At 53.4% G+C, this 61,542-nt stretch overlaps 24 protein-coding genes across 24 annotated transcripts; 12 read left to right on the top strand and 12 right to left on the bottom strand.

Annotated features, from left to right (window-relative positions):
• Positions 1–434: 434 nt before the first annotated feature.
• Positions 435–3,644, top strand: BO94DRAFT_540895 (putative MYB DNA binding protein (Tbf1)). The gene is made up of 4 exons (XM_025613014.1): positions 435–613; positions 786–1,252; positions 1,361–2,228; positions 2,396–3,644. Exons 1-4 carry the CDS (start codon positions 523–525, stop codon positions 3,343–3,345), a joined length of 2,376 nt encoding a protein of 791 aa, XP_025461398.1. The 5' UTR covers positions 435–522; the 3' UTR covers positions 3,346–3,644.
• A 155-nt stretch (positions 3,645–3,799) lies between these two features.
• On the top strand, positions 3,800–5,306 carry BO94DRAFT_529318 (putative TFIID and and SAGA complex TAF10 subunit). Its single transcript, XM_025610456.1, has 2 exons — positions 3,800–4,340; positions 4,455–5,306. The coding sequence occupies exons 1-2, from the start codon at positions 3,975–3,977 to the stop codon at positions 4,911–4,913; spliced, it is 825 nt and encodes a 274-aa protein (XP_025461397.1). The 5' UTR covers positions 3,800–3,974; the 3' UTR covers positions 4,914–5,306.
• Positions 5,307–5,513: 207 nt separating this feature from the next.
• BO94DRAFT_561604 (mitochondrial 37S ribosomal protein uS19m) lies at positions 5,514–6,220 on the bottom strand (the record flags this gene model as incomplete). The annotated part of the gene is made up of 3 exons (XM_025614230.1): positions 5,514–5,556; positions 5,736–5,958; positions 6,178–6,220. The coding sequence occupies 3 exons, from the start codon at positions 6,218–6,220 to the stop codon at positions 5,514–5,516; spliced, it is 309 nt and encodes a 102-aa protein (XP_025461396.1).
• A 615-nt stretch (positions 6,221–6,835) lies between these two features.
• Positions 6,836–8,427, bottom strand: BO94DRAFT_356197 (inositol polyphosphate multikinase). Its single transcript, XM_025607130.1, has 2 exons — positions 8,221–8,427; positions 6,836–8,087 (listed from the first exon to the last, which is right to left on the bottom strand). The coding sequence occupies exons 1-2, from the start codon at positions 8,304–8,306 to the stop codon at positions 6,866–6,868; spliced, it is 1,308 nt and encodes a 435-aa protein (XP_025461395.1). The 5' UTR covers positions 8,307–8,427; the 3' UTR covers positions 6,836–6,865.
• Positions 8,428–8,937: 510 nt separating this feature from the next.
• BO94DRAFT_504914 (uncharacterized protein) lies at positions 8,938–11,082 on the top strand. The gene is made up of 5 exons (XM_025609525.1): positions 8,938–9,539; positions 9,590–9,675; positions 9,736–9,753; positions 9,804–10,052; positions 10,102–11,082. Exons 1-5 carry the CDS (start codon positions 9,315–9,317, stop codon positions 10,943–10,945), a joined length of 1,422 nt encoding a protein of 473 aa, XP_025461394.1. The 5' UTR covers positions 8,938–9,314; the 3' UTR covers positions 10,946–11,082.
• A 28-nt stretch (positions 11,083–11,110) lies between these two features.
• Positions 11,111–12,168, bottom strand: BO94DRAFT_480242 (quinone oxidoreductase family protein; the record flags this gene model as incomplete). The annotated part of the gene is made up of 2 exons (XM_025608784.1): positions 11,111–11,333; positions 11,393–12,168. The coding sequence occupies 2 exons, from the start codon at positions 12,166–12,168 to the stop codon at positions 11,111–11,113; spliced, it is 999 nt and encodes a 332-aa protein (XP_025461393.1).
• A 1,863-nt stretch (positions 12,169–14,031) lies between these two features.
• BO94DRAFT_570428 (uncharacterized protein) lies at positions 14,032–16,392 on the top strand (the record flags this gene model as incomplete). Its single annotated transcript, XM_025614810.1, has 4 exons — positions 14,032–15,645; positions 15,676–15,954; positions 15,976–16,169; positions 16,209–16,392. 4 exons carry the CDS (start codon positions 14,032–14,034, stop codon positions 16,270–16,272), a joined length of 2,151 nt encoding a protein of 716 aa, XP_025461392.1. The 3' UTR covers positions 16,273–16,392.
• On the bottom strand, positions 16,382–17,631 carry BO94DRAFT_570427 (chitin deacetylase CDA4; the record flags this gene model as incomplete). Its single annotated transcript, XM_025614809.1, has 4 exons — positions 16,828–17,631; positions 16,654–16,804; positions 16,502–16,580; positions 16,382–16,464 (listed from the first exon to the last, which is right to left on the bottom strand). The coding sequence occupies exons 1-4, from the start codon at positions 17,406–17,408 to the stop codon at positions 16,382–16,384; spliced, it is 894 nt and encodes a 297-aa protein (XP_025461391.1). The 5' UTR covers positions 17,409–17,631.
• Positions 17,632–17,795: 164 nt separating this feature from the next.
• BO94DRAFT_629297 (cleavage polyadenylation factor subunit CLP1) lies at positions 17,796–19,805 on the bottom strand. Its single transcript, XM_025617545.1, has 3 exons — positions 19,576–19,805; positions 18,730–19,492; positions 17,796–18,677 (listed from the first exon to the last, which is right to left on the bottom strand). Exons 1-3 carry the CDS (start codon positions 19,711–19,713, stop codon positions 17,902–17,904), a joined length of 1,677 nt encoding a protein of 558 aa, XP_025461390.1. The 5' UTR covers positions 19,714–19,805; the 3' UTR covers positions 17,796–17,901.
• A 732-nt stretch (positions 19,806–20,537) lies between these two features.
• BO94DRAFT_480244 (KilA-N domain-containing protein) lies at positions 20,538–22,188 on the bottom strand (the record flags this gene model as incomplete). Its single annotated transcript, XM_025608785.1, has 6 exons — positions 20,538–20,562; positions 20,613–20,992; positions 21,023–21,504; positions 21,560–21,722; positions 21,804–22,012; positions 22,128–22,188. 6 exons carry the CDS (start codon positions 22,186–22,188, stop codon positions 20,538–20,540), a joined length of 1,320 nt encoding a protein of 439 aa, XP_025461389.1.
• A 1,328-nt stretch (positions 22,189–23,516) lies between these two features.
• BO94DRAFT_540888 (rho GDP-dissociation inhibitor) lies at positions 23,517–25,260 on the top strand. Its single transcript, XM_025613013.1, has 5 exons — positions 23,517–23,823; positions 23,881–24,053; positions 24,285–24,607; positions 24,665–24,713; positions 24,783–25,260. The coding sequence occupies exons 2-5, from the start codon at positions 23,963–23,965 to the stop codon at positions 24,911–24,913; spliced, it is 594 nt and encodes a 197-aa protein (XP_025461388.1). The 5' UTR covers positions 23,517–23,823; positions 23,881–23,962; the 3' UTR covers positions 24,914–25,260.
• A 596-nt stretch (positions 25,261–25,856) lies between these two features.
• On the bottom strand, positions 25,857–27,556 carry BO94DRAFT_540885 (serine/threonine-protein phosphatase). Its single transcript, XM_025613012.1, has 3 exons — positions 27,127–27,556; positions 26,829–27,062; positions 25,857–26,713 (listed from the first exon to the last, which is right to left on the bottom strand). Exons 1-3 carry the CDS (start codon positions 27,140–27,142, stop codon positions 26,001–26,003), a joined length of 963 nt encoding a protein of 320 aa, XP_025461387.1. The 5' UTR covers positions 27,143–27,556; the 3' UTR covers positions 25,857–26,000.
• A 210-nt stretch (positions 27,557–27,766) lies between these two features.
• BO94DRAFT_579913 (AP-3 complex subunit beta) lies at positions 27,767–30,496 on the bottom strand. The gene is made up of 2 exons (XM_025615293.1): positions 30,155–30,496; positions 27,767–30,088 (listed from the first exon to the last, which is right to left on the bottom strand). The coding sequence occupies exons 1-2, from the start codon at positions 30,335–30,337 to the stop codon at positions 27,842–27,844; spliced, it is 2,430 nt and encodes an 809-aa protein (XP_025461386.1). The 5' UTR covers positions 30,338–30,496; the 3' UTR covers positions 27,767–27,841.
• A 110-nt stretch (positions 30,497–30,606) lies between these two features.
• BO94DRAFT_504897 (uncharacterized protein) lies at positions 30,607–31,506 on the top strand. The gene has a single exon (XM_025609524.1). It carries the CDS (start codon positions 30,738–30,740, stop codon positions 31,407–31,409), a length of 672 nt encoding a protein of 223 aa, XP_025461385.1. The 5' UTR covers positions 30,607–30,737; the 3' UTR covers positions 31,410–31,506.
• Positions 31,407–33,241, bottom strand: nuf2 (kinetochore-associated Ndc80 complex subunit NUF2). The gene is made up of 4 exons (XM_025613011.1): positions 33,045–33,241; positions 32,717–32,977; positions 31,730–32,644; positions 31,407–31,678 (listed from the first exon to the last, which is right to left on the bottom strand). Exons 1-4 carry the CDS (start codon positions 33,144–33,146, stop codon positions 31,565–31,567), a joined length of 1,392 nt encoding a protein of 463 aa, XP_025461384.1. The 5' UTR covers positions 33,147–33,241; the 3' UTR covers positions 31,407–31,564.
• A 138-nt stretch (positions 33,242–33,379) lies between these two features.
• On the top strand, positions 33,380–34,873 carry BO94DRAFT_529284 (translation initiation factor eIF2B subunit alpha). The gene is made up of 2 exons (XM_025610455.1): positions 33,380–33,523; positions 33,585–34,873. The coding sequence occupies exons 1-2, from the start codon at positions 33,480–33,482 to the stop codon at positions 34,582–34,584; spliced, it is 1,044 nt and encodes a 347-aa protein (XP_025461383.1). The 5' UTR covers positions 33,380–33,479; the 3' UTR covers positions 34,585–34,873.
• A 501-nt stretch (positions 34,874–35,374) lies between these two features.
• Positions 35,375–38,114, top strand: BO94DRAFT_355861 (putative sterol o-acyltransferase (APE2)). The gene is made up of 6 exons (XM_025607129.1): positions 35,375–35,966; positions 36,026–36,469; positions 36,529–37,233; positions 37,291–37,546; positions 37,618–37,659; positions 37,709–38,114. Exons 1-6 carry the CDS (start codon positions 35,848–35,850, stop codon positions 37,733–37,735), a joined length of 1,593 nt encoding a protein of 530 aa, XP_025461382.1. The 5' UTR covers positions 35,375–35,847; the 3' UTR covers positions 37,736–38,114.
• Position 38,115: 1 nt separating this feature from the next.
• On the bottom strand, positions 38,116–39,827 carry BO94DRAFT_355854 (putative nucleotide-sugar transporter). Its single transcript, XM_025607128.1, has 2 exons — positions 38,896–39,827; positions 38,116–38,830 (listed from the first exon to the last, which is right to left on the bottom strand). The coding sequence occupies exons 1-2, from the start codon at positions 39,765–39,767 to the stop codon at positions 38,557–38,559; spliced, it is 1,146 nt and encodes a 381-aa protein (XP_025461381.1). The 5' UTR covers positions 39,768–39,827; the 3' UTR covers positions 38,116–38,556.
• Positions 39,828–40,910: 1,083 nt separating this feature from the next.
• Positions 40,911–45,806, bottom strand: BO94DRAFT_591427 (uncharacterized protein; the record flags this gene model as incomplete). The annotated part of the gene is made up of 4 exons (XM_025616107.1): positions 40,911–42,323; positions 42,390–45,314; positions 45,370–45,472; positions 45,604–45,806. 4 exons carry the CDS (start codon positions 45,804–45,806, stop codon positions 40,911–40,913), a joined length of 4,644 nt encoding a protein of 1,547 aa, XP_025461380.1.
• A 3,543-nt stretch (positions 45,807–49,349) lies between these two features.
• Positions 49,350–51,856, top strand: BO94DRAFT_540877 (LMBR1 domain-containing protein). The gene is made up of 2 exons (XM_025613010.1): positions 49,350–49,932; positions 50,013–51,856. Exons 1-2 carry the CDS (start codon positions 49,631–49,633, stop codon positions 51,751–51,753), a joined length of 2,043 nt encoding a protein of 680 aa, XP_025461379.1. The 5' UTR covers positions 49,350–49,630; the 3' UTR covers positions 51,754–51,856.
• Positions 51,857–53,094: 1,238 nt separating this feature from the next.
• BO94DRAFT_355752 (BAG family molecular chaperone regulator) lies at positions 53,095–54,631 on the top strand. The gene has a single exon (XM_025607127.1). The coding sequence runs from the start codon at positions 53,264–53,266 to the stop codon at positions 54,455–54,457; it is 1,194 nt and encodes a 397-aa protein (XP_025461378.1). The 5' UTR covers positions 53,095–53,263; the 3' UTR covers positions 54,458–54,631.
• Positions 54,632–56,640: 2,009 nt separating this feature from the next.
• Positions 56,641–58,327, top strand: BO94DRAFT_561586 (uncharacterized protein; the record flags this gene model as incomplete). The annotated part of the gene is made up of 2 exons (XM_025614229.1): positions 56,641–56,739; positions 56,825–58,327. The coding sequence occupies 2 exons, from the start codon at positions 56,641–56,643 to the stop codon at positions 58,325–58,327; spliced, it is 1,602 nt and encodes a 533-aa protein (XP_025461377.1).
• Positions 58,328–59,450: 1,123 nt separating this feature from the next.
• On the top strand, positions 59,451–60,020 carry BO94DRAFT_480264 (glutaredoxin; the record flags this gene model as incomplete). The annotated part of the gene is made up of 3 exons (XM_025608786.1): positions 59,451–59,502; positions 59,638–59,736; positions 59,860–60,020. 3 exons carry the CDS (start codon positions 59,451–59,453, stop codon positions 60,018–60,020), a joined length of 312 nt encoding a protein of 103 aa, XP_025461376.1.
• Positions 59,874–61,532, bottom strand: BO94DRAFT_540871 (chalcone isomerase domain-containing protein). The gene has a single exon (XM_025613009.1). It carries the CDS (start codon positions 61,371–61,373, stop codon positions 60,264–60,266), a length of 1,110 nt encoding a protein of 369 aa, XP_025461375.1. The 5' UTR covers positions 61,374–61,532; the 3' UTR covers positions 59,874–60,263.
• Between the last annotated feature and the right edge of the window lie 10 nt (positions 61,533–61,542).

The following is a 61,542-nucleotide window of genomic DNA, read 5'->3' as shown; positions in this document are numbered from 1 at the left end:
AGGAAGAAGCAGATGAAGGAAGAAGAAAAAGCAGGAGCGTTTGGAGTGTTTGGAATGAAGATGGCGATGATCCCGTGCCCAGGCAGCCAGGCAGCGAGGTGGTTCCGAAAAGAGGAAGCGATGCCATTGGTGTGGTCGGAAGACGGTCGGATGGGCAGCAAATCAACTACTACCAATATTCTAGCATGCCAGAGCAGAACACAACATCTCCGTAACAGCCCAGAGTAACACCGGGATTGGGATGGATCCTAGGCTATCCCCTGTAAATTCGAAGGAAATACATGGATCCGACCTAGTTCGAATGGACTCTCCACGGTGGCAGATAGTAAGTAGCCACCCCGGATGGAGTTGGAACAACAGCCGAGCCAGCCAGCAACCGGCCGGCGGCGGGATGGAAAAATCTGAGGGGGCCATCGTCAACCTAACACTTCCCAAAGCCCTACGCCTGCGCCCTACCCCTAAGCCCTCATTTCTGCTCTTGGAAGTCAACGCCTATCCCTTCCATCAGGAATTGTCCGTAACATGGTCGACACGAGAGGTACAGGCCCGTCTCTCGACGAGGCGGCCTCTGTTGAGTTGCCTGTCCCCTCTGTGACCGAAAACGTTGCTCATGGTGAGTCCTCCTGCGTGTCCTTGCAAAGACTGTCTTTCTCCCGCCCTCCGGCCTCTCCTGCCAGGACCAGGACCTCAGAAACTCCCCCCATGGGCGACTCCCGGCCTTTTATAGGACCATTTTGCATTGCTTGTTTGTTTGCCCATTCAATGCTAACGCGTTTCCATGGTAGTCTCCCCTAAAATGTCTCACCCTCTCGAGGAGGATGAAGTATCCCAGTCACCGCGAGCCTCCAAGAAACGCCGCCTGGAAGCCGAACCCGACGACCTTTCACTCCCACCACCCCCGCCCGCATTAACAGTAGACCAAGCCCCGGGCAATCAGATCGAAGAAGAGCTGGCCTCTGCGCTGGGTTCCGGCGTTGTTGACCCCGTGGAGCGGCCGGTGGACACGCCCGTTCCGATCGAAGGGACCGCGGAAAGCGCCGTGCCACCACCGGAGAGCAGTGCCGACATCGACTCGGACATGGCCACGGTCATATCGAGCATCATGAATCACGCAGAACGAGTAGAGGAACAATGTGTGATCGGCCAGCAGCAATTGGTGGATACTTCCAGTGCGTCGCCTCCGAAGGGCATGGTGTTTGTCAAGGCCAACTCGCACCTGAAGATCCAGAGTTTACCTATTCTTGACAACTTGGTACGTTGGGGTATCTTGTGTCTTGTGCAGATTTCTTTTTCCCTTCGTTTCTTTTCGTTCCCTTTTCCTTTTTGGAAATCTTGCGTTCTGATCCGCCGATCTGTTTAGTCTACTCAAATCCTCTCGCTGTTGGCCAAGTCCTCGTACCAGGAGATTACCTCCTTCGTTTCTGAACCGGAGACCGAGAGTGGCCAGGCCTACGCGACCATGCGATCGCTCTTCGACCATACGAAAAAAGTCTATTCCAGCAAAAAGTCTTTCCTTTCGCCTACGGAGCTGGAGCTCACCGAATCCTCGCAAATCGACATTATTCGCAAAGCCAATCTGGCCTCGTTCGTTTCTAGTATCTTCGGCACCCAGGAGATCGGGTTTTCGGAGTTGAATGATAATTTCCTCGATGTGTTTGTCCCGGAGGGTGGTCGTCTCCTCAAGGTGCAGGGTGCCTTGTTCCTGGAACTTAAGACCCAGGCGTTCATCGCATCGATGAACAACTCGGAGCGAACCCGAACCGAGCTTCTCTACGATCTGTTCCCTGATGAGCTGGAGCAACACTTGCTTGATCGGCGACCTGGGACTCGTCAGCTGGCACCTAGTGAAGCCGACTTTGTCAAACGGGCTGGTTCGCGCCGTGATATTCTTCTGAGCGATGTCAACAATGAAGATGCCATGAAGGCCTTGCCGGACAAGTACCACTGGGAGGACTTTCTTCGGGACTTGAGCTCCTACATCACGAAGAACTTTGATACTCTCAGTAACCAACAGGTCTGGATCCCTATTGTTCTTATCGCTCCTAATGACTGTACACTAACGAGGAGCCAGGCGAAAAAGACCGCCAAGGGTCGACAGCCATCCTCATCTGATGGAGACTCCCAGCCTCCCAACGCCCCCCTACAAGGCCAATTCCCGATCTCGACACAGCCGCCCGATGTTCCGGTTGACAGAAACATGCACGGTGACCTTGTTGCTCGTGCGGCTCGTGCGGCGCAAATTGCGCTGCAAGGCCACGGCCTGCGACGGTCCCAGCAACAGCAGGCGCAACAAAACCAACAACAACCGCCCCAGCAACCACCGCAGCATCACCAGCAGCACGCGATACACCAACCCCAGCAACTTCAGCAACAGCCGCCTCAACATCAGCAACAGCCGGGGGGCAGATTTTGCACGGGTATTCTGCGGCCCAGCCAACCGGCCAGATGCAACATCAGCAGGCCCATCAGCAGCCGTACCATCACAGTCCCGCGCCGTCTGGTTATCAGCAGCCGCCCGGTCAACTGACCTTCCAGCAAAGTCCTCTACAGGCGAACTTCCAGCAATACAACCACGTTACGCCTGCATCGATCCCGCGACCTAACTCGGCAGCAGCCAACCATGGCTATATGCCTGGCATCCCGCACTATTCGCAGTCCCAGCCTACTCAGGTGCTGTATGAGCGCGCCCGCATGGCGGCCTCCGCCAAGTCGTCTCCCAGCAGCCGCAAGTCTGGCCTGCCAAGCCAGCGCCGACCGTGGACGACAGAAGAAGAGAATGCTTTGATGGCTGGTCTGGATAGGGTTAAGGGCCCTCACTGGAGTCAGATCCTCGCCATGTTCGGGCCTGGTGGCACCATCAGCGAAGCGCTGAAGGACCGCAACCAGGTTCAGCTCAAGGACAAAGCGCGTAACTTGAAGCTGTTCTTCCTCAAGAGCGGCATTGAAGTCCCGTATTACCTGAAGTTTGTCACGGGCGAACTGAAAACTCGCGCGCCCGCACAGGCCGCCAAACGCGAAGCTCGTGAACGGCAAAAGAAGCAGGGCGAGGAAGACAAGGCGCATGTTGAAGGCATCAAAGGCATGATGGCGCTTGCAGGCGCACATGCTCAGCCGGTTGGACTCGGCCACGGCCACGACATGTCCGCGTCGCCCCTGCCGCCCGATGCTGGGGCCCATGCGACGTTTGATCAAACAGCCGAGCAGAACTTGATGCAGACTCTCGGCCAGGAGGTGCATGGCGAGGCATTCGGGCAGCATCACCATCACCATCACCATCATCACCAGCACCAGCATCATGCTCACCACCAGGACCACGTTGACCCCAACATGCATCTGGGACAATGAACAGGGGTGAGTGACTGCTCCTTGCTCCTTGCTCCTACTATTCTTTTTTTTTTTTCTCTCTCTCTTCCACTGCTCCACATGTATCAAAATGTGCCTCTATGCGTGTGTATCTTTTATTCTAGCGATTGGAGTGATTTCCAGGGACTTGGAGGACCTAAGGTGAGGGTCACTGATGCTGTTTGCTGGGGATGGACGGCCGGCCGTGTGGGAGTCTGGGCTGTGTAACAATATCTTTTTTCTAGTAATTTCCAAGACAGCGAGGGATATGTACCAGACTGTATTCTACGAATGTACGCCTTTGTCTTTCATGATGGTCTGCAAATATGTAGGGGTAATAGTAGTAGTAGTCGTCGGGCCGAACTGCGGGCGAGACGAATGGCAGTCCGCTCCGGCAACTGGAGCCGGCCAGTGCATTGCTACTCCAACAGCCCATGATTCTTCTTCCACCACTGCAAGTCACCCGGGTTCCAACCACGCAGCAGGACAATTGGAACACGCAACCACCCACCCCGGTTCTTTGTCTGACCGCCGCCGGGTCTTTCATTCACCATTGGACTGATTCTGGCTGCCTGTCCCTTGCTCACCAGCCACCACCCGAAAGAGACGACTACTACTACGAGATTACCACCATGGCCGAATCATCGTCATCGCAACCACCCCCTCTAGCTGCACCTTCGGCACCTTCAGCTTCTCAAGAGACTTCCTCCGTCACTCCCGGCCCAACCCTAGCTTCATCTTCCGGGACCATCATACCCAAACAAGAACCAGACTCTACAGAAACCACCCTGGATGTGCCTCTCGATCAAGGGATTGATCTAAACCCTGGAAGCCTCAACACAATGCCCAACGCCAACCCCTCCGACGACGCCGCAACATCAGGCAACGCTGTCCCCGCGCCGACCTCCGTGGATGCTCTCGCAGCGGCGGCAGCGCCGTCCAAGAAAGAAACCAGCCTGCGGGAGTTCATGGGCAAGATGGACGAGTATGCGCCTATTGTAAGTTTTCTCTGCAGATGTCACCTTTCGCTCGCTATACGCCTCACTCCTATTCGTCCCATACCACCTGATCCGGCACCACTTTTATCATCCCTCTAACAAAGATCCTGTCAGCTCCCCGACGCCGTCACATCCCACTATCTCACCCTTGCCGGTCTCCCGCCACCAGGCAACGGCCCCAACCAGACCCCGCCACACCTCGCTCGTCTCCTTGCCCTCGCGACCCAAAAATTCATCGCTGATCTCGCCGCCGACTCATACCAATATGCGCGCATCCGCGCTTCCAACAGCTCCTCCGCCAGTAACCCCATGGGCAGTCTGAACGCTGCATCGGGGCTGGGCATGCCTGCCGGGGCCGCGGGTGTTGGTTCTGCGGGCGCCGCGGCCGGCGTGGGAGGTGGTGATGCAAGCAAGGGCAAGGCGGGTACACATCTTGGTATTCAGCGACCGGGTTTCGGAGGCGGTGGCTCGGGAGGTTCGGGACAGGGGCGGACGGTACTCACGATGGAGGACCTAGGAATGGCAGTATCGGAGTATGGTGTGAGTGTTAAGAGAGGGGAGTTTTATCGGTAATACCTCATGGCCGGGAGAATGTCTTTCAAACTGGGGTCGTGGAACGCTCCGAGATCCGTATGAAAGCACGACACGGTATCCTGGCTGGGTGGTTGGTGACTTACTGAACACGACCAGAGTCTGGGGAATGGAATGGCTGGCATTCATAAGGCGGGCATGGGATTGCCTCATTTTTATATTTACTGGCGTAAAACCTGGGCGCGGCCAAACGATATCCTGCATTTGGGCCGAGCATGAAATACAACGGAGTTAGGGCGTTGGATCGAGTGGGAAACAGGTTGCTACTGGTTTTTAGAAGGGTAAAAAAAGAGGTGATAGAAGTGTTAGTCCATTGACTCCGTGTCTATTTTACATGCACGTATACTCTAGGAATGAGTATGTAGTCGAAACGCCTGATACAAGATTACAAAAAAAAACACTGATAATGCAAGTCACCCAGCCTCACTCGTCCACCTCTCCAGCCGTTGCCTGTCGTGCTGAGCATCTACCTACACATCCACACGCACACCCAGTAACCACTGGACAATACAGAGCAAGTACGTAGTATAGTAGTACACCTCCAGACCAACAAACAACCCCAAAGCAAGCCCCGGCAACTCTCTACCTGTTCTTCGACTGCTTATACGAAAACCTCTTCCGAGTCCTATCCCGAAAACCAGTTAGCCATCAACTCCACATCACACTTCCCTCCACCCCACCCTCCCTCCCACTATATCTCCCCATACACATATCTCATCTCACATTCCCCAACATTCAAACATCCCCCAATCCCCAAGAATACGCCCGAAGAAAGGAACAAAAAAGAAAGAAAGAAAAACTCACGCAACAAACTCCCCCAACTTCCTCCCGACCATCTCCTCCGTAATCATAACATCCTGATAAATCTTCCCGTTGTGGACCGAGAACCTCAATCCCACGAAATTGGGGAGGATAGTGGCGCCGCGCTTCTGCGTCTTGATGGGTGGTGTTCCTGGTGGAGCGGGGAGTTTGCGGGGAAGGGGGAGACTAAGTAGATTTATTCCGTTAGTTTTTTGTTTTTTTTTTTCTTACTGTTGACTTGGATACTGAGTGGTTTGTTGTGCGGGGTGTGGGTTCGAGGGTATTGGTAGGTGAGTGTGATTGCGGGTGATTGTGATTGGAATTGGAATTGGGTTATATTATGGATGCGACGTACGGGACGATATTCGGGCCTAGAAGTACGTGCTTGTTAGTTTTGTCTTGGTTTTCGTGAATAGGGTGGTAGATGGGGGGTATAGAAGCTTACCTTTCCAGACGGAACGGCCCAGGAGGGCACGCGTGGGAAACATTTTCGGTCTCGACGGTGGTGGTGAGGGCGTGGATTCGCTGGGATGCGGTTTGCGATGGATGGGTTTGAGGCGGTAGGTAGCGGCGAGGGTCGGAGGTGGTGGTGATTATGTAAGATTTGCTTTGGTTCTATGTAGGTACCCTTTTGTATACTCCGGAGTTGTTGGGATGGGGGGTTGGTTTTTACGTGTATGTGTCTATTTCGGTTTTGTTTTCTGTGAGAAAGGAAAGGATGAGGTTAAGGTGAAAGAATTTTTGATACGAAGTAGAGTGAATAGTAAGAGTGATGGGGGGATGGAGGAGTTCTTCGAATGTATTGGTTTGTTCATGGTCCTCCATGAGTGGTTTATGACACCCGAGTGTTTGGTACTATAGAAGAAAGTTGGGATTGTTTTGCTGTACATTTAGTGAATTGATAGTTTTTTAATAAGGACCAAGTCAATGTAAGGTCTAAGTTTATCACTGCTGTTGATTCTTACAACATTGTTCATGCGACAGGCTGGAATTTGAATGAACATGATGATTTGAACTATAGACGAGATTGTGATGTACATGATATCTCCACAATACCCCTAGGTAGCACCTAGCTATGCCATATTTCATAGCATCAGCCGCCAGCGACTGTATGCTTGCCCCCATATCGTACACTACTCGCTAGCAAGTCCGTCCAAGATCTTGATCAAGTTCCGGACCCCTTTGAGTACATTCTCGTCCGGCCCCTGGCCTGGTGTCCAACTGGCGTGCGCAAAATCAATCAGACGAAGGTCATGCACCTTTGGGAGATACTCTTCCTCATCCTCGTCGAGACCCCCCAGCTCTGCCAACTCCGCCATTTCGGGGTCGATGTTGATATTGATGGCCTGGTGTGACTTGGTCCCCTGTCCAACCGGTATATCAACAACTTGAAATGACCCATCCTGCTGGATCTGGAATTCCACCTCCTCGTCCTCGTCCTCCGACTCGGACTCCCCCGGTTCAGGCCGGGGCTTCTGTTCTTCCTCGAGCGCATGTTCCATCGCTTCCGGATCCCCCTCGTAGACAATCAAGACACTCGACGAATACATCCGACTTTCCTCTGACTCCAGCACGTGCTGCACCTTCCGGAGTTCGTCGGCTAACCTCTGGGCAACCATCTGGGAGTGATCAACGGTCCCGGCTTTGGCTCCCGCGAGGAAGGTCTTGAAACCCTCCCGGACATTGTTCTCATTGAGAGCCCGCCCATACCACTTGTCATAGCGCTTGTAGCCGTCTTTCTCGATGACCTTGCCCCTCGCCCCCTCAGCCCCCTCGTATTTCGTGGCATAGGGATCGGTCTTACTTCCTTCGTCGCTCTCCCCGCTCACGCCCGTCCAGACCTTCATGCCGGCAATGCGAAATCCCAGCTTTGAGCTGGTCGTATCTTTGGACACCATGTCCAGCTTCGCCCGCTTCTGGGGAGGCGCATCGTCTGCCCAAAGTCGCGCCCCCAGCTTCACGTCTAAAACATTCGGCCGCTTGAACCCGGACGCCACATTTTCAAGTACGATGGAGATTCCAGTCTCCAGCTTTTTCCCATTCGAGGGAACCCACGGCAAGTCTTGCGCGGCGCTCGTGGGGCCCCCCGCGTCCGCCGCGCTGGGCTGTGCCGGTGCGGTCGGGGTGTCCGGCGTAGACGAGTAGTCGGAGCCGGGGAGGACAATTGCGCCAGCCTGTTCAGCTGCTTCAAGCGTGAAGGATTGCTGCAGGTCCGCCGAGGTTAAAGTTCCGATGTAGGTGGGGATGAAGTCTCTGAAGGCCGGGTGAAGGGCGCTGGACTCGTAGAACGCAACTTCTTCCGGGGTGCAGGGCTTTGCGATGAAGGAGCCGGAAAGAGTGCACTGGACACCGTCACTGTTATTGACACAGCGTCAGTCGGCTGCAACGTCGCGGTTGTAGAGCACACAAACATTGGTTGGAAACGGTGGGGTGGGATGCCGGCCATGAAGCATGTTTCTTGCGGCAAGGGCGGGGACGCAGAACTTACTGGCCAGCGGCGGCGTGGTCAAAGGCGACAAAGCTGTCGGTGTCCAGTTTTTGAGTTTTTAGGCTGTCCGACCGCGAAGATGACATCTTGGGCTTCCGGGAAGAGGGGGATTATTCACTGTCCAACAGAGACCGCTGGATTCTAGGCGGCATTCCGCATGAGTGAGTCACGGACGATGAGGTTTGGGAGCGATGCGGGAGGGCGCAGGAGGAGCTGGTTAAAAGGAGACAGGTCAAAAATAATCAGGAGGGAAAGGAGGCAATCAGACAAAGGAGAGGCGTTCGACAGGCAAACAAAGGGGTTGGCGTAGTTGGCAAGAAAAGGAGGGACAAGCCACAGGAGGAGGTGGTGGTGGTGGTGGGATGGTGCGAGTGGTGGTTTTGTTCCGAGCTGAAGTGACGTGCAACCGGAGGCCTTCATATGCGAGAATCCGGCTGGGCCTGGCAACACTAGGCGGCCCGGGCAAGATCGCACAGGCAAGGATTTCGGTGTAGACAAGAAATGAATGGCTGGAAGGGCTCGGAGGAGACCCTGAAATCATCCGACAAGGCTGGAGGACATCCATCCAGAGGGCGCATTGTGGCCAAGAGGATGACGGCGAGGGTCATTCGCGGCGGGCGTGTGTATACTTCGTTGTTCCAATAAGCCGTTGTTTGCTGCACCACCACCACCAATGGGCATCTCTGCCCCAGTCCACAAGGTCTCACACAATACAGTACTTAATACAACTACTACTTTCACTCTCTCCAGTAGGTACCCCCCGGCATGTCCCTAGTACTATCTAGTAGTACTACAATGAAACCCTCCCCTTCCCCTCCCCTCCCCCAAGAGGAAACGAGCAGGTCAGGAACCTCCCTTCTTCATGGTAGTTGTATTCACCTTAACATCCTTTCATTCTCACTGGTGAATCCGTGCTTTCACTGATCATTCCCCGGTTTGTTCCTGTCCTTTTTGTCCGTTTCTGCAGATCTCATCTCATTTTCTTCTTCCTTCCCTCCCTTTCTCTTTTCCTCTTCTCCCTCTCCTTTCTCTTTGCCAGCATGACCAAATACACCATCTCCCTAGTAGCTTACTAGAACATCACTGCTATCACAATGCAGGAATCCACGGATACCTCCAACACGATTAGTGGCCTCCCCTTTCGGCCTGCCAAGCCAGGAAATGTCACTGGTGATCAACAGCCGCAGGTGAAGTCAGGCTCTGCTACGCCTCAGTCGCCCAAGGAGGAACAGGCTCAGGATCCAGGCCCCTCGGTGGAATGGGGTGAGGCCAAAAAGAAGAGACGGAGCAAGCCTCGCCCCAAGAGTAAGCGTGGAAAGGTGAGCATACTCGAGAATCAGACCCGATGAAGCCTGACTGACTGGCGCAGAACAAGCCCACCGGTTTCGAAGAGTACTACGTTGATGCTCCCATGACCCCCCAGGAGTTCGAGGATGAAAAAGATATCTATAAAGTGTAGGTAATTCCTTCCATGTATGAAAGACATGGGAAACACTAACTGAAATATGCACTCAGCTCACGACCTCTGCTCTTGTAAGTACGATCGGCATGTGGATGTGTGATTCCATACTGACTCATCCCAGTCGACTCGAAGATGCCCTTCTACGCTATCAGAAAAACCGTCGTATTGAGTCGGATAGGAGAGAGGTCTTCCTAAAGTATCTGGCCTATGGAGGGGTGGATGTCAGTCAGAAGATGTTCGGGGGCGTGGATAATCATGACCTCCAGGCACTGGACAGCGAGCAGATCCTCCAGGCCCGAGCCCTGGCTAGCATTAGGAAGGACAAGTCGAACCTGACCGTTGACTTCGATGCCGTTGTCCGCGGCTTTCTGTGAGAATGTAATACTCTCAATGAGATGGGACTCAACTGACTGCTACAGGACGTCCTTCTTCCCGTACTACTTCAATCCCGAAACCGAAGAAATGGTCAAGCTGGCGACGGTCACCATCCGAAACTTCCTGTCATATCTGCTTTATCATGACGTGTGTCCAGAGTACAAAGAGAACATCGACCAGGCCAGAACATCGTGCGATATAGCTGCAAAGGAGCTGTGGAAGAACCAGCAATTTATGGCCAAAGGCCCTGGTGATTTCAATGCAGCTTGCTCCACGCTTTTCGGTGGCGACTTCTATAATGCATCTGTGTTAGGCCATGACTGGAGATTTTCCAAGGAAGATCCGTCTATCCTGTCGAACGACGTCGCCCGCAAGATTGTCAAGTTCGCCCTCGCGTGTGCAGGTGAGGACACACAAACTCTCGGGCTTCTGAAGTTGGACGAACAAGGGGGGCTGAGCGCAACGCGCATTGAGGACATCGATGGGTTTGAGATCACTGCCGTCCATGCTCCCGATCAAGTCATCTGTGGCCTGTACGATGCGCAAGCCCCTGATCTCAATCCCGTCGGAAAGCTGCTGGCCAAGGCTTACCGGGATCCAGGGCAGCCTGCTTATGACCGAAGTCCGGAGGAGGAAATGGCAGGATATCCGGAGCTAGAGTTCGAGTTTTTCGTGGAGAGGAATCTGCTCCAGTACTGCTACCCGGGAATGAAAGTGATTACCCCGGTGTGGAAGATGAACTGTGGGTTCTATTACTTCGAGGATGTGAACCGAGCGTATGGCTCTATCTATACAGTTCTGGAAAATGATCTGATGCTAGGATGGAAGGAGCCAAGGGATTTGACTGGGGCGCAGGATGATGATGACAGCTCATCGGTCACCCTGTGAGCACTTCGAGAACACTACTGGGTAGGTTCATGAATGCTCGCTGTAGGTAGAACTACGGGTCGAATCCAACACACGTAAACATGCCAAGATCATATTTGATTTTACAGATAGCCAGCACAATGATATTTTATTCAGACACGTATTCATCACACACATTCTCACCGCTCAGGGCTTCAGAAGCGACTTGCCGGTGGTCTTTCTACTTTCCAGATCCGTGTGAGCCTGGGCCACCTCCTCCAAAGGATAGACCTTATGGATCTTGGCCTTAAGCTTGTTCGACAGAAGAAGCGAGAATAGCTCATTGACGTAGTACTCGAACTCTTCGCGCGTCTCAATGTAGCCAAAGAGCTGAGGCCGGGCCACCTTGACACACTTAGGGGCGAGCTTCCTATAGAAAACGAATCAGTACGGCTTGACATCCTAGGTATCATCCAATCCCGGACTTACTGCAGAGGCAAAGGAGGCACCGGGCCACTGGCATTGCCAAACCAGACAATGGTACCCTTGCGCTTAACGCACTCCAAGCTTCCCTCCCAGGTATCCTGGCCGACCGAGTCAAAGACAACATCCACTCCCCGACCATCAGTGATCTCCTTGACTTTCTTCACCCAGTCCTTGCCCTCTTCACTGCGGTAGTCAATCACCACATCGGCACCGAGACTCCTCGCCAGCTCGCACTTCTCCGGCCCACCAGCCGTACCGATCACTTTTGCGCCAATGGACTTGAGCACCTGCGTCATGAGGGTACCAGCCCCACCAGCTGCAGCATGCAACAGCACCCATTCATCCTTCTGCACGGCATACGTCTCCTTGGCCAGGGTGATGACCGTCAATCCACTCAGGAATGAAGCCATCAGGTCCTCGTCCGTGATCCCCTCAGGAATCTTGACTGTCTTGGCCATGGGAACAGCAGTGTACTCAGCATAGCCGCCGGTGCTGAGCCAGGCGACACGATCGCCGACCTGGAAGTTGTAGGGGTTGGGACCGGCGCCCAGCGCGGCGACAGTACCGGCGCCTTCGCGGCCCAGGATCTCAGGCTTTGCAGAGGCATACAGACCGGTACGGAAGTAGGTGTCAATGTAGTTAATGCCAGAGATGTTGTTCTTTACGAGCAATTGGCCCTCCTTGGGGGTGGGGACCGGGTGGTCGGGCTTGAACTCGAGGACCTCGGGGCCGCCGAGCTTCTCGACCTGGACGGCCTTCATGGTCTGGGGGATGGACATGGTGGTGCGAGTGCGGACTGGAGATGAGATGGGACGGAAGTGGAATGTGATCGCGGCGAGGCGAATTGCCGGGGGCGATAGGGAGGAAGTAATGGTGGCAGAGGGTCGTACAAGACGGGGGAAAACGCGATGGAGGGGCATTGGATGGAGAATGAGGGGTGGGCAGCAAGCGGGTTAAGTATATCCTCGGGTGGGGGTTGAGGTTTACAACGGCTATGAATTACAAAGCTCGACGGTCCTCCTGTCTAGATAGATTTGCCGAAAGTGGACCGCGACTGAGGCAATTTGGAACGGTCCTTCTGGAGCTTGATTCCAGCTCTTCCCCGCAGTGCAGCATTCTTCTTCAGTTGTCGATGCGGTTGCGGATATCGGGTGCGGATGTCGGATGTGCTCCAACACTGTCACCACAATGGAAGCATTCTGTTGGTTGCTTCGTACGAATCATATTCATCTTGACCATTTACTTTGCTCGTTATCTCCATGCTCACCATCATCGCGATGGCCACATCTTCATCCGACGGAGTGACGCCATCGGCAGGGCGTCCGAACCGTCGGAAATGGCTGACGCCGACGGACCGATCTGAGCATAGCTGAGTCATGCATTTGCATAAAGTCACTGGAGTGCATAACTTCCGATCGGGCAATGGCGGTCCTCATCCAGTTCGCTCGCTGCCTTCATCATCTCCATCATCTTCATCCACCCACCTGGAGTCACGGCGGACAACATCACCAATGCATGTCCAATTCAGTCAGACAACTCAATATTGCTGGGGTCACCGCCTCACACTGCATATTGCCACCCATTGCTCTCCTCACCGTCTTTCCCACTGATGTCATCGCAGCTTCAATTCCAACAATGGATCGCATCATTGGAAGCCACTTTCCATCTCTCAGCGTCATCGAGCTAGGGGGATGCAGCTCATCCCAAAGGTGGCACCAGTAGCCGACGACGCCCAATGCCGGGGTGGCCCGGGTACTCCTCGACGGAGGCTGTGTGGCTTTGCCAGAGCCTTGTCAGCTCACTGACTAGATACTGTCGTGCCTGTTGTGACCAGGCCAACCGCTATCGACGCCAATGCTTCGAAGTGGCGCCTTTCCCGCAGACTAAATCTCCTTTGCTCGCCGGGGCGTGCTATTGGCACCTAATCGGTTGACGGAAGCGGGGATGGCGAATGAAGTGCTAGCACAAGTTGTTCCAACGCCGACTGACAGACACAGGCCACTTGACCTCACCTGCATAGGGTGTCTAAAGGGTTTCAGCTTTGCCATCTCCTGTTGACATGGCCTCAGCAGAGCCATTCGTTCCCAACGCTTGACGTCTGGCCACGATCGTCGCGTTTCAGGGCTGGAGGATTCATTCGCTGCCAATTAACGCCCAATGTCTGAGCCCAGGCCCTGATAGGGCCCCCATCCCCAGAGAGGCGCTGCCCGACCAGGTTCCCATTGGGGTGTGTTTACTTTATATAGCCTCTCGAGAAATCTCTTCGCTCTGCCCCATTCTTGGGGGATGTACATCAGCAACTAACATTACCGTCGCACAATACTTAACTCTAGCCGCTCCCAAAGGATTCCCAGGCCATCTGACTTTTCCATCTGCAAGTTGATTGACTGTTTCCAGTTCCATCTGGACCGCTTCCGTGCCAACTGCTGTTTGCCGAGCGCCTGTGCTATTTTTGCTCCTTTCGAGACCATTCTCGAGTGAGTTCGACGCGACGGATATATGATGCCAACTGCCAGGAAAGCCTTTCTGATCCACCGTGCCACCACAGGATAGCCCTCAGGACCGACTTCCATTGGAGCTTTGCTTTTCGTTGTTAAAAGTTCTCTTTCTTTGTTTCTATTACCATGTATCTTACCTCCAAGATGAGCTTGCGCTGGCGCAAGCAGACCCACTGGCCCCCTTCGCCATGTGTGGAAGACGAAATTGTGTCCCTCTCCCGTGAACTACACGGAATGTCCCAGCTTGGAGAAATGCCCGGACTCGAAGGGGTTTGCTCCCGAGGAGCCGTCGATCAATACCCACTGCTTGTGGACGTGCTTTCTTACTCCTCTTACTCAGAGACGACCGTCATCTATGAGGATGTCCACCGTGACAGCGGCTCGGATGACAATGTAGGGCCGCCAACCCCGGTGGATGAGAAACAGGACCCGATGCTCTACATCGTCGGGGATGACCAAGCAGTCCCGTTGTCTGCTCCCTTTACAACTCGAGAGAAATTCCATGCCGCACCCAGCAAGCCAGCTGTGAAGTCGATCCCTACCATCCGAGGCCGTCCCAGAGCAGATACCAGTACCCAGAGAGATAGCCCCAAGAAGGATACAGCCCAAAGTTCCCGGAATGCCTCGAGATCTTCTAGCCTACGCGCCCCTGCCGTCACTCAAAGCAAGTCGACTCCATCCTTACCCAAGCGATCAGGGAGCGTGAAGCATGGCCGCTCCATTGACGCCCTTGCCTCCTCCAAGTCCGGCTACCAGTCCGACTCGGCGACAGTCAATCCCAAGAGCAAGCGTGAAACACCGGATAAACCTGTCATGCCCCCAACGGACAAGAAGGTTTCCACCGGACTTAGCGTGGCAGAAAGACTGGAAGAGAAGATACGTCAGAGGCAGCTTCGCGCATCCAAGGATGGCTCCGATGCCCAGAAGAGCGCTGGTCCGTCTGCTACCCAATCCAGCGCCCCGGCTGGGCGTCCCACGGAGCCACCCGTGGCGCCTACAGATACTGCAGCCCATCGAACCGCTCCAGCAACCCGTCCCAGGTCCTCGTCGACGCCAAAGGAACCCCTCAATGAGCCGCCTACTGACCGCCGCACGGACGCACATGAGCCATCCTCATCCGCCGCAGCTCCGGCACCGCAACTCCCACCACGCCCGCTCTTGGCCAGGTCGGCCGCTCGATCGGTCTCGAGCGACCGGGGACAGTCATCCACCCAGCTGCCAGCTCGACGGGCCGTGTCTTTCCTCGATGACGTGCCACAGAGGTCCTCGTCGCTCCCAAGGACTCCCGGGGATGTTCCTGAACCTCCATTGCTGCCACGACGACGGAGCTCATCCCAGGACGCTGTCCGTCAGACATCGCCCAAGCCGCAGTTCTTCCTCGCCCCTTGCCCCAGGTCGATTCCCGTCGCCGGGTACCAGGACTGGCACACGGTCAAGGGCCTGCCCCATTTGGATATTTGCCCATCTTGTCTGAAGCAGATGCGCAAGTCGGAGTTCCGCGAACTATTCGTCCTGGGCAACCCCCGGCCTCGCGGAGAGAAGGTCCGCTGCTCGATGAGCGAACCCTGGACGCGACTGGCATGGATGCAGACGCTCAAGAAGCAGCTGGACAGCCTCCAACTGCTCCACCAAATCACGCGGCCCGCTCTCAGCAGCAGGCCGTGCCCGGGCCGTATCATCACCGACCAGCACTGGTACCGGATCGTGGACCCGGAGACGAACTTGTACCTCCCGCAGTTCAACGTATGCTCAGCCTGCGTGCGGAATCTGCGGATCTTGATGCCGCAGCATCGGGAGACATTCAAGCGGAGCTCCACCAAGCAGGAACGGGCCTGCGACTTTGTAACGGACAGCCCGCGGTTCGTCCGGTACATCGACTGTCTGGACATGGCGGCGAACCGTGCCGACCAGGAGCATGCCCTGCGGCCGGTTGTGACCGAGTTCCTCTCGTACGCGCGGCGCAAGGTGGTGCTGCGGGACTGTCGGCGGGACCGACCAATCCTTAGCACATGGCACTATATGCCGCAGCTGCCGGAACTCACAGTGTGCGAGGACTGCTACGACGATGTGGTGTGGCCGCTAGTCAAGCGCAAGCACCCCATTGCGCGCAAGTTCTCGACAACGATGCGGCTGCTCCCGGGCGACGGGCCATCCCGGTGCCGGGAAGCGAGCTGCCAGCTGTACTCACCGCGCATGCGGGCCAAGCTCCTGGAAGCGGTGCAGCAGAACGATCTGACGTACCTGAAGCAGGTCGCGCTGCGGCGGCGCGACGCGGAGCAGCGGTACCGGGATCGGGAGGAGGAGCTCCTGGAGGACGCGAGTCGAGGGTACGACGTGGCGGCGGAGCTGCGACGCAACGTGGAGGAGTGGAAGCGCAGCGAGTAGGACTGGCCGGGGGCTACGGTGTATTTGTTCTGTTTGATTTGTATCCTATTATGTACATGGTCAGGAACCCGCCTGTATGCTATTAGTGTTATGTTATCATGTACATCATTCAACCTACCTCCTCCTCCTCCTTCTCCTTCTCCTTCTCCTTCTCCTTCTCCTTCTCCTTCTCCTCCTCCTCCCATTTACTACCTCCTTCCCCCATCCCCAATTCCACCCCCAGTAGCACCACCACCACGAGCAGCCTTCTCCGCCGCCTCCATGGCCTCCCCCACCGAAACAACCCTATACCCCTCTTCCTCAACCCCCTCAACACCCTCTCCAACACCTCGACCGTCCACCCCCTCCTATCATGCAACACCACAATACTCCCTCCCTCACCAAACTCCCCACATGCCAAACATTCAACCCAACCCACTCGATCTGCGCATCATGGGGATACACACTCCCCAAAACAATCCTATACCCCAACTCCCTCACCGTATCTCTCATCCAACCCGTAAACACCCCGAACCCGGCCGAAACCATTTCCCTTTCCGTTCCACATTTGCGGACTTATATATCTCGTTGATTGTATTATCGATAGAGGTAATTTCGGCAGACAGAGTGGCAGGGGAGAGTTTGAAGGAAGGTTCGTCGTGCATGGCGTGGTTGCCGAGTTCCATTCCCGATTGAACCATTGTAGTGAGGAGGGCGTGGGTCTGGGGTGTGATTTGCGAGCCGATGAGGAAGAAAGTCGCTGTGCTGGAGTGGGTGAGGAGGGTTTGTAGGAGGAGGGGCGTGTAGGTTGAGGGGGCGTCGTCGAGGGTTAGGGCTATTAGTTTTTCGTGGTTCGGGGAGGGGTTGGCGGGGAGAGGGAGCGTCCAGAGGGTGTCTGGGTTGAGGGTTTGGAGGTAGTTGATTAGGATGAGGGGTGGGCGGTAGATTAGGTAGCAGGGGGTTAGAATGAGGAGGATGAGGAGGAGGAGGGTGAGGAGGAGGAGCATGGTTAGGCGGCGGCGGCGACGGTGGTGGAGGGTGTGGGTGGTGGTGTTGGTGTTGGTGTGTGTGCGGAGGAGGGCCGTGAGGAGTGTGATGGGTGTCGTGAGGAGACGGAGTGGGAGGAGGAGGAGCGTTGTTGGGTGGAGGCGTGGCATTGCCTGGTTTTCTTTGGTGGTGTGGTTGTCGTAGTTGTCGTTTGGTTATGAAGGTGAGGTGCCCTGGGTTGAGAGGGGTTAGGCCGTATCGTGTGGGGTAGTTGGTTTGTGGATGTGGATGATGTAGAGATCGGTGGAGCTGGCGAGCAGCGATCTTTGCTCAGTCCATTGTGAGCTGTGCTTGGGTGGCACGGTGGGAAGGAGGTTGGTAGTAGTGGTATAGGAGGTTGTTGTTGGAGGTTGAACTTGGCTGCGGAGCGGAGCGGAGGTATGCATCGGCCCTGTTCCTCAGGCGTCAATATCAGCCAAACTATTCTACGGTCTTCCCCAATTTTGAACGGATGTAAGGAGTCTAGAGGTGGCCAAATAGTCATATGGCCGAATCTTCCATCTTACGGCAGCCCACTGTATACTTAAGACATCAAGTATTGCATCTGAATTATATGAACCAACACTCCAAACTCCATACTGCAATTGTATACGGAGTACATCATCACCCCACTAATCCTACGACCTCCCCCGGCCATTTCTTCCCCCACACAATCGCCCGCCCTGGCACTCGTCCTCCCACCGGAGCCAGCACCCGGATCTTGCCTTTCTCGCCGTCCACGTCCGCCACATATAGGAATCCCATGATGCTGGCATCGCGCACTTCCGCCGGACTGGCCGTCGGTCCCGCATGTGTGATGGCTAACAAGGAATTGGCCAGCCCGGTTGGCGCCGGCGGCGTGAGCTTCTTCAACGGCACGCTTGATGTCCCTGCCGGCGACACCGTTTCTTTCGCCGGGCCAGTAATCCCCGGCAGCATCGGAGCAGCCGGGCTCTCTTCCTTCTGCGAAGTCTGGTCCATGTCATTACTGCCACCAGGGAGGAATGCGTCGCCGGCACCAAGTTGTGACGGATCGTATTCATCTTCATCGTCATCCAGGGACGCGATCGTGTAATTGTAGATCGACAAAGCCCCAAAGTCCAATTGCTGAGCATGCGGCGACAGCGTTACGTTCGTCGTCGACGACGCAGACAGCGACAGCGCTGCCGATGCCGTCGAAGGGATCGGGTTGCCGAAGAAGTAGGTCCGGATCTGCGACTCATTCACAGCCTTCATAAACGCCGCATCACGATCAACACATCCCCCGGACTTCGATAGCTTGACCACCGAAATGCGCTCGTCCGACGCCGCCGCCGAAGCACTCGCCGTAGGCTTATTGTCGAAGTTTTTCATCATGATGCTATACAGCCGCTCTGAGCCAATCACCAGAATCGTCGTAACTGTGCCATCGTCAGCAAGCCTTCTACCAAAACACAGCCAAGCCAAACCTACTCGCGAACTCCGTCACAATGTGATTGATCAATTCCACATTCCCAGCCTTGCTCTGACTCAAGATTCCCGGTGTATCAACAATAATTCCCGTCTCCCGGGCATCCTCATCCTCCGCCATCCTCCCCGTCACCGACAGCGCCAGCCTCGACACAATCGCCTTATATATCGACCCATCCGCCTCGAGCGGGTTCTGCATCGGATAGAAATACACCAACGGCAACTTGACCGGCACCGCACTCGGTCCCGACATAGGACTACTCCCCCAGCCCTCCTCCACATCAATCATTGTGCGAAACGCCGTCGCCGTCAACGTACCCGGCACACTAAGCATCCCCTCCGTCGGATCCAGGTTAACCACCAATGGCTGCCGTCCAATCTTCGTCGCATAGGCCGTCAGAATCTTCGTCAAACTTGTCTTCCCCGCATCCTCAGGTCCCAGAACCAATACCCGCGGTCCATCCTTCCCCGTCGCCTTAGCTTCCTGTCGTAGGGACTCCAGCGCAAAATGCACGTTCGCGTATTCAATCATCGGGGTCTCCTCCGCCACGTATTCGCTCTGACAGCCGCCCGCGCCGAGTCCGCGCACAGTCGCTCCATTTGTGCCTCCTGGGGCGAGACCATCCAGAGTGAGGAGAGTCTCTCCGGCGCTAACTTCTAATGTGCATCCGTGCCAGGTGTAGATTGCGGCTTTGGTACCGGAGAAGGTGTAGGTTTGAGAGGGGGCTAGTTCGGTGCCAAAGAGTTCTGCGGTTCCGGCTAGAAGCTAGTTCTCCAGGTGGTAAGGATGTCAGTCGTTCTGGTTTTTGTGATTGGGGGAGGGGGAGGGGAGAGGAGGGGACCGCTCACCTTTACGCGGACGGTCGTGCCAAAGGCAACTTCGAACCGCCACTCGGAGCCCTTGGAGAGACTAATCTGGGATGGCGGGACGGGGGCGAACTCGCGGTCCCCGGAGGGCTGGGTAAGGTCTAGGCCGGGGAGAGACATGGCATCGCCGATTGAGGGGAAGGGCGGGACAGGAGTAGGGAAAGAAGAATTGGAGAATTCAAGGTGTTGCTCATGGAGTTTCTGGTTGAAGCTCCGGGCGAGAGGCGGAGAATGACGATGTTTAGCCTGTTTGCAGGGCGGAACAGCCGCAACTAGTTTGGAGTCAATCCCAAACAAAGAACTACAGCATCACTCTTATCTACGTGGTACGGGAACATCGTACACGGGATTCTGCATGTACCCATCATCTGCAAATCTACCTAACAATAACATAACTCCGAGCAGTCCAATCAAACCATCCGATTGCATCACGACTCCAGGGTACACCCCGGACCAAATGGTGTAGAAACGGAAAAAAAAACCACATTATAGAGGCGTATATCAGGTATCCAGGAGGAAATAAGAAACGGCATAGATAATGAATGAAAAGAACCCAAGGCTTCTCTCGATCGCCAGGACCTCACCGGCCAATCCCCCGTGCGAGGCACATCACTTGCAACCAAATGGCATCATTAGTAAAGGAATATGCTGGTCAATACGATACATCAAGAACCGCCTTGGTTAAGACTTCGACATTGCGATTCGCACGGGTGGATTGGCCAAAGCTTGGACTCGGATGTTTTCAAGGGTAGGGGGCAGATTGTGAACGGACAACAGCTTCGGCTGTCTCTTTATTAGAGATCGTCCAGAACCATGCCATTCAAGATACGGGGAATTTTTGAAGGGCTGTTCATGGCGGAATCGTCCATGAATTGAAAATGGACGGAAGGGGGCCAACGTGGCATATAATCACAGCAATTTGCTCCCAAAGTAGTGATCGGTGTCTAGAAGAAATAAGGAATCGAGGCACTAGAACTCGGTTAGCGATGTCGATGGAGGATGTGGCATACAAGACTTACGCAAGCGCGAAGGCAGCTGTGACCCCAACCAGAGCACGGTTCCGCACTCGTTCCTGTTTGAGCTTTTCTTCCAAAACCTTGGCCCTCTTCACACGAAGGGTCTTAGTCTCTTCATCCTCCTCTTCCTCATCGTCGCTGAGCACTTCCGTCTTGCGCTTCTTGGCCGCCTTTGCCGACGACGGCTCTGCCGTTTCAGTCTGGAGCTTGACGGCCTCCTGAACCATCTCCTTCGCCTTGGCAATCATCTGCTCAGTGTCGGCAGCAGACGGCGCCTCGGGAAGGGTCACGGGCATCTCAACAGACACGGTGGTCTGCGTAGTTCTGACGTCGTCAACAGATTCGGCATTGGTCTCGACATCGACCTGAACCTTCTCCTCTTCCTCTTGCTCTTCCTCTTTCTCTTCCTCCACCTTCTCCTCTTCCTTCTCGGGCTCCTCGAATGGCTGCATACGGGCGGCTATCTTCTTCGTCCTGAATGCGGGTGTCGCTTTCTTCGGGCTAGGAGCCGGCTTCTCGTCGCCATCAACCTCGACGCTCTGGTGAACAGTCTCGATGACCGATTCCGTTTCCGCTGTGGAGGCCGTCAGGTCTAAGGAAGTCTGGAGGCTCGCATTGGCTGCACTGGTTGCCGCAGCGTTAGCCTCCTTCATGGCCCGGGTTTGCCGGGGCTTGCGCGGAGAGCTAAGTTTCTTGCTAGGAGAGGCGGACCGTCCCCTTCTCAGGCGCGTCGAGGACGCAGTGAGTATGGCAGGAGCTTCAATGGGCGGTAGGTCAAATCGAGGAGGTGGGGTGATCTGCTTCTTCGCAGACGATGGGCTTTGGACGATGTCGGTGGGGTCAAGCAGGGCCCTAACCCAGTCGTACATCTGATACTCCTTTGCCAGCTCAAGGGCTAAGGCGCAAGTCAGAACAATAGTCACTGTTGGCAGAAAATTCACTGCGCTTACCGAGGAGAGGCGAAATCCAAACATTTCCGGCGATCTCGTCTTCACTGGTCTCAGTCCGGGTCTTCAGATATTCCCGCTCGGACCGTTCTTCATCGAGCTTGGCCCAGGGAAAGGCAATCTTGAACATTCCAGTAGCACTAACAAATCCATCTTTGCTACGTCTCTGATAAACAGTAAAAGGTCTCGGGTCAACATCGATTCTATCCATCCCTTGGTTTCGGGACGCCAGAGGGACGCGACTTACCATCAAAAAGTACGTCTCGGGATGTTGCTGAGGTGAGTGTGAAGGGAAGATCTCAGATCCCTTGAGATCCCTGGGCAGCGGCGCGCGCAAATGGGCATACTCAAAAGGACCGAGGTTCTCGGGCTTGGTCGCATTCGAAGTGCCAACCTGGGTGGGTTTCACAGCGAGGTTTGTCTTGCCCAGACGACGGCGCGAAAGAAGTTCATCGTCTGCAATCGCAGAGAAGTAGAAGCCATGTTAGCCTGGCGCAAGCCTTGGTCGAGGTAGATACCGGCACGTCACAATCGAGGCTGAGCTCGGGCGCTAGCTGGAATCACAACTTACAAGCAGGAGCCACATCCGTCAGGACGAGGGGATTGTTTTTCTTCGGCAAAGAGCGCACCATGATGGCTGAGAAGCGTCGCCAGAAGCGTCAATTCAAGATTCGAGGGGTATAGGTCAAGAGTGGTGATGGAGAAAAGATGCGTCGCCAAAACGGCGGCCACGTTGCAGGCGCGTCTGTCGGCGCTCTTGAGAGGTCGCGAAGGCAAAACGGGCACCACCTCTGGGCGCGCTGATACAGACACCGCGGTTGAGTCGGGTGGGTGATGGATAGGGACGCTCAGGCAGAGCCGCGACGACTCGGATGATAATGGGAATGGATGTCAAGGCGCCGTTCGATAAGCAGACAAGGCAAGTAGGGGAGGAAAATAGTCAAGGAATGAAAGCAAATTGGGGCGGGCGATTGCTCCCACCGTGACCGGTCGTGACCGTCTGATCCCCCCCACGGTACCGCGCTACTGTGGCACCACTGCCCCCTCGGGCCAATCCCCGGCACGAATTCGGGTGGGGGAGGGCCAAAACAGCAAGTATCTGCGCAGCCGGCCCATCCCCCGGTATCTGATGTGACGTGTTTAGCCCATCAGAGTATCGCTGCCTTGGCGCCTAAACAGCCGGTTGTCCCCGTGACGCCCTCCATCCCAACTCGGTATTTATTATGATTCCCATCTGGCCCCGAATGTGCCTCGGCGCCCATCTACTCGGCTGCGGGCCGGTGAAGTCCCAGAGGGTCTCTGAGAGACTCGAGATATTTAGATAGTCAATGCAGGGCCCCCAACATTGGGCACCTGCAGATCTGTATGTACATGCGCGGGATGCTTCCAGTCGGACGCTTCGGGCACTTGTTGTGGTGCATCGCTCTGTCTGCAAAGAATGAAACGAAACAAAACATACGCAGTAGACTGTTCCCTCTTTCCAGTATGTTTCAGTGTAGGCTATTGCGGCAGCCCATCAAAAATCTATCATACACTATAGACAACACAAGTAGAATGCGATATTATTGAATGACTCGTCGGCTCTATGCCCTGGCACACCTAGTACAACAATCAATCATGCATTCATTCTCCTCGATAATGGGACCCAGATTAATGCTAGAAGATGTCTCTCGTTGACCCAAGCACATCAATAAGTCGCAATTCATTGGACAATCTGGTTGCCAGAAAGTCACTGCGAAGTGCTTGGTAGCCATCTGGTGGAGAGGGCTCCGGTGAACATTTAAGCGGTGATATCCCAAGTACTCGATAGCGTACTCCATGGATACAGGCTAGTAGATACGACCAATGACCCAATGCCGAGTGGGATTCCACGGAGTCTGCCGGAGATTCCCCTCGGGCAGTCGAGTTAAGTAGAACGGCGCAACCGTTGACACTCCATAGGGCGCGGTGGACCTCCTCCGGCCTCATATATCTCGCTACCTAGCGTGTCGCCTCTCGTCTTGTCGCGCAGTCCGGAGGCCAAAGAAAGCCCACCCCAAGCCGGAGCAGAATTGAAGCCTCTCTGCTCCCCGTCTAAATATATACATTGCGTGGCCTGTTCCATGGACGCCCTGAATCCCCTTAATCTTCGGCGGGCAAGGCGATGGTCTGGCCCATTTGGCCCTCCACCGCCTTTCCCCCCACTTGTACTTTAGTCGACTACTTCCACTCCAAAACATCCCAAAACATTTCTCTCCTCAGCAAGTCCCCGGGATTTCTACCTTCTGGTGTGTGCTGTTCCAGGATCCCTCTCTCTTCCTGTCCAGAACTAACCCCTTCACTAGCCCGTATTCCCCCCGTTTGCGAGGCACAACATCAGCATCTCCTCTCCCACCCCCCTGTCTCCAAATCCCCCCCACCACCAACATGCCCGAGCACGAAGAAGACCTCGTTGCCTCCCAGACCGAGGGTTTCAAGGTCGGAGAGAAGAAGACCATTGAAGAGTACACAAACCTCGGTACGTGGTATCTCCGTCGTCCGCCCACCCACTGGTATTCCCGCGGTTGTAGCCTCGTGGCAGCCGGCAAGCAAGCGGCGGCGCCCCGCCCCTTGCTTGCTGCCCGGTCCCGTCAACCATATCTAGATACATTGCAAGCATTCTCGCTGCTGCAGGATTGGACTACCCCGTATCTCTAGAGCGATAAACCTTCCATATCTTCCCTGCTTCTGACTCTCCATCTCCCCACAGACAAGAACGACGAGTCCCTGAACCGCTGGAAGGCCTCCCTGGGTCTCAGCACCGGAGCTCCCATTGGCGACCCCAACGATCCCAGAAAGTGCATCATCAAGTCCCTGGCCCTGGAGGTTGAGGGACGGTCCGATGTCGTGATTGACCTGTCTGCTCCCGGAGCGGTCGACACCCTCAAGGACAAGCCCTTCACGATCAAAGAGGGCGCCACCTTCCACATCAAGGTCGTTTTCCAGGTCAACCATGAGGTTCTGAGCGGTCTCAAGTACCTGCAGGTCGTGAAGCGTAAGGGTATCAGAGTCGGCAAGGACGAGGAGATGCTGGTAAGTCTTGTCTTTCTTATTCACCAACCACGTGGTCAGTCGCTTACTCGCCTATAGGGAAGTTACGCCCCCAACACCACCGACAAGCCCGTCTACGAGAAGAAGTGTAAGCTTTATTTTCCTCTGCCTCACCCCCACATGAATAAGCCAGGTAGATGTTTCTAACACCGTCCAGTCAACGCCGAGGAAGCCCCTTCAGGCATGATTGCTCGTGGCCACTACAACGCCGTGTCCAAGTTCGTCGACGACGATAACCACACCCACCTTCAGTTCGAGTGGTCCTTCGACATCTCCAAGGACTGGTAGATCTAGATAGTCGGACTGGCTCTGCTTTCTGGCTTCCCCACCTCAAACTCGCTCTCTTTCTCATATATGAAACTATGAACTACCACCTATATCATTTCTCATTAGCAGCATATTACTATCACACCTACTTTCTTCGCAGTTATACTAGCGTTGGACCCGCGTTTATTCGTTCTGGAATTCTAATTGTTCGATTCGCACGCCTTTCCCTGCGCTCATTGTCTGCTAGGCTTCTTGAGAGAATGTATTATTTGGCTTGCAGCCATTGCTTTCCTATAGCTACATATACATAGATATATTACGTTCGGCATGGCCAAGGGTCACTTCAGATCATCGAATATCATCTTTATAGCCACTTATATAACCCCGTACTTCCAAAAATGGTCTCTCGCCACCAACCACATTCGCAATAATAAATCAAAACGCCAAAGAAAGGAAGACGAAATTGAAAAGCAAAAAATTCACACAAAACTTTCGGCCCGAAACACAGACACTTGTTACATTTTACACAAGTCACTATGTTTTTAGGGTAATTCAATCTATCTTCATAAATCGCTTCACTTTCCATCCCGGGGACAATGTCTGTGAAGAGCCAGTAAAAATCAGTGAAGTCACTTAGTAAGTACCATACACGAGATCTAGGTAACCTGGAGAAGAGAAAAGTCGACATAGAGTGTAAGATTCTGGGCCTTTGTAGTTTGTATATCTTTGCCAGAAATGCCAAGATTTTGGGAGCGGTACTAGTTCTTTTGATAGGCCTTCTCCGGCTTCCTAGGAGGCCTCGGTACTAGTTCTAGTACTAGTAGGTACTTATAGGAGGCACCTGCCTCGTGTTGTGTAGATATTCAAGGGGCAGATGATAAGGTCGTGTGGTGGCCGGAGCGTCACAATGCCTAATTTCTAACAGAAACACACCCTCTCTTCGTGAATGAGCACTGTATTCTATCTGAAATCAGACCTCGCACCTGGATGCTGTCTATAAATGCGGTGATATTTACCAAACTCCCAAAGGCAAATCCTCAAATGATATGAAGAAGGGGTAACAAGACAAGAAAAGGAAGAAAAAGCAAGAGACAAAAAAACAAGGGTATCACAGAAAGTAGTCAATCACAGGGCTTTGGCCGTCCTTGTTCTGCTGCGCCTGTTGTTCGCCACGATGGATGTCATTCTCCGGCGCGGCGTCGAAGATGTTGAAATACCGCTCGCCCGTGTCGCTCACCTCCAGAACACTAGCCAGATTGCCACACCGGTAGCAGTAGTTCGGCGCACTCCAGACCGTACTGAGCCGGTCATCATAGAGAACCTGGTATCCTTCTTGGCATAGCTGGTGGGCTCGGAGGATATGCGACATGCTATTGACCTCGAGGAATTTGCGAACCACCTGCGCTCCGAAAGTGTAGCCTGCTCCACGGGGCGACAGGGAGAATTCATCCCGCTCGGTATCGGGATCCGACCAAACCAGGTCGGCCATGGGACCCTCGTGCGGGATTTCGCGGAACCGATCAATTATCTTAATTTGATCGATGGAATGAATGGACGGGGAAAGTCCGCCATGCACACAGAAGATCTGGTCATTGATGACCACACTTAGGGTCAGGAAATCGAACATATCGGTAAAGTAATGCCACACATTGGCATTGCCGTACTTTCGCGCGCACTCTGTGTAGAATCCGTATGACTGTGTCACACCGCGCGACTCGTGATTTCCGCGGATGAGATGAACGCGCTGGGGGTATCGTAGTTTCAAGCAAACGAGAAGGGAGATCGTCTCCACGCTGAACAATCCACGATCCACGTAGTCGCCTGTTGAGTTGAGACAGAGCGCCGTCAGCATCAGCCATATAACCGGAGTGTGGGGATCGGCGCCTATTCCCCCCTTCCTCATCATCACCATTATGATATCACGCGAGCTACTAACCCAGAAACAAGTAATTCGTGTTCGGACAAAAGCCGCCGATCTTGAATATCTCGATCATGTCGAAGAATTGGCCGTGGATATCTCCGACCACCGTGACTGGAGCTGCAATGTGAACCACATTGCTTTCCTTCATCAACAGCTCCTTCGCTTTGGCGCATATTGCTTCAATAACCGAGTCTGCCAGCAACTCTTTGCGGTAGAGTCTCTCAATGCACTCGTCGAGGTCGATACTAGCTGTCCCAATCATGAGAGCCCGCAAAGGACAAGAGAGCGGCTTTTGACAGAAGACGGAACTTACCTGGTAACCCAGGCATTTCGGAACAGTATAATGTCTCAATTTGAGACCTAGATTTCTCATATAGTCGCGCAGCGTGGAGGATTTGGTTGCGATCAATGATAACGAACAGGGGTGCAAGGGTTCACCCTGAAGTTGTGCACACGTGCCCCAAAAATAATAGTCAACGACAGGCAGACGGTCCTTGCAAGCGGAGATTAAACAGTAGGTGGGTAATTTCGAGAAGGGGTATGTTTGTCTGAGAGGTTCCTGCAGTAGCTCGCATCATGGCCAACAGACAGTCCACCTAGAGCAGGGTGAGTGCACCTCACTGGAGACCTGTGCGCGAAGAACGAAATCTAGACGCAGGGACAGCAGATCGGAGACAGTGTATCAGAGAGTTCACACTGAGATCAGACCATCGTCAGGAGAGAATCTGGGTTTAATCTGGGCGAGATGGAGCGAACCAGAGAAATTGACCCGACCCCGAACCCATCCAGCCTGCCGAGGGACGCCTGCCCGTTCTGCCGGAGGGCACCGCCTGCTCTTTCATCAATGGATGGAGCCATTGATGGCCATTGATTTGAGTTAGAAATTCAATTGGTGTTACTTGAAATTCCAGGCCCGTTTAGAGTAAAAAAACGAGTCATAGCGGTATGCCCATGTCGGGTTTGCAGATATATAATCTTCGATTTATGCAGCTAGTCTATACACATCTCCTCATCCCTAATCCTGGGTATCACTGCTTCAAGAGTCCCATAGTCTGCTCATGCTCCTCCGAGTCGGTTTCATACTCCTCATCTGTCTCCTCCTCTTCGTCCGTTTCCTCTTCATCCGTCACCTCCTCGTACTCAGAGTCAGTCACCTCTTCCTCTGTCTCTGTCTCTTCCTCGGTTTCTGTCTCGGCCTCTTCTAGCCATTCGTCGAGTGACTTTCCTTTGGATGAGGAGCCACCCGCTCCGACCCGGCCATTCTGTTGCCTGCTTGAAGTTGCAACGCTAGTCTCATGGTCTTTAAGGGCTCGGTCAAGCCGCTTGCCCGCAGTCATGGAAGACTTCTCTGCGAAGTCTGGCTTGATCTCATTCTCCCGGAGGCGAGGATCAGGCTCTTGTCCCGACTCAACCCAGTCTGGGATATTCTGATAGCCTTTCAAGCCAAGCATACCAGCATCAGGGCCAACGACAAGGGTCGAGGAGCCGACCAGCAGATCTTTGCGCGTCTCCGATGGGCTTGGGGCGTGGGGAACGGGCTTCGGTGCAAGCAGGAGCAGGTTAGCCAGTTGTGTAGAAGAGGGAGAGGCAAGCAATGCCTTGTATAGACGGGCTCGGTCGCGAAGATCGTAAGAAGAGTCATATCTAGCAAGAAGTAGGAGGTACCGCCAGAGCAAAGTCATTTGATCTTCCTCTGGTTCCTCACTCGGTTTCTCTTCGTCTCCGGTTTCCTCTTTCTGGTCCTCTTCAGTCTCTGTCCACTCGTTGATAATTCTCTCAGGCTTGGGCTCCGGTGGGGGCGCCTCCTTGGGAGGGTTTCGCAACAGGTGATGCAGATAAACCTTAGCTCCGAGAAGGATAATTTGCTGCTTAACAGCCTCTGATTCATTCGCAAAGTCTTGTACCAGAATGCGGAGGATATCAGCCGCAATATTTCTCTCTGGCTCGACGCCCGCAAATTCTCCGACTAGCCAGACAATCGTTGCTCTAGCATCTGGATTCTTCATTAGACCCAGATGCTTCACAAGCTGAATGACTGTCTTCTCGTGAGAAGGTGGGTCCTGCTGAATGAGATGTCTGACGACAGTCAGTGACTCCGCAACAAGATTATCGTCAAGACTTGTGATTTGGCCCAAAAGGACGCAGAGACAGTGATCAGCAGTTCTGGGATCACTTTGTGCGCAGCGTCCTATGGCACGTACGCTTTCCCGCACTAGGTCTGGATCTGCGCTTTGTGAAAAATGTTCAAGTTCACTCAGGATCACACCTTTCAAGTGCAGTCCGCAGTGGGGGAAGATTAACGTGAGCACTTCCAACTTGAGACGCCAAATATGAGGCGGGTCTACCGCGTGGACTAGAAAGTGTGTCGCATATTTTGTGAACGGCTTAGGGTGCTTTAATGCAACGGCAACAATATTGTAAAGCGCGACATGTTGCGTATCTTGCGGACTCCGAAGCAGCGCAACCAAGGGACCAATGGCGGCATCAAGGTACTCTGGAGTACCGAGGTAAAGGAAACATCGGACAACACTGACGATAACAGCAGAATTGCGATTCTGCAACAAGAGCTTGCAAGTACGCAGGAAGAACTCAAGATCAGGATCTAACACAAGCATTTCATGCGCGTTACCATCGCCGCTGCTCTCTGGTGCCTCATCGTCCTCATAGAAGCCTTCAGACACGGCCTGTTTACCTTTTTGGGTCTTAAGTGGGAAGCACTTGCGAGAGTAGAAAGTTAAAAGGCGCAACGTTGAAAGCTGGCTCCATTCATCCATGTCGACGAGCTTCTTCACGAGGCTCCGGTAATGCTTATGAATGAGATCGATCCTGTCCGGACAAACATCCAGGAAGGCGGCGACCGTAGGTCCGAGAACAAAATACTGGGTATCGCCGAGCAAAATAGTGAGATACCCAATGAGTTGGGGGAGGGTATTTGGGTCGAGGCGATAACACTTGGGAATGGCCAGCGCTGCCGCTTTGCGGACATGAGGGCTCATATCGCCGCAGCCTCTCTTGATTGCAAGCGACACAATCTGACTGATGACTGGCACTCTGATCCCGGACATTGTGCGAAGCGCCATAGCCCGCGCGTGGGGGTTCTGGTCAGTAAGCGACTTCTGGATTGCATTGATGGATAGGAGCGCAAGGTCCGGTTCCACCTCCGCATGGTGGACCAGATAGATATAGACCAACTTCTTCACCTCGAGATTCGCGCTAGCCACGTTTTTGACAACGGCAGAGAAGAAAGGAAGGGACGGTTCGGATCGGTACATCAGCTATGCAGCGCCAAAAGCAAGCGGGGTTAGCCAATGCATCAGTGTCTAGGAAAGTCAGGTCCGTACCGTAATCACCCGGCGCATGCCGTCCAAGACCTCCCGGTCATTGCGACTATCCAGGAGCTTTTTGATGTGGGATGTAGTCAGGTTCCGATTCGATAAGCCGGTACTAGTCCCCCTACTCATGGCTGCAGACTGGGCTGCTTCAAGGGTGAGCTCTCGAGCTGCTCGCACGATCAGCCAATTCATCTACCCAAACACGGAGGACAATTGGCAAGCAACTGCCCGCGACGACGTTACCTGTTTCCAGCATCGAGGATATCCTGGAGATAGTCTCCATCTTGAGCCCTCGGTCCTTTGCACGGACACGGTAGCGAACTGGACCTGATGAGGGGGATTCCCTAGCAGATCAGAGCAGGAGGAAGTTGGGGAGTTCCGCGGCGGCGGGCGGGCAGGTGACATGACGATTGGGTAACGTGCTCGACGCCGGACTGTCCCTCCAACGCCCGCTAATCCCACTTGCTATCGATTTCGTTTGCAATATGCCATGGTCATCCGATTAAGCATTCTAAGTCTATCGGCCTGTGAATAGCACCGACCATGGTTATCTGTCATCTAGCCACCGAATCTCCAACAAAATAATCGCATCATGGCCAGAGTCTCCGTCCGGCGCATATACTTTGGTGACTGGGTCACGGACTTCCTACAACATATCCTCAGTCAAGATGCGCCCTCAACTTTGATACTTGTATGTTCGACGAGGGAGCTATTTCTAGAGCAATTACTCGCCGCTTCTTATATGCAACCAACGGAGGCTGTTAAACGCCACCGAATACTTGCCAAAACCATCGGATTGCTCTCCAAGTCAAGAAGAATCAAGCTGATCTTCTGTCCAACGTTGGAGCATCTTCGAGCTTACTTGTCAGTGATGAAATCACCGGAGAACATCCAGAATGTGTCGGACAAAGAGGGGCAGACAAAGCGGCCTCTAGTGGCCATTCTTAACCCTCTAGCTTTACATATGTCTACCTCGGAATTTTCTGCCCAAGGTCTGTCCAGAACATTCGCTCTTGCGGTGGAGGTATCCTCTCGAGCGCAAATGGATCTTGTCCTTTGCGAATGTCGAGACGCTGCAGATCCCGCGGACAGTGGACGGGGCGAGGTGTTATGGTACACACAGGTGCCCCTCTTGAACGGCTCTGTACGAATTGGCGAGGAAAGCACCTCCTTTCGGAGAGGAGTGCCTGTGAAAAGGGTTGTCGAACGATGGTTCGACTTCAACGAAAATGAGCATCCGGTCACAGACACCATAGACATCTGACTGTTCCTAGGTAAAACAATAGGCATTGACACAGCTAAAGCCAGCCGAGCATATATGTACTACAATATATCGACAATGTAAACCCCCATAATCAACCGGGTATCCTTGAACCAGCCCCCTAAACTCCCGAATTGAGACAGTAACAACCCTCAAAATTATAAGCATTTTTCCATGTCAGTGATGTAAAGTTTGATATGCGACTCCAACTTCAAATACTCATCGTGAGCACTTTGGATCTCGCTCTCAATGTTCTCCTTGAGGTCGGCCATCTATATAGATATCAGCAGTGTGCAGAAGGAGAAGGGCACGAGGAACTTTACCTTCTTCTCAGTTTGTTCAATCCTGATCCTCCTCCTCTCCATGTCACGCTGCTTCTCAGCACGCTCCTCACGGAGCTGTTTCTGAACCTCCCGAAGCTCCTCCATTCGCCCCTGTGCTGTCTCTGCCTTTTCTTGCGCATTCTTCCGCAGGGCTTCAATCCTTTCATGCCACCGTGCCAGCTGCCGCTGGAGCAATTTCTCGGTCTGCTCCACCTCCCTAACATTATTTCCCCGCTCGGAGATTGCTTCTCTGTTCCTGGAGGCCCTTGATTCCTCATCGTCTTCCTTTTGCAGCTCCACAGATATGTCTTCAAGAAGTCGCACACAAGCTTGCACATCGTTGCTAACAACAGTGAACGTATCTGATGACGTTTGCAGAGCTCTCGCTCGTTTCTCCATCGCATCGATCTGGGCCTTCTCACGAAGTAGATTCTCCGAGAGTTCGGTAAGAGAGGACTGAAGAGAGATTGGACTCTCCATGACATACGGACGTAGTTTCTCAACTTCTTGCCGCGTACGAACGACTTTTTCTGTTTTTTCCTCGAGCTGCGCCTGCCGTCTCGCCTTATCCGCCTTGGCTCGCTCCAATGTCTCGGCCACCCGCTCCTGGTTCCGTCTCAACTCAAGCAGCCGCGCTTTCAACTCGTCGTTCCGTCGGACCTTATCTTTAACCTGTGCTTCGTTGGCCTTCAGAGTCCGCCGCATCTCCTCGAGACGCTGCTCCATCTCCTGATTCTCTGCGAATAGAGTATCGATGCGCGATTTCGTCTTCTCCGCCTTGTTGAAATGCTCATCAATGACGGGAGTTTGGGATTCGCGAAATCTGACAAAGTTGATGAGGTACGAAAATATCTTGACGAGTCGATCATGAGTAGGTTTCGTGAGATCGGTAAATGTGAAGTCGTTTACACCGCACTATAGCTCATACATGCATGTTAGACGTGGCTAGTCGCACCAAGCTCTTAAAACAATCGAGCCCAGACATACCTCCATCATCAACCGCCGTAGACTGGTAAAGAACCCCATGAGATTGCGTGTGTCCGTTGGTACTATGTCGGGGTAGTCACCGCAAATATCGTCCGCCGCTGCACGCATCGCCGGCTCTACCGTTTCGCGTGTCATATTCATCAGGAGCTCTGCAAACCATTCGAAGACCATCTGGATCTGTTGCGGGTTTGGCTTGATCAAGTCAGCGGCGGTGAAAGGGATGCCGATATCGTTGATGCATCCTGCGATTTCCTTGTCGGGCTACTGGCATCATTAGAGCTCCATACAGATCTTGTGGGTGGAAGCCCTCATTCCGCCGTGAACTAACCAGGCGCATAAGAGCATCATTCTCATCCTCCTTCTTGCGGCCTCTATTGTGGTGTTGCTGGGAGCCATGGAACTGCTGGCTCATTCGATGGCTGTACGCCATAGTTTCGCGCAATCCGAGTTATAGTACTAGATCTCAGATGCCTCCGATACGATCAATGCAGTGTGGTGGCGAGTTGGGTGCCAGCTTGATGAATGTTATGATGATTGTTTACTGCGCAGGACTCGCATGGCAACCAGAAGCGGACTAGCGCTGTCGGGGAGGGGCACTGAGAGCAAACAGTGCAAACTTACTCCACGCTTCCCTTTTTCGATGACTCTTTGCGGCGGCCGCGGCGGAATTACTGCTGAACGAGAGAAACACAGAGAGAGCTATCGCTGTCATCAAGAAGCTCCCCTGCTAGCATCTTACAGCTGCACAGCCATTTCAGACATCATGGCAGCTCCTACATCAGGCTCGTCGGACGCCAAGCCGTTCGAGTAAGCTACCTCTTCCAAGGACTTCCTGCCTTTGTAATCGCTAATGTTCATCCTTCGCCAGCATTGTCGCAACTTACAATGACTTGCTTCGCTCCGATCCGGATCTGACCATGCCAATTGCGGCTATTGAAGCTTTGGTTCTCCTTCTTACACACTCCCCCTCGTCGACGATATCAGAGACACTCGATCTGCTCGAGAAATCCACCGCACACCTCAAACAGTCGATTCCGAACCCTATCGGTCTTTCTGCCGGAACCGATCTCTTCCAGCGATACCTGATCACTACCTTGCAGAGACCTGGTCAACTAGGACCTGCGGGAGATTTCAACGCAATTAGGGCACACCTTCTGTCAAACGGCCGGTTGTTCATCAGACGTGCGAAGGAGAGTCGAGACAAGATCGCGGCGTTTGGAAGAGGATTCGTGCGGGATGGAAGCACCGTTTTGACGAACGGTGGATCGCGTGTTGTCGCTTCGTTGCTAAAGAAGGCGGCTGACGAGAAGGGCGGCCCGTCGGCAGTCCGGTTCAAGGTCATCTACGTCCTGTCATCTGCAAAGAGGACTGCTGGTAACTCCGGCGAACCGGAGGGCATGGAAACGGTGCGTGCACTCCGGGCGAAGGGCGTTCCTGTATCTACGATCCCAGAGTCCGCTGTTGCATACGCCATGGGGAAGGCCGATATTGTCATCGTGGGTGCCGAGGGTGTGGTCGAGAACGGAGGAATCGTGTCGCGAATGGGAACCTACCAGATCGGTCTTCTCGCTAAGGCTATGGGCAAGCCTTTCTACGTGGTGGCAGAAAGCCACAAGTTCGTCCGTATCTACCCGCTCGGACAGTATGATCTGCCTATTGAGCAACGTGTGATTGATTTCAAGACCGAGGAAGATGTTGCCGACGAGGCAAAGCAACAAAAGGCATCGGATGTTAAGGCCGTCAACTCGGCGGACAGCGCTGATGTGGTTGACTTCACCCCGCCTCATCTCATTTCCGCGCTGATTACGGACAGCGGCGTTTTGACGCCAAGTGCGGTCAGTGAGGAGTTGATTAAGATCTGGTTCTAGTTTTTTTTTCTCCCCCGCCCCGTGCTCCTCCGAGCAGGTTGGAGCGTAGGGCTTGTGATGTCTTTAAAATCGAATGAAGCGGAATGGCGTTATGGTCATGATATATCCGGACGCTCAAGGCGTTTGTCGGCTGGAAATATGTTGTGCGTCGGCGAATCTAAATGGAAAAAATCAATAGAATTATGACAATAAATATGCGAGTCTCCTGAGGACCTCTGTGAGTGGTCTTAGTGGAAGTCAAAGACAGTCTGTACTTAGCACGCACGACTCGCTGTCCTGGGCGGTCCCCACATTGCACTGGCTCCGATATATACATCGTGGTAAGTTGAACAGTGCAGGACCTGGGATTGCCACAACCCAAGCTCTATGTCTACAGAAATAGAGATAGAATTTTTCAGGTTGTCTGGGAGTAGCGACCTTTAGATCTGCTCAAATACCTAGAGCAGCTGTCCTTAATTCTTGTGCAACATACGGCATGATGAAGAGCGGGGGTTATCCGTACACAGTACAGCCCAGACGCATTACCGCCTGCTTATCTAGGACAAATCTATAGGTCGAAATTGGTTAACCTGCAGAATCCTCCCCGCTTTAAATACTGCCTGAGGCCCACATAAGGCCTCCGCTCGGCTCTTCATGCCTTAACAGTACACAGTATCTACCTAAATGCTGTAAGCCTGTAAAGAGGCTTGCGTCATTGGGGAATCAGCCAGGTGATCTTCCTAGAGAGGCAGGCGGTGAAACAATGGACAGGTGACTTTGATGGTGGGACAAGCCAACGCGGAGTGGCTGGAGCGGCTCCCTTAAAGAAGTATGATTTCATTGAACGGATCATATCCATCATCCATGTCCCATGAACTACTAAATACTTGCCCCTGCAACCGCCATTGGCTTTCTTTCCCTCCTTGTTCGTTAGGTGTCACCCGGCTTATTACATGCATGAATTGCCTCGTACAGCTGATGCCGTCGCCCCCATAAGATCTCCGACCTACCTACGCCTCCATGCCTGATTGTCTTGTGCCTGAGCGGAGTTTCGTATTCGTTTCGTTGGTCGGTCTCTGCACGAGCCAGCCTTAACAGACCACGGTCATAGTGTCTATAGGATCCACATCAACCCCCCAGCATATCCCCCCTTCTTGTCCGTGTCAGCCTTCTGCATGCGTCAGCTTCTATCTATCTATAAGACGGTTGGAGTACCCCCTGTCCGGTTCCTTGGATCCATGTGAACCGGCGAATACCCCTATTGTTTTTGTTCCTGTCCACAGCATGTCTTCGGCCGTTCAACAAGCCAATGGCTCCCCTTTACTACGTCCCCGTGCTGTCCCGGGGACGAAGAAGCTAGAGGATTTGACAGCGATTCCTCCCTTGGATAAATTCGATTCGAGGTAAGTCCATCCACACCAAGAGGAGAATTATCGGTGCCAGAACTAACTGCAGTTACTAGCGGCCGCTCGACTCCGGTCCCTGACGATGCGCCTCCCTCCGTACATTCAATCTCCACGGCGAGAAAACAAGCTCGAGCCCGGACTCGGATCTTCTATACAATTGATTATGTTCCTCGGGTATCTCATTTCGACCCGAGAAGCGATTACCGCAATTTCCGCGGCTTCTATACCCTGTTTTGGATTGCCTTGTTTATAATGGTCGTTACGACAATGCTTCGGAATATAAAGGATACGGGCTACCCGTTGAGGATCAGAGTATGGAGCCTTTTGTCGGAAAATGTCTGGTCAATGGGCTTCAGTGACGTGGCAATGGTGGTCAGCAGCGCGGTGGTCTTGCCTCTCCACCGCCTCATAAGGAGAAGCGGTGGATTGATGCGCTGGGGAAGGGGTGGTATGGTTGTGCAGAGCACCCTTGAAGCGGGCTGGGCAATTCTATGGATCAAGTAAGCTGGAAAATCTAGCTGTACCTTCGGCTGAGACCCAGAAGCTAACCAAATCACAGTTGGCCATTCATGCTTCGTTGGACCTGGACGGCCCAGGTCTTCTTCACCCTCCACACATTGACCATCCTAATGAAGATCCACTCCTACGCATTCTACAACGGCCATCTCAGCGAGACAGAGCGTCGACTGGCTTCGCTCGACAAACCGGGAAAAGTGTCAATGGAAGCACCAGTCCCGTACCCAGACGCATCTCCCCGCCGACGCTCGGTAGCCCGGCGTTCGAGCCTCCATGTGCGCTCCGAGTCGATTTCTGAACTGCGCGAGGACTTGGCCACGGAACTCACCTCGCCAATGGGCAACGTCACGTACCCTCAGAATCTCACGATACTCAACTACATCGACTTCATATGCTGCCCCACCCTCTGCTACGAGCTGGAATACCCTCGGAGCAAGGACAGACAATGGATCGAAATTGGCCTGAAGACTCTGGCTATCTTTGGTTGCATCTTCCTATTGACATTGACAAGCGAAGAGTTCATTCTGCCTGTCCTGACGGAAGCCAACATTCAATTGCACATGGTATCCAGTGTGACTGAAAAGGCATTGATCCTTGCAGAAACCATCAGCATGCTCCTGTTCCCTTTCATGATCACCTTCCTGCTTGTCTTCCTCGTGATATTCGAATACGTCCTAGGTGCTTTTGCGGGGCTCACCTGCTTCGCTGATCGGCACTTCTACTCGGACTGGTGGAATTCATGCGATTGGTTAGTGACAGATGCCTGCAAAACCACTCTTGTCAATACAGGCTAACGTGCTATCAGGCTCGAATTTTCGCGCGAATGGAACATCCCCGTCCACCACTTCCTCCGCCGCCACGTATATTTTCCCTCCCTATCGAATTTCTCCAAACCCGTCGCCATGTTCATCACTTTCCTGGTCAGTGCCATCGCGCACGAACTAGTCATGAGCTGCATCACCAAGAAGCTCCGCGGCTACGGATTCCTTGCGATGATGCTCCAGCTGCCTATCGTTGCGGTGCAGAAGTCCAAATATGTCCGAGGAAAGACCACTCTCAATGTATGTCCCAAGCTCTACACCTCCCAAAAGCAAATCCCCAACAGTGTATCCTAACTTGTGTGACTTTACAGAATGTATTCTTCTGGCTATCTATGATATTCGGACTATCATTGGTAAGCCAGCTCCACTATATTCCAGTGGAATTCCTGCTAATTCTAACAGATGTGTGCCCTTTACGTCCTCGTCTGAAAACGACGCGGAATAACCGGAAGATCAGCCCTGGATATTCCTCCGCACCTTTGTGCTCCGGTTTGTATCATACCATGTTGAAGTACATTGTTGTACTTGTCGTCCACCACTACATACTGCCATAATTTATACCCTGGTTGTTTTGGCATTGTATATCCGCGGGTGTCTTTTTGCACCTTATTTCATTGGGTCGTTTTCTTGTTTTGTGGGGATTCTGCATTAGAGGGGTTATCATACTACTACTTGACTACTATTATGTTTGTATACGCACAGGCATGTATAGCGCTCGCTAGACCGGGGGGGGGGGTTAGAATAAACAAAGGGAACATATCTAAAAAGAGGGGGAGTTGCATGCGCCAAGCAGCTACTACTAGATAGAATTAGCTGCAGGAAGCTATACTATAGAGATATCTTGGGAATTTTCTACCTTATTGCTGATACAATAGAAATAAACAACCCCAAGCGACTCCAATAATGACCTAGAAACTCCAAGCAACGCAAGAATAACTAAATTGTTCGTTGTTTCACAGAAACAGTCGCAGCCTCTCTATTTGCCAGTTTGTATCCAAGAGCAACAGCAAAATCCAAAACGCCATGGAGAAAGGCCCCCGTTCCGATCCTCAAAGCATATATATTGCGAGAGTGAGATCAAAGCAAAAAAGTCGGAGAAGCAGTAGCTCATGTAGTGAATCATAGGTGATTGGAATGGTATGTCATGTTGTATAAAAGTCTGATCCATCAAGGATAGACGCCATATCACCTATGCAGGTGGGCGGTGGTGGGACGCTCGTTGTTGATTTGGCTAGACGGATGAGTCAAACTTACATATGCTCAATCGGCTCTTCGGGAAGAAGAATTTCTCGATCCCGGTGAGAGCTGGGAAGACAGGCCTTGAGCGGTGGCCGGACAATCTCGTTGAACAGGAAGGTTCCGTAAACGAGGAGTGCGAAACCGGCAACTTGCAGCCACTTGAAGGTTTCCCAGCCTAGGGCGAGGGAGACGAGCCAGATGAAGAGGGTCCGGCATGTGTCGATCGTGCTGCGAGAGGTAGCAGATACGGTGCGGGTGACGGAAAGACCGAAGAAGTTGAAGCCGCTAGGGTAGCGAGTTAGTATGTATAGCGCGAATAGCGGTGGAGGCGAAGGTGAGAAGGGACCTACCCAATGCTGATCATGATTAAGAAGCTGGACATAGCAATTGCTCGGTTGTTGAAAACCTGGCTCCATCCTTCCTTTGCATCGAAGTAGCCGTAGCGACCAGCCTCAGTGCGGCCTACAACCAGGTACAAGATGATGGAGCCAATAACGGTCACAGAGAACCCGAAGATCCCCTCCCAACCAACAACCTGGAGAGGGTCCATCTCATAATTCTCTAAGATCCACTCTTCCAAGACGAATTGCGAGGCGGTGAAGATCTGAGCTGCGGCTATAAGGAGCACACCAATGATGGCTTGTACCGCTTGCGGAGATTGCGTCGTGGCTTGGACTTCCCTGATGGCGTGTGCCACGGTGGCGGCAGTACTCTCTTGTGAGACATCGTGACCTTGGTGGTCACTGAAGAGGGCACCAGCAAGACCAACCAAAGCAACACCGAGAACCACGATGAATAGGGCAAGCCAATGGTAGAGATGGAGCTTGCGGTGGAGGAAAAGGACGCTAAAGAGACCAACAAACAAAACTAGGGCGCCACGAGTCATCTGGTAGACACTTGCAGCGACAAAGAGCAACCCGACGTTCATGAGAGTCGTGCCAGCGATATCGCAACATGCTGGTGCTGCAAGCATGAAGATCTTGCGCCCTTGGAGGGGGATGCGCCCGTCCGGGGACGTAGAGGGCTTCGTGGCATCATCCGATGCTTCGGGTCCTCGAATCGTGTAATCCTCCTCCTCGTCAAATCCCTCCGCTGCGTTGACAGGACGATAGCCACCAGCCAAGAGAGGGGAAGAACTGTTGGACATACGCGGAGCAATATAACGTTGGTAAAGATAGGTCCCAAGGATTACCAGCCAGCTACCCATTTCTCCGGTGAACATCTGGATCCTGCCGTGAAGGGGGGTGCATGAGTAACAGTTTCCATGCTAGAGTCCAGGAGTGGAGCACCTACGTTTGAATGACGGGCTGCTCGAAGGTGCGACGGTATTTGGGGTTTGGTGAATCGCAATTCCACACACATTGCATGTCCTGTCTATCCTGTGAGCCGAAAGGCGCCAGATACGGCAGCCGGGAGTCGGACCTGGTACTTGTTGAGGATGGTATTGCAAACCCCCGTCACTAGCATCATCGTGACCAGGAAGGGAACCGCCGCTTTATTCGCCATGGTGCCTGAAATTCTGGGTCTATGGGGTATAGATTGGGTAAAGATGGGGGGGAAGGGAGGACGCGAGATGGTAGTCGAGGTAGAGAGGCCACTCAGTGGCTCACGAGGGGGACAGATAACTGATAAGACGAGCACCGGGAGTGAAACTAGCTAACCAGGCCGGGGGACTGATTTAAAATTCAAGGAATGCGAGAGTTATTGAGCACCCATCCTGGAACCGGAGGGGAAACACGGAACCTTGAACAAAGAGGAGGAGGATGAAGAAGAGGAGACGGGGATGCTGGAGGAGGGAGCGAGCGGTGGATGTGGATGGGCGAATGACAAGCGCGAGGCGGCGACCTTATCGGCAGCTGATCAGGGATCCGTGACTTGCTTAGGTTGATGATGAACCCCCGATCCCCGTTTCCAGTGGGTCGTCCCGGGCCCCGTCACGGGCGGTACCATACCAAAGGGTTTCCATACTGCCATACACCTTACGGACAATTACAGACAATGACCGACATTACCGACAGATACCCGGCATAGTTCTCAAGGTTGTGTGCAATTAATTGTAGATCGTGCATCAAACCCGACAAGGATACATCCAGTTATCCCGAGCCTCATCATGCTGTGCCTGTTTCAACGACCCGGCCGAGCCTTGCTCGCCGGGCTACTTGCATAGAAGACCCCTTTTTCACTCGCTCCGTGCAACGCCTCGCCTCAGAATCCAGCTAGTAAAACTCAGCAAGTCAGAGACAGAAAACACAAAACCTCCGCGGCTTAATGTACAGGAATCATTCGTGGTTTATGCCAAATGAGATAGTCCGCACGCCGTTCGCCTGCTCAAATCATAAACACTGCTCGTGACAATTGTACCCCCCTATAAGGCGCAAATTGCAATGCCGCTATCGTCCACATTAATCGCCCCGTCTTTGCGGTCGATCATATCCCAGTCGACATCCTCCCATGAATCATTCAGCAGAACCCCATCCTCCAGGCGACCCGGGAAGCTGATCCAATCAGCAGGGAGCCAGCTGTCTTCTGCCATATCTCTCTTGCCGGTCAAATCCACGCTTTTGGGAAGCTCACTATCCTTCGGGGTTTGGGTAATGAGGCCGGTCTCAACGGAATCCGGCGTATCCTTCGCTTGCGTATTGATGAACATCTCCGGGTTCAGGAATTCGTCCATGGCACCGAATCCCAGGCCGCCATCATCGGCAAACTCCATGAATGTGTCCTGTATCGCATCAAGGGAGACCGTACTGCTTGCCCAGGGATCCTGAGGAACTGCATCCATAGAGGGCCCCTGTTCGGCTGGTTTTGTCGGCTCCTTCTTACCGTCCTTGCTGCTGGTTGGCTTGAGGGGCGACGACGTGGGAGCTTTGGCCGTAGACGTGCGAGGGGTCAATTGCTGGTTTGATGCCGGGGAACTAGGCTTCGGGCCTAATTGGCTGGGAGCTCGCCCCATTGGAGTTACACTGCTGGGCACTGGAGTGACTGCCTCAAATTTGACTTCGTTCTTCGATGGTGACGACATTGTACCGGGTTTACCGGCAACCTGCGGAGTATGCTTCAAGGCCTGCAGCCCACTCTTATCTTCTTCTTTCACGAGGCTGTTCCGGAAACTCTCCAGGGCAAACTCCAACGGGTTTTCAATCGTCTCCTCGATCTTGTGGACTTCTTCGGTGTGCTTGTCCAATGCGTTCTGAGTCGCGAAGCTTTGATAACTATTCTGACACTCGGGGGCACTGCATTTGAAAGCACCAGCCAAGGCCGCGCCAGTCGACCTTGTATCGGCCTGCTTGATTAGCTGTGCCTTGGAAGCCGGCGTGCCGGGAGCTGGTGTAGCACCAGCATGAGACTGCTTTCGTTTCTTCGGAGGGGGGAGTTTCAGTTGCTCCGGGGGAATGCTGCCCGGTCCATAAGCATGAGGGACACCCTGGGGAGAGGGAGCTCCAAACGGCGCTTGCGGAATGGCGGAAGTGCCCGAAACAGTCTGGCTAGAGGCTCTGCGGGCCCGTTGAAGTGCTTCCTCCTGCTGTTGCAGTTGTTGCAGATTGCTCGCGTTCAAGGCCGGCATGTTGGGCTGGTTTGGCTGTGCAGATGCTCCCTGGGAGACGCTCGGTCGTGAGCCTGGTACCTGATTTTGCTGTTGATTGACGCGCGCAATCATATGGTGGAACAGCTTCTTTATATAATTGGTGGTACCCGAAAGATAATCTGGCGTAAGCGTGATTTGATCATTGAGAGTCCATTCAGGCCCAGCTTTGAATTGCCTCATCAAATGGATCCGCTGCGTTGCAGTCAGTATTGATCTTCAGAACTATTATCGATACAGCAAAGAGCGCTCGAGACTTACCATTCCAAGCAGGCTGCGCACATTTTTGTCTTGGCCGGGAATCTTAGCGATGAATTGCACAAGCGCATCCATTCTACCTAGATAATCAGTGATATCCCGGAGTTGCTGGGACATGGTCGTCTTCTGCTCTGGCGTTATGGCAACCGGCTCTATTGGAGGCAGATTTCTTGATATCTCATTGTACATCTGCCTGAACCTTTCGGGCAAGTTATTCCACGCCTCTTCCGCGGACGCTCTGCTTATGGAGCCGCCGCGGCTCTGAAGTTGCTGCCTGCGTACGTGTGCTTCGAATTGTGCGCGTTGCTGGGGAGTCATAGCAGCCACTTGCTCACGAGTGATGAACATATTTGGCCGAACCTGTGCAGGGGTTGACCCTGCTGTAGGCTGAACCGGCTTTTGCGCGGGTGTCGCCTGAGGTTCGGCAGGATCGTCATGTTGCCCCTTTCTCTTCAGCGATTGTTTTGCAACGGGTCCTTTAGCGCTCTTCCCAGCTGATGCAGTCTGAGCCTGGGTCTTTGCCGTCAAATTTTGCTGGGGCTGCTGCGCCGTTTGTTGGGAGGGTTGCGACTCCGGTTTAGCTTGAGACATAGTAGACGCCACAGTTACCGGGGGCTGTGGTGCCGGCTGGGTTTGTTGAGCCTGTTGGGCCGCAAGAGCCTGTGCCGCTCGATTCTGGGCCGCCTGAATCTGCTTCTGTCTGTTACGGTGGAGTAACTCTCGGAGCTGTTCGTCGCTCAAGTTCTGTACCTGAGTGCCTAAACGTTGACGGGCCAATTGGATATCCTGCGCACTGATGGGTCGCATAATAGGCAAATTCATTGGCATCTGTTGCTGACCAGGTTGAAGCTGTGGGTTCATCAATGGCTGCGGCTGCCCCTGGAACGGCATTGGCATCCAGGGACCCTGTCCAGTCTGTTCAGGGTTGCGAGCGTTTTCTTTTGATTGGGCGAGGATCTGCGCAAGATGAAGCTTCTGTAGCGCCATTAGCTTGGAGATGTCGACGCCCCCCAACAGCTGCGGATTTGTAGCTGCCAACTGTTTCAGTTGACCCCAGGTTTTGATGTGTTTGGGTACAGCCGATGAGATGCTCGGATTATTGTGCAGGATCGCTGGAGGGAAATGCAATCGATCCATCTCTTTCACCTGGTCCGAAGACATTTCCATTCCTCCGCTATGCTGACGAAGTAGCTGAAGCTTGTAGAGATCTTGCTGACGCTGCTGCTGCTGCTGCTGCTGCTGGCGCTGTTGGACGGACATCTGTCCTGGCAACATCTGATTAGGCGGTTGGGCACCGCTCATGGACGCAAGCTGCTGTTGCAGATTCAGAGAAGCCCGCAGGTTCTGACCATTTGCCATCTGACCGTTCATCATCTGGCCATTGACCATCTGCTGTCCTTGGCTGGACTGGGATGGGGTTTGTTGCATGGGCATCGATTGTTGCGAAGCGCTTGCCCTAGCTAAAGCCTGATTGTTGGCCATCGCACGACGATGTTGGTTCAGCATGAAAATGGTCAACTGTTCATTGGTCATTTGACCGAGCTGCTCTTGGACTGCCGGCGGGAGGTTAGGAGGAATCTGAGGTCTTTGCATAGGCGGCTGTCCATTGATAGATTGAACGTTGGTAGGCTGCTGTCCCATGCCTGGCTGTCGGGATGGGGGCCGGACTTGAGCCGCTACTTGTGCCGGAGACATCTGCCCTGGGGCCATTGGTCGATTCAACATCGGCATAGCCGGGCTTTGTTGTGACATTTGATGTTGCATTCGCGCGCCAGGTTGATTTTGATGAGACATGGCAAATTGGACCTTTGCTGCTGCTTGCACCCGTGCTTGGTCTTGGGCTGACTGAGATTGTGCCTGTGGCTGCGCTTGAAATTGAGATGCTTGTTGAGGTCTATCTTGCGGCATACTCTGTGCATTCTGTACATGCTGCTGGGCAAGAAACTGAGGGCTTATACCAGAGCCGTTCATATTTGCTTGCGAGCCCTGGCCAAGCTGCTGTCCAACCTGGAACATATTTTGCGGCGTCGTGAACGGCGGTTGGTTCATCTGAGAGGAGCTAGCAGGGACCACAAGCTGGCCTGCTTCCTGAGAGCGTAGCCCATCGGCTTGCTGCCCCTGGATGTTCTCAACATTACCAATAAAGGACGACGGATCCAAATTTTGCTGGTTCCCCATCGAAAAAGAGTTCCGTTGCAGGTTTATCATATTCTGGAACATTTGCCGTTGTGTGTTCAGCACAGGGTCGCCTAGCATGGCACTGTTAGGGTCAACCCCAGCACCTGGCGGGCGGTTTAGATCGTTCCGGGTCCGCTTGTACCTCTTCAACTGGGTGAGAGCCTGTGAGCGAAAGAAATAGGTGATTGGGTCCATGTTCTTCCTTTGCAAGTACCCTCGTTGTTCTGGTGTCATGTTCTGCAAATTTATCTTGATCTTATCAAGGTCCTCTGGAGAGGTTTTCGAGATGATTTGAGCGGCTATGCGACAGACTTGATCATACTCCTGCGCGGAAAGGGTGTTTAAGTCGTCCGAAAGCGCTGCCGCGCCACCCGGCCTTTGTTGTGGGCGTTGTTGTTGTTGTTGCTGTTGTTGCTGTTGTTGCTGTTGTTGCTGTTGTTGCTGTTGTTGCTGTTGTTGCTGTTGTTGTTGTTGCTGTAGTACGTTTTGGTGCGGCTGCTGTTGTTGGCGTTGTTGCATAGCAGATTGTTGGCTAAGGTCGCCCATGCCCATCGACATTTGTTGTTGTCCAGACATCGGCGATGCTTGCACGGGACGATTCATTTGGGGGGCAAATTGCGGCTGTCCGACCCCGGGCATTCCCGCTGCTGGCCCTTGGGGCATCATCCCACCTTGCATCACAGCCGCCTGCCTCGCACGAGTATCCCGGATGTGGAGGAGCTTTTCATTGCATTCCCTTTCGTAATCGGCCTGAACGATACCGTAGTTAGACCGGCACAACGCAAAGAGAGCCATCGGCACGTACCTTCTGGCTAGCATCTTTAAACGCCTTCTGTTCAAAAGTCAGTGCCGCATGCGCAGCATTCTGCATGTCGATCCGGGGTTGGATTAGACGAAGGGAGGTGATCCTAGAAGGAGGGGAGTTAGCGCAAGGACCAAAGTCGATTCGGCTGGCGGAAGAGGGAGCGGTGCGATAGTGTTAGATCACACCTCTAGCGTACGGCTAGAGACCGGAAGGGTTCGTATAACGAGAACTTACATTTGATAGACCTTGAGGGCTCGCTCCCTGACAGGGACATCCGCTCGCCAACCCGAATACTGGCCCTGTGCCTGCAGCGCCTGGGCGACTTGACTGAGGATTATTGAATTGTTTTCCGCCTTCTGCGGAAGCTGCATCTGGCCATGCGGCTTGACTCCGCCGTTCATGCCCCCGCCAACATTGGTGAAGTTTGCCGGATTCATGTCAACAACCCCCCTCAATGGGGATCGAGGAGTAGTCCGCGCAAGCTTCGTTGGGTGTCAGCATTCGCCGGCGTCAATGCCAAGCGTCACGATTTGCGATAGAAAGTTGTTCGGATTAAAAGCAGACGGGCGCTCTCCCAGCAGCGTGGTCGGTGCTAGTGATATGTGGGATGGATGGGCGGTGGGGCCTGGGGCAAGAGAGGAAGATAGATAACGATGCAGGGAGTCTCGCAGGTGGATCGCGTTTGAGACTTGAGCTGGTAGCGGAGTCGGCTTCGCTGTAATTCCAAGTAGGTGTTTGAAACGAAGGAGGACGAGCAATAGGGAACCAGCACGGGACGGCAGTAGAACACGGGGGGACCAACGCAGCAGGGAAACAAGGCGTTCGGGCACCAGTGTTCAGTCAAAGCGCTTTCGTTGGCAGATACCCGGGGAGTGTGGCTTGGGGGAGAGTAAGACTAAGCAGGATTGAGCCGGCGGGTGCTGGATCAGTGACAGGGATGTTGCAGTTGCACTGGGCCAGTTAGTGCAGAGCCGTTCGAATCGACGATTATGGAGCTTCCCGGGCCCCAAGAGTTGGAAGGCGGATAGAATAGGTGACAGGACGGAGGAAATGACAAGCGACCTCGGGATCCTAGGAGGGAAAAAAGAGGAACAAGTCAGGATGATGGTCTTCAGGGAATAATATTAATAAATTACGGCAGAAAAGCAAGCGGGAGCCAAGCATCCAACAAGCAGTGGTTCCCAGTGATCTGGTTTGGCAGTGAATGCAGAAGTGCGCAAAAAGCCGAACGGTCGGAAGAGGAGGGCGCTAGAGGTCGAGAAGGAGATCATCATACCTGGGTTTACAGTAAGACAGGTAACCGATAACAGCTGCACGGTGGCGTGTTCGACAAGCGTGTCAGCTGGAGGGGGAGGATTGGACAAAGCAGGTTGTAGAAAAGGAAACAAGTAGCAGCAACAGAATAAGAAGAAGAAGAAGAAGAAGGGTGAAAAGAATAGGAAGAATTCCAAATGAGAGCAGGTGGTTAATGAGAAAGGAAATCGCAGGAGGAATCAGTCTGAGGACCCGAGTCGTAAAGAGAGGGCTCGAAAGGCGGAGGTTGCGAAACCAGGAATTAGACTAAGCAGGGAGGAAAAGCCGGGCTATGAAGAAGGTAAATTGGGTGGTAAAAAAAGAAATGAAAGGAAGGAAATCTAAAAGCAGCAGTTAATGGCCGCAACAAATCCCAATATATGGGTAACAAAGGGGAGGGGGGGGGAAGAGGGAGATTGAAGGTGGGAGGAGGATGAAGAGGAGGACCAGGCAAGAGAAGTTGAAGATCCCGCTTGAAGGGGAGAGAGAGGGAGGGAGAGATCGGGAGGTGGAAGTGGAAGTGGCAGTGGTGGTGGTGGTGAGTGGTGGTAACGGTAAGGTAATGGATGGATGCGCCGCTGCTTTGGTGGTGGTGGTGGTGCCGTGGTGGTGGTGGCCTAAGGCGCGAGTTTGGGTTAGTGTGGCCGACGTGAACAGACTAACAGGTACTAGACTTCCCAGGCCCTTCTTGGGGATCTGCCCGTTGGTGGTGGTCGTCAGTCGGGCAAGGTTAGGGAAACTTAATTAGTCCCTCCACTAGCACCAAGTGGGCAACTACCTACTGCCGTAGGCCCAGAGTGGGCTGCCTGCTAGGTACACTTGCCGTCGGTAGGAGCTAGGTAGGTAGGTACTTAGGTACTATCTACTTAAGTAGGTCCCAGTTTACTAAATAATGGTGGATGAGGATAATAATAATCATTATTATTATTATTACTATTACTATTCATCTCCTTCTCATAGGACATCTAGATGAGAATGACGGCGGCAGCTGGGGACCCCGAAGCGGGCCATCTTCTGGCATTCATGACTGACTCGGACTGCCGGACTGACTGACTGACTGACTACTACTACTACTACTACTACTACTACTACTACTACTACTACTACTACTACTACTACTACTACTACGACTACTACTACAGCAACAACTAACCAACTAGTACCGTAATGGCCTGGTCCGGGTGACTGGCTGAAAGGGACGCAAGGTCTGTCAGGCCAAGAACTGTTGGTTTCGCAGGCCTTCCGGATCGAATTAATGCTTCGTGCTTTTCTTTCTTTTCTCGTCTTTTCTTTTTCCTCTTCCAATGGTCGCGATTCCCGCACAGGGTCGATACCCACGGACTACCTACTTTCATCCTACCGGCAGTCCCCAGGTCCACCAATATGCGCCGGAGAAGCTCTCTCGTCTCAATGCCTTCGTATTTGATTGGCATGTTCTCGGATTGAGAGAAATACCTACCGAGTCAGAGAAGTAGCACACCAGATGGATTCCCGTCCCCTATAGTACTACTCCTACGAAAGCGGCTGCCTGGTTCCATCCATCTTTCCTACCGCTACTCAATCGGACTTTCTAGAGGCGCGTGTACTCCCTGCCCCACTGACAACCCTCTGGTTCCGCGGGACGATAGCCTAACCAGAGACTAGTAATTCGTGCTAATATTATAGAGGGGTGGGCTGAAGGACTGCGATGCTGCTGCTCAGGAGCCTATTATTCTTCTTTCGATAATGCTGAAGAGCGTGTTCGCGATAGATTAATTCAACCAGGCATGTATAGAGATAGTGTGCGTCGGTTGTATTCGAGAAAATATTGAAATTGATGGATTTTCGGTGATGAGTGTACCTGTCTGAGGTACTTCGTCCTTGATCTTACGTTCCGGTTGGTGCTTTCCGGTCTATCCACTGCTAGCTCAATAAAGACAGTCTCTGCCTTGCAGACATCGCACCTAAGTAGATAGTGCCCGTAGGCGGGAGGCCAAAGGAATAGTAGTCAGTTCCGATGCGCGAATAGAAGCCATGACCATCTGCCAATCCGCCGTACCACCAAGGTCGCGGGTGTCAATGCTGCCTCCCCCTTCCGATCCTTTTGCAGCCAGTTTACGATCCAGCCACCTATCGCTCTGCCATATCCATACCCCGTTTCTACACATGAGAACCTCTGGATGCTGAAATCGCCGCTCTCTCCATAGGCCCAGACGTGCGTGCTTTGAATTTAGTTTTTTAATGCGGGTATACGGAGTCAAGTCCCATGGACAGAGTTCGGGTGGCGGGTATGGAGGTAAGGCGTGCCTTTAAGCTCAAGACGCGAGAGGGACAGTGTTGGTAGGAAAACCGGCGGCTGAAACACGCGGTGCCTCAAAGGCTCGGTCTTCCAGAGATATCGGGCTCCCTAGACCATTAGGCCATCGACAAAAGCAATGCGCAGGATGATTGGGATAGTCACACTGATAATAACCATCATAAAGAATAAGAATAGGCACGGAGGGCCATTCTCGTAGATCGCAGGCACCGTGATCCGTACCTAGTGTCGAATGCGGGAAAAAGGCAGAGCCAAGTGGAACCTGACTAAAGGCTACCTTACTCGCCCGCTGTTGCTTCTTTTAGCAGCGGGACACGTCAGGTGATGGCACGTGATGCGGGTGCTGTCGTCACCGGATGGATGCCCTTTGATTAGCATCGACCAACAACGACGAGGTCTGGGAAATGAGATGATCCATAAAACAGGCCTCGTTTCCATAACCAGCCCGATCAAATCGTCCCTCCCGAAGTCCTGTCCTTTTTTTTGCGTCCTTTCCGAACTCGAACCTTCCTGCATGCTCCTGCGACCCCTCGATCCTTGGGTCGATAGTCCCTCTTTTAGTTGACCTACGATGATTATTGATTGACTGATCCAATCGACCAAAGACCCTGGATTATTTCCCCGTACTTGCCTCGTCCACTGCCGTATGTCAAACGACCCCCCATAATCGCCATGATTTCCACCTCGCCTGTTCCCGTCGGGTCCAGCATCTTCTTTACCTTGGCTCTGCTCACGATCTCTGTCCTCGTTCTCCTGCTTTTGCGACGCTTTCTTACGCTCCGCGCTACTCCGGCTTACCTTTCCATTCCCGTCTTCCTTGCGCTCGCGCTTCCGGCCAGTGTCGTACTTTTGGTCCCTATCGACCTAGCATCCAGCTCGCGTGATGGGGGAGGACCCACGGCCATCTGGCTGCCCGACCGTCTAATTCTGGTTTCCTGGCGCATTGCCTACTGGCTTATCTTTGTGCTAACATGGTAGGTGATGTGCAGCGCTACTTGGCCGGTCGCGATTCTCATGTTTCTGATGAATACTGATTTGCTTCCTATCGCTGCAGGGCCATCCTTCCTTTGCTTGGAGAATACATTGATTCGGGCTACCGTGAACCGAAGGGTCGCATCCAATACTCCATCCGTTCGAATGCGCGATACCAACTGATTGTTCTATGCTGTGCGACGGTCGGACTAATCTACATCTCAATCCAAAATGGATTCGAGTTTACCTCCATCAAGACACTCGTGATGGCTCTTGCCTACGTCTGGGGTCTTGTCCTGGCTATCTACCTCATGGGTCACGGACTTGTTTCCATTCCCCGCACTCTCTTCCGTAACGCCAACGTCAGTGGTCGACTGCGGAGAATCCAATCCCATGCACCGAAGCTACATGACCGCTTGATGGACGCGATCAATGACCTTGAAAGCTTGGAGTCACAGGTTGCCCAGCTCCAGCGCCGTAAAACAGGTACCGCTCGCGATTTCCAGGAGTGGATTGAAGAGTTGGCAGAGACAGCGAACTCGCCTGAGCTGCGTTCGGGATTCTTGGAACAGGCGGATGGTCCCGGCACGGTTCCTGCCGTTATCACTGAGCGCTACCTAGCGGATTTGACTCGACGTCTTCAGCGCGCTCGACACCAAAAAGCTCGCTTCGTTGACGAGTGGGATCGCTTGGTCCTGTCCGCCGCGGATATGCAAGCCATTATTAACTCATCGGCATCAACGAAGCTTGAGTTTATCCATTCGCCCCATCGATCGAGCTGGGTACCCAGTGTAAACTTGCTGAGCCCGTACATGCGATACCATCTCTATGTGCACATTATTCCGAACGTGCGACTCGGGCTGGGGGCAATCTTCTCGGCGGCCTCCGTCTGCGTCGTGTGGTCGGAGTTGGTCAAATCCTTGGCGCCTCGGCTTTCTGTGGTGACACTTTCCGTGGTGTCCTACCACAAGGATCCGGCGCCGGTCGGTTTTGGGCGGCAATTGATAGCCTCTGCTTGGCTGCTGTACATGTGCTCGGCGGCATTGGTGGGTGTCAACGACGCCAAAGTGTGGGGCAACCGTGCCTTGGTCCGCCGGAACACGTACGGGGAGAGCGCCTGCTGGTACGCGGGGCTAGTGGCCAGATTGACCGTGCCCATCGCATACAATTTCCTGACCTTCTTGCCTGCGACCGTCCGCCAGAGCACCACGTTCTACAAGTTCCTCGGCCGGTTCATTGATCTGACCCCTCTGGGGAAGGGCTTCGATTACTTCTTTCCGGTCTTCATTCTGCTGCCCATCGGGGCCACCCTTTTCAACCTCTACGGTCGAGTTCAAAACATCTGCAGCTGGGGGCTGATCGAAGAAGACGACGATGACCTGGAAAATAACCCTGGCGGCTACGGGCTCGGCGGGTGGCGAGAGGGACGTGATCTTATCGAGCGGGAACTCAACGGCCTCGGCTCGCTGGGGCTTTCCGCCCGGGGCAGTCGGTCGCCTCGCCCAGCCAGTAGCATTGACGAGGACACGCCTGCCTATTCATCCTCCCGGACCGCACTGCTGGAGAACCCGCGAACCCCTCGAGCCTCCAGGGGGACGGCTGCTACCACCCCGCTGATGGAGGACGAGGAGGACGAAGATAACTTTCTCCAGTCATTTGCCCACCGAGTGAGGAACACTCTCGAGACCGCCAGCAAGCCTCAGTGGCTGCAGGGCGACTCCTTCCGCCTTCCACGGTGGATGGGAAGCGAGGGGAATGAAGGCAACAGTGGTCTGGCAAGGTGGTTTGGTGGTCGACCGGCGCCTGGCGGGGTCAGACTCTGAGGAAACCGACTGGTCGGTAGTGTAACCTATACTTGCTGCATTGCGGAGGCGTTGCTGGTAGATCATCTTGGTTGGTAATATTTGTATAGATGTATATAGTAGCTATCATTGATTTTGCTCTTATCGAGCTGTACAAGGACTCCAATATTGCATTACCTCCGGAAGTATGTCTTCGCGGCATATCTTCTATCTCATTATACTGTTTGTTTCTTTATGTTGACTATCATACGTCTATGATATACATAGCCCAGAGCTATCGGTGTTCATAATCCTACCCAAAATGTGGAACCCAACAGATGCGGGGAAATCCCCAACCCAGAGTGTCTGTTACCCACCAACCTAGCGCTACGTCGATCACACTGCAGGCGTATGTTACCATGCCCAGCATACAGCAGGTACCACCTGCTGATGTATGCATATGCAAATCAGATAGGCCAGGGGGGCAAGGAGCAGGGGGTTACGACAGGCCTAGTCAAGTGTCTCCAAGCCGAGAAGCATAAGCTTGTGACTGCCATCCTAACAATGGACATCCATCACCTTTCTCCCTTCCGATGTAACTAGCACGTGTTCCTTATTCCATGAAGACCGATGGTACCGATGATTGGGCCATTCTTACCATATAAGGTTGAATATCACACCGAGGGGGGCTTAAAGTTACAGAGGCTTGACGAACCACGCGACGAGTCTATCGGCGGCTGCCCATCCCTCCCAAGGCACCGACCGACTCTGTGGCCTATTTTCCTGTGTGCCTATCAAGGTTACGAGCTCACATGGTTTCAGCCGGCTCCTGGCGGGGGGTTTCTCGTGTTTGTGGTGCTGTGCGATTTTAGTTGGGGGAATAGTAAGCATGTGTTGTCGATCTATCTTCCCTTTGAATGTCGCGGAGCCATATATCAAGACTGGACTGCCTGAATATCTTCAAAGAGGGGAATAAGCAGGACGGTCGGGTTGGGTAAGAATTCCGCTATAGTGGGATCATCTTATGCGCTGGATGGCCAGGCGTCGGGATTCGTTGAGAAAAAGAAACCCAACCTGACATGCACACTGCACTGTGCTCGGTGCATGCCACGTGTGGTCGATCAGATGGGATAGTGTGTGCAGGACTTGTGTGACAACCTATGAAAGAGTATACAGTGTGTTTGGGATGCAGATTGAGTATGTCTAGCCTGGTGGTTTTAGGGTTGGGGTGATTCCCTCCATCAATCCGTAAGTATTCATTTGGCAGAGCCTAGATATTTATCATTGTTGGTCTTGGCCGACCATGCCTTTCCATAGTAAGCCTCGGAGTCCACATGGTGCTCGTGTTTTCTTCATCGCGTGAGGAGAAGAAGAAGCAAGGCACCGACAGGCACCTGGAGTCTGCCTTGACTAAGTCGCAATTCACTGTAGCGGCAAAAAAAAAAGCCCACTCCGCCTTATCTGCCTGTCCGGGGCTAAAGTGGCCAGCTTCCATGACCTCAACAACCCTCGTCATTCCCCTCATTATTGCCTCGTGCTTGGCCATCAATCCATGAGCCAGCTGCTCTCTCACGTTTCTCTGTCCTCCCTGGGCGAGACGTGTGCTTCCTACTTAGACCACGTCGCCACCAACCTTCCCCCGTCCCTGCACACCTTCCACCACCAGCTCGTCAACTCCCTTTCATCCGCCAAAGCCTCGTCTTCCCTGCGCCTGCTCACTCCCTGGCCCGAGTTGGTCGCCGACCACGTCGATAGCGCTTATATAGTCCCGGTCGCTTACACCCTTATCGCCTGCACAGTTGTGCTTCTCGCCATGTCGTGGCGCAATCAGTTTACCAACTTCTGGCGCCGCAGCTCCCCCAGTTATACCAACGTCGACAATCCTCCCCATGTCAGCGATAGTGATTACAGTTATATTACGCACGATGATATCGTCGACTCGCCTGCCCCCGGGTACCGGAACCAGTACACCGGGGCTGAGGATAGCGAGCCCGACACCTTGATTCTGAAGCACCGCAAGGAAAAGTACGAGCTGAATTTCCCTGCCTATGCTATCAACGACGGAGCCCTCAGCGTGGGCCAACTGAGACAGCAGGCGGCGAAAGCGATGCGCACACCTGACCCGAACCGGATCAAGCTTCTCTACAAGGGGAAGTTGTTGGACAACGATGCGCTGCCATGTCGGTCGGAAGGTCTCAAACAGCAGTCGGAGGTGCTCTGTGTTGTCTCCGGTGTTGAGCCTGGCGAGAGCTCGCCCAGCGAAACCTCCGAGGCCGAGGCTGATAAAAATGCCGAGTCGGCCCGTCAGGAGGAATCGCGTCGCAAGCGGTCGGGCAAGAAGAAGCGCCAAAGCAAGAATAAGAAGAAGGGGAAGCAGGCCGATACTCTTGCACCACCGGCCGAACCTCAGCGGCCATCCTCTGCCGCTGGCGGATCCGGCATGCCGTCACCTTCGCCCAGTCTGAATGCCTTCCGCACGCCGCTCGAGCAAGTGGACGGCCTGTTGTCGTACCTGCGTCTGGAGCTGCTTCCGCTTTGCGAGGAGTATATCACGAACACCCCGACGGATGCTAAGTCGCGGGACTTTGAGTACAAGAAGCTGAGCGAGACAATCCTAGCACAGGTCATTCTGAAGGCGGACGGCATCGAGCCCTCGGGCCAGGAGGGTGCTCGTGAGGCGCGTAAAGCTCTCATCAAGGAAGCGCAGAATGCGCTCAACAGCCTAGATCAGGCGAGGAATAATTGAAACATGCAACTTGTTATATGTACATGAAATTGGAAGATATATGGAAAGATGACGATAATAATACAAGACGGAATAGAGAACCAATATACTACATTTGCTCTGATTCGAACACTGGGTTCCTGCACCTCCGGGTACCTGTGACATGGTTTTTGCATGATGACGATGTCCGGGTGATTTGGTGGCACTAGATAAGGTGCAGATTAATGTGAGATAGTGCGAGCAATAGCACTCCACGTGCCTGTGGTTTGGTGTGATGAGAGGGGATACTCTCCGAACGAGTGCAAACGCGTTCCAACCAAGGATAGCCCGGTTTAGGGACAGTCAAGGTTGCGGATGACCTTGGAAGGTCAAACCTTGGCGGATACGAGCCTGTCAGCACCGGTTTGGGCTCGTTTGTTCTGCTTATGCTTTACACTGTCGTCATGGACCAGTTGATTGAAGTCGTTTGTCTGTAATGAAGATACTGGTATCGTCCGGTCATGACAAGGCAAGGGTTGTATATATCCTGGGGGGTTATAGAGCCAAACGACGACCTTCATAACGACTATGTAATTATCCCCATCTTCTGCATATACATATAGTATGGTTTCTTTTTCGGCCACTATAAATGGTAGTGGTGGGCAGATCCCGGGCAATGCATTCCCAACGATATACAAATTAAGGTAGTCGCCCGACTATCTAGTGGGACTTTTATGCTGTTGAGATCTACCGATATCAAAGCTAGGCGAATTGTGACTAGCTGCCTCGCTTAAAGGCGAAGGAAGGATACGTATCATCACAGTAGTCCGATCTACCTATCTAGCTGAGATGTGACTCGAGGGTCCCTTCTCCCTAGCCCCTTAGCCTCGGTTGGCCGTTACGCCGTCACTGGCGGACTCGATGTCATATCGGACTGATCGACTAGGTCCAGGCAAACAGGCAGACTTTATTCCCAATCCAGGGGCAACGCATCCCGGCGAAAGGCCGGAGGGAAATGAAATCAAATCAACTGTACAGAGTAATGAAAGGAAATGAAATGAAATGAAATGAAATGAGATGAGATGTGAGGGCTCAGCTGCAAGCCTGGGGCAACCAGAATTGGGCGGCACATGGGCGTTGATGGCAGGCAGTTAGAACGACCGATCGACAACCGACATCTTTTTTTTTTCAGCGTCGGTCCCTTCCTTGTCGGCGTTGGGAGGGCTGATTGGCCGGATGGATTCTAGGCTGTCTGATAGTCGCCGGCGGACTAAGCCGCTCGGGGCGTAGCTTGCCTGCCCCCGTGTCTCTCACTTTGGCTCTCTCTTTCGCTCTCGCTCGCAGTTGTCTCGCTGTCTTGTCCTTCTCCTTCTCCCTCCTCCTCCTGCTCCATCTTTTCTAGACCACTCGTATTCTTCCATTCCCCTCTTCTTCTACTTCTACTACCTCTCGTTGGATCGGACCCTTGACAGTGGACTCGACCTCTCTCCTCTTTCTCTATTGAGACTTTAATTTGTCACCCAAACTGTCCTGGCGCCACGGTCCAGCCACATCTTTGCACCACTCCTTTTCCTTGGTCTTCCCCTCCTCTCTCCTCCGCCTCCTCTCCTCCAGTGGTTCAACTTCGACTTCTACCTACCCCTCGTCGGGTTTCTCCCTCCCCTGCTCGAGTCGACTAATTTTTAACTCCTTTAATACATCCTCGACCTTAATTCCATTTTCTTTACCCCTCCCCGACGATTCTGATTCCCGGACCGAACAATCTGCCAGCCGCCATCGGCCTATAATATTGTCTGGCCCTGAGATACGTCCACGGTACCGATCCCGCCGGTCCCTAACTTCCCACCTCGTCCACCCCGGCTACATCACGCTGCAATTTTAAGGCTCCGGAATCTCCACTCACTTGCTGTTTACGATTTCCTCCTTTCGGATCGACTCTGGTGTTCCGCCCCCCCCTTTCTTACCGACTCGTGAACCCCGAGGCACATCTCCCAACCACCCGCCCCTCACATCGTACATACAGTTGTTGGCTTAGGGGTCCTCGAGACAACGGCCCAGCGCGGTTGGTGATTCTGGTCTGTGCGCTACTGGGATGGCCTGATCGGGGAACAAGACGGGAAAAATTCACTTAGTGACACTCTCTTTAATTATCCTGCCACCACGACCGCCGCACCCACGGGTTCCAGCTGGTCTGGCCTTGTCTGAATCTTAATATTGCTGTTGGAATGGCGGGGACCGCTACGGCGACTTATACTACAGATGTTTGGACGTCCCCCAGTGTAGACGGGAGTCAGTGGGAGTATGCTGTCCCGATTCGTCAGGATGTAAGTACCTGCATACCCTGTCTGTTGCACTGCATCGTGCGGCCTCTGCTGGCAGTCGGATCGCATGCTGACCTAGGCCTGGTAGAGTACCAACCATCGCTCCAAGTCACGTTCGTCCCGCGAATCTCACGCCCGGTCCAAGGAGCGTAACTCCAAAGGCTCTCGCAGCTCATCCTTGTCGCGACATGCCCATGGCCACGAGCATTTCAACCCCCGAGGCCGTCGAGAATTCAGCCACAGTCGGCGCGGAAGTGAAGCAGAAAGCTCGCGGTCGATCTACGGGCACGACATTGGCAGCCCCCGGGCCGGAAATGTGAAGGACTCGGTGGATGCACTTTATCGAAAGGGATCGGTGCGACAGGGCGAGCGGAACGAGGGCATTGGGTTGTATATGAACGAGTTCGACCAAGACAACTGGATCCATCGCGACAAGCTGGCCAAGATCGAGAGTGAGGAGCTGCATCAGGCTGCCATCCTCCTACAGCGTCGGGCTGGAGCCGAGGGCAACAAGACGGGTCGCTCGAAGAACCATGACTCGTATGGGGCCAGCCCGCCAACCGAACTAGAACCATGGCCTAGTCTGCTTGATGACCCCCGTTCTCCGACTTTATCGGAAGGAGGCGAGCGCCAGAACTGGGATCTTCGTCGACCAGAAGAGATTGCGGCGGAGAAGACGGACGATGGAGCGTCGGGCTTCTACCGCAACCCGGGACAGGGCAAGAGCTCTTCGCGAATACCCGTTCCCACGGCCAGCCCGGCAACGACTTCGCCGGGGCAAGCCGGACGGGAGTTCCCGATACAGCGCAAGCGGGCATCGACGAACGGCGACGACGAAGTTTTGTCCTTTGGGATGCCCCGTCGGGCGAGTGAGCCGATGTCGGTGGACTCTGCCAGCAATATTACTCCGGCAGGGAGCCGGCCTGGTAGCCGCGGGAACGCCCTGCAGAATGCCGCGGGCAAGAAGACGACGGCCAAGGGCGCCACGAATCGCAAGACGTCGGCACCCCCGGCGACACGGAAGGCGACGCCGAGAAGCCGGGTGCCGTCGAGCACACAGCGGACTGGCAAAAACGACAACCGCCCGATCAACCGACCGGAAGGCGACCCGCCATGGCTGGCGACGATGTATAAACCGGATCCCCGTCTGCCGCCGGAACAGCAAATTCTGCCCACACATGCACGACGGATGCAGCAGGAGCAGTGGGTTAAGGAGGGCAAGACGCCTACTACATATGATCGCGAGTTTGCGCCGCTAGCCATTGGGCATGATGGGCCGATTCCGATGGAAAAGCTGGCGCCGAAAGAAGAGCCGGAGCCGGCGAGTACGGAGGAAAAAGAGAAGGGAAAAGAGAAAGAGAAAGAAGAGCCGGTACCTCAGAAGAGCCCGAGCTTGAAGAAGAGTCCAAGCCTGCAGGCACCCAAGGGATCGGAGCCGGGGCGGCCGAATTCGAGCACGGGGTACAGCACGATGCCGCGGGTGCAAGAGCCACCGATGGCGGCGCTGCAGCCGAAATGGAGCCCGCCGGTGGTGACGGCGCAGGAGCCGCCGCCGAAGGAGAAGGGATGCGGGTGTTGCATAGTGATGTGAGGTTAGTATTGGCATACCGTCTTTAAGATACCTATTTCCTGCATTGTGGAATTGTTTTTGAGCGTTGGGTGGGTGGTGTTGATCTGTCTAGGATTTTAATAGCCATTTCACCATTGTCATTCATTTGATTCCTTGATCTGATTCTTTCGATTCTTGATCTGGTTTATTCCTTGATTTCGATTGATCTATTGATTTACTGTTTGAGCCCTGCATTAAGCGGTCATTACGACATCACGCGTCTTTCTTTTGCATCAGCTTTTCTATGTGGTAGTAATAGACATTGAATGGTATTGATACCTAATTAGTATACTTCATATACTTTAATGTAGATGATTTTAGCGCTGAGAACTAGATCGCTCCCGTTGGTTCCTATTTTTACAGAGAGAATATGATTTACTTTCTATTGCTATTACTCAATGCTTTGCTCCCCCAAGGGGGGGAGGGTGTGGAGAAAAAGGAGGTCAAACCCTCTTTAAGTGCATATTCAAACTGTAGGTTTGAATCAGATCTTTACATAGTTCATACTATAGGTTTGAATCAAGTATTGCATTTTTAGATGCTTGATAGAGTTCTTTAAAGTGCTTGACAGAGTTCTTTGGAACACTTGATTACTTTGGGAGCGCTTGATAGAGCCCTTTAAAATACTTGGTTAAGTCCTTTAAAACACTTGATAAGTCCTTTATAAGCACTTGACAGAGCCCTTCAACAACACTTGACTTCTCTAGCTATACAGGATGCCTATAGCTACATGCTTTTGAAAATGTGTTACCAAACCACCTTGGGCTTCAGTAGGTGTATAGTGGATATAGTCCGGAGTAACCTTCTAGAACCCTCCGGAGTAACTAAGAGACGGACGATGATGCCATCTGACTAAGCACCATGAACTGACTAGCGGCACTTGCGTAATTCCGGCCCTCAATTCACCAATCCACCAACCACTCGCATCTTATCCATCCATCCCAGCAATTATACCTACCGACTTTATAAACCCCTCCTACCCCGCCCCCCCTCACCTTCTCCTCTCTATATATCTATCTCCCAAGCGACTCCGGTCCAACCGCCCACCATTTCCTCCATCTTCACTCGTCTGTTCGGCTCCTTTGCCGCTTCTTCACCTGCCACCATGTCCGCCGCTAAGACTAAGGCCCAGACTTTGATTAATGAGAATGGCGTTGGTAAGCATACCCCTCCCCCCTTCCCTCTTTTCTCTTGCTACTTATGCATCTGTTTATTATATTATTGTTTAATATGGATGTGTGTGTGTGTGTGTGTGGATATGTCACTAATGTCATGGAAATGGATAAATGTAGTCGTCTTCTCCAAGTCCTACTGTCCTTACTGCACCGCTAGCAAGGATCTCTTGAATAGCCTCGGCGCGAAGTATACTGCGCTGGAATTGGATCAGATTCGTGAGTTGTCTTCCTTTCTTTCTCTTTGTCTACTATACCTCTCTTCTTTATCTATACTCTATACGACGTGCTATTCTAGCTCGAATGAATGAATGAATGAATGCTAATATGTATATGAACCAGCCGACGGAAGCGCCATCCAGTCCGCCCTCGAGGAGATCTCCAAGCAGCGCACCGTCCCCAACATCTTCATTAAGCAGCAGCACATTGGCGGAAACTCGGATCTGCAGAGCAAGAAGGGCGCGGAGTTGAATGGTCTGTTGACTGAGGCGGGGGCTTTGTAATTAGCTCTCTCTCTCTCTCTGTGTGTGTGTGTGTGTCGGTGTCTTAATGATGGGGTTGTGGAGTGGGGAGGATAAAGTAATGAATGCTTAGGTTATTATATGTGGTTATGTGTTGTGGTATATGTATGGTATACTTGTGGTTGAGGGGGGAGGGTTGTATGGTATAGAATGAGTGAGTGAGGATAGAGTACATTCATATTATACAAGTATACATACGGAGTATAGTTATAGTATAGGATGGATTCAAACAGTCCCAACCGGCCGTTCCACCACCGCCATAATCCCATCCACCACACTCCGTCTAGCTCCCTCACTCGAGACATTCTTTCCCGCCAGATAATTCAACCACACCAACCGACTAATCCTCTCATCCGACACTCGCCCCATATACCTTCCAACCCCCTTATCCCCCCAAGCCAACACATCCAACTGACCCTTGGATCCCCTGGCCAACACCAACGTCTGACCCTTGGGCACATTCTTCTGTCCCGCTCCACTAAACAACCCCTTAAACACCCCCATCGCCTCCCCAAACGCCTCTCCCTCAAACTCCCCACCAGCACCACCAGCAGCAATAGCATTATACTTCTTCGCCCGTCCCGTAATCCCCCTCACCCAACCATCCCTCAAATGCAAGAAATCCGTATTCCTCGTCGGCACAATCCTAAACGCCGTCCTCAATCCATTCTCCCTCACTATCCCCTCCCACGCCTCATCCCCCCTCTCCGCCTGATCCAGCAACAACTCCCTCAACTTGTCCCGTTCCATCGAAACCAACGACGTCGCCGCCGCAGCACCAACCTCATTTGCAATCACCTTTTCCCCGCCCTCGTCCACATGAGGCGGATGCACCGCCGTCTTCACAAGGCGGGATTGCAGTTCCGCTAGGTCCGATTTCGCCACGTACATTCCCACAACATAGACTTGGATATTGAGGAATGAGACCGTCCGGATACCCAGGCCAAGAAGGTGGTATTCCTCCTCCTCCTTCTCTACACCCTTCTCCCCGGATTTAAACTCCTCTCCAGATTTCACAGGAGTTTGTTCCCCCTCAATCCAAGTAGGAAGTCTAATCACGGAAGGAAAATAAGGAATTGAGCTTGTCCCTGTCTCTACCTCTCCTTTTCCTTCTCCTTCTCCTTCTCCTTCTCCGTGGATAATAGTCAACGCAGGGTTACTAGGAAATAATCCACCCGGTCCATCGAGTTTCATTGCCCCGTTTGAGTTCGTTTCCCCATCCGTTGTAGCTTTCTCTTCGGATTCCTTGCTGTTGCTGTTGCTGCTGGCGGTAGATTCAAGTCCAAAAACATCCGACTTTATCACAGCGTACATTCCCACCGCGCAGAGAACCATTCCGCTCGCGGAAATGAGCATCGAGCGTTTTGTGCGCGCGAGGTCCTGCTCGCGACTGCGGGGGGAGGGAGTGCGGAGGGGGTTCTTGGTGTTGGTGTTGGTGCTGGTGCTGGTGCTGGTGCTGGTGCTGGTGCTGGTGCTGGTGCTGGTGTTGCGGATGGTTCGGGGG

Source organism: Aspergillus sclerotioniger, assembly GCF_003184525.1.
Source record: "Aspergillus sclerotioniger CBS 115572 chromosome Unknown BO94scaffold_60, whole genome shotgun sequence".
Classification (NCBI taxonomy): domain Eukaryota; kingdom Fungi; phylum Ascomycota; class Eurotiomycetes; order Eurotiales; family Aspergillaceae; genus Aspergillus; species Aspergillus sclerotioniger.
The sequence above is the reverse complement of the archived record's forward strand: the minus strand, read 5'-3'. Positions and strand labels throughout refer to the sequence as shown.

Coding starts and splice junctions, on each gene's coding strand:
- BO94DRAFT_540895 (XM_025613014.1), top strand. CDS start 523: ATGGTCGACACGAGAGGTACAGGCCCGTCTCTCGACGAGGCGGCCTCT. Junction 614..785: donor GACCGAAAACGTTGCTCATG/GTGAGTCCTCCT, acceptor TTTCCATGGTAG/TCTCCCCTAAAATGTCTCAC. Junction 1,253..1,360: donor TACCTATTCTTGACAACTTG/GTACGTTGGGGT, acceptor CGATCTGTTTAG/TCTACTCAAATCCTCTCGCT.
- BO94DRAFT_529318 (XM_025610456.1), top strand. CDS start 3,975: ATGGCCGAATCATCGTCATCGCAACCACCCCCTCTAGCTGCACCTTCG. Junction 4,341..4,454: donor TGGACGAGTATGCGCCTATT/GTAAGTTTTCTC, acceptor AGATCCTGTCAG/CTCCCCGACGCCGTCACATC.
- BO94DRAFT_356197 (XM_025607130.1), bottom strand. CDS start 8,306: ATGTCATCTTCGCGGTCGGACAGCCTAAAAACTCAAAAACTGGACACC. Junction 8,088..8,220: donor GACCACGCCGCCGCTGGCCA/GTAAGTTCTGCG, acceptor TGTCAATAACAG/TGACGGTGTCCAGTGCACTC.
- BO94DRAFT_504914 (XM_025609525.1), top strand. CDS start 9,315: ATGCAGGAATCCACGGATACCTCCAACACGATTAGTGGCCTCCCCTTT. Junction 9,540..9,589: donor CCAAGAGTAAGCGTGGAAAG/GTGAGCATACTC, acceptor TGACTGGCGCAG/AACAAGCCCACCGGTTTCGA. Junction 10,053..10,101: donor GCCGTTGTCCGCGGCTTTCT/GTGAGAATGTAA, acceptor TGACTGCTACAG/GACGTCCTTCTTCCCGTACT.
- BO94DRAFT_629297 (XM_025617545.1), bottom strand. CDS start 19,713: ATGTCTCTCCCCGGCCTAGACCTTACCCAGCCCTCCGGGGACCGCGAG. Junction 19,493..19,575: donor GCACGACCGTCCGCGTAAAG/GTGAGCGGTCCC, acceptor CTGGAGAACTAG/CTTCTAGCCGGAACCGCAGA. Junction 18,678..18,729: donor CATTGTGACGGAGTTCGCGA/GTAGGTTTGGCT, acceptor ACGATGGCACAG/TTACGACGATTCTGGTGATT.
- BO94DRAFT_540888 (XM_025613013.1), top strand. CDS start 23,963: ATGCCCGAGCACGAAGAAGACCTCGTTGCCTCCCAGACCGAGGGTTTC. Junction 24,608..24,664: donor GCAAGGACGAGGAGATGCTG/GTAAGTCTTGTC, acceptor ACTCGCCTATAG/GGAAGTTACGCCCCCAACAC. Junction 24,714..24,782: donor GCCCGTCTACGAGAAGAAGT/GTAAGCTTTATT, acceptor AACACCGTCCAG/TCAACGCCGAGGAAGCCCCT.
- BO94DRAFT_540885 (XM_025613012.1), bottom strand. Junction 26,714..26,828: donor CACGAATTACTTGTTTCTGG/GTTAGTAGCTCG, acceptor TCAACTCAACAG/GCGACTACGTGGATCGTGGA.
- BO94DRAFT_579913 (XM_025615293.1), bottom strand. CDS start 30,337: ATGAATTGGCTGATCGTGCGAGCAGCTCGAGAGCTCACCCTTGAAGCA. Junction 30,089..30,154: donor GCATGCGCCGGGTGATTACG/GTACGGACCTGA, acceptor GGCGCTGCATAG/CTGATGTACCGATCCGAACC.
- BO94DRAFT_504897 (XM_025609524.1), top strand. CDS start 30,738: ATGGCCAGAGTCTCCGTCCGGCGCATATACTTTGGTGACTGGGTCACG.
- nuf2 (XM_025613011.1), bottom strand. CDS start 33,146: ATGGCGTACAGCCATCGAATGAGCCAGCAGTTCCATGGCTCCCAGCAA. Junction 32,978..33,044: donor ATGATGCTCTTATGCGCCTG/GTTAGTTCACGG, acceptor TGATGCCAGTAG/CCCGACAAGGAAATCGCAGG. Junction 31,679..31,729: donor TTGAACAAACTGAGAAGAAG/GTAAAGTTCCTC, acceptor ATATCTATATAG/ATGGCCGACCTCAAGGAGAA.
- BO94DRAFT_529284 (XM_025610455.1), top strand. CDS start 33,480: ATGGCAGCTCCTACATCAGGCTCGTCGGACGCCAAGCCGTTCGA. Junction 33,524..33,584: donor TCGGACGCCAAGCCGTTCGA/GTAAGCTACCTC, acceptor ATCCTTCGCCAG/CATTGTCGCAACTTACAATG.
- BO94DRAFT_355861 (XM_025607129.1), top strand. CDS start 35,848: ATGTCTTCGGCCGTTCAACAAGCCAATGGCTCCCCTTTACTACGTCCC. Junction 36,470..36,528: donor TGGGCAATTCTATGGATCAA/GTAAGCTGGAAA, acceptor ACCAAATCACAG/TTGGCCATTCATGCTTCGTT. Junction 37,547..37,617: donor GAGGAAAGACCACTCTCAAT/GTATGTCCCAAG, acceptor GTGACTTTACAG/AATGTATTCTTCTGGCTATC.
- BO94DRAFT_355854 (XM_025607128.1), bottom strand. CDS start 39,767: ATGTTCACCGGAGAAATGGGTAGCTGGCTGGTAATCCTTGGGACCTAT. Junction 38,831..38,895: donor TTAATCATGATCAGCATTGG/GTAGGTCCCTTC, acceptor TCGCTACCCTAG/CGGCTTCAACTTCTTCGGTC.
- BO94DRAFT_540877 (XM_025613010.1), top strand. CDS start 49,631: ATGATTTCCACCTCGCCTGTTCCCGTCGGGTCCAGCATCTTCTTTACC. Junction 49,933..50,012: donor CTTATCTTTGTGCTAACATG/GTAGGTGATGTG, acceptor CTATCGCTGCAG/GGCCATCCTTCCTTTGCTTG.
- BO94DRAFT_355752 (XM_025607127.1), top strand. CDS start 53,264: ATGAGCCAGCTGCTCTCTCACGTTTCTCTGTCCTCCCTGGGCGAGACG.
- BO94DRAFT_540871 (XM_025613009.1), bottom strand. CDS start 61,373: ATGGTTCTCTGCGCGGTGGGAATGTACGCTGTGATAAAGTCGGATGTT.